General features: G+C 39.4%; 1 protein-coding gene across 4 annotated transcripts; it reads right to left on the bottom strand.

Moving 5' to 3' along the window:
• Positions 1–9716: 9716 nt before the first annotated feature.
• On the bottom strand, positions 9717–47820 carry CCDC198 (coiled-coil domain containing 198). 4 transcript variants are annotated; one of them, XM_006144848.3, is made up of 7 exons: positions 47423–47820; positions 44638–44720; positions 33900–33986; positions 32333–32434; positions 30869–31028; positions 18674–18852; positions 15217–15562 (listed from the first exon to the last, which is right to left on the bottom strand). In XM_006144848.3, the coding sequence occupies exons 1-7, from the start codon at positions 47643–47645 to the stop codon at positions 15338–15340; spliced, it is 1059 nt and encodes a 352-aa protein (XP_006144910.1). In that variant the 5' UTR covers positions 47646–47820; the 3' UTR covers positions 15217–15337. The 4 variants fall into 4 exon arrangements, with proteins under 4 accessions (XP_027626232.1, XP_006144910.1, XP_006144913.1 ...); XM_006144851.2 differs by having other exon boundaries at positions 47443–47512; XM_027770431.1 differs by lacking the exons at positions 15217–15562; positions 18674–18852 and adding an exon at positions 9717–9807.
• Between the last annotated feature and the right edge of the window lie 16968 nt (positions 47821–64788).

Below are 64788 nucleotides of genomic sequence, written 5' to 3'. Positions count from 1 at the left end.
CCCTACTCTGCATACTCCCCTAACTATCCTGCTTGGACTTTTTTTGCCCATTCCCAAACTCCACCCTCCCCCTTCTCTTCTCTCTGCACATTTACTATCTGTTAAAGGAAACTTAGTAGGTCATTGTGTGGGTCTTTCCCTCCCGTGGGAAGGAGGGAGCCATAATTTGGTTAAAGAAATCACAATAAGGGCCCTCTTCTGAAACAGAGTTATTTCATAGAAATTCTTTTTGCTACATTCATACAATAAAAGGACCATTTGGATAAGAAAAGAACAGCCTGTTTTCAAAGGATTACTACAGGGCCCATCACTTTGCTACTTTAATAGATGTCTCTGAACCTCCCTTCTAGATTTCAGCCTGGGTACCCTATTACAGAAGGTAAAGGCCTCTTGGTCCATGGACCTCAATGGCAACACTTGAGTTATGACTCAGAAACTTGAACTGATTAATATCTCTAAACTTACAAGAGCCAGAACTAGAAAGTGAACCAGATCTGATTTCAGGAGCTTCGTCTTTCCTCAGAGCCTGGACAGTGGATGCAAATGTTATGTGGATTGTACTGATAGAGATGGTGAGAACAATTCCAGTTTTTTCTAATAGTCTTCCCAGGCTCAATCTAAAATACTTAGTTTTGCCCTTCTTTGGGACCAGTTCCTGGTCACTTTTCCTGGCACCCATCAATCCAGTTGATCCAGTCATATATTGGCACAGCAACCCCTGACACTCAATGCTTCAGGTAGGTAGTGCAGAAATAGTGCTAAAAGGATGAAAAGAAATCTACCCACTCATCATCATATCTAATCCATTACCAAATCTGGTCATCTTTACTCCATAAATATCTTTTCGATGTCCTATATCTCTTCACTTTTACCACCACTATTCTAGCATAAGCCACCATCATCCTTACTGAGGCAAGAGACTCCTCGATAGTACCCCTCTTCTGTGTATGGAATACCTTCAATACGTTCTCTTCTCCTGAGATCAAGACCTTCTGCCTTGACTGTACTAAAAGAGTTCTCTCAGGCCTGTTTCCTTAGTTAACACCCACTTAAAATTTAGATCTGAGCACCAGCATGGTTATTTCCTTAGGAATATTGTCTTTTCTTCCTAGAGTTGTGTTATTTCCTCTCATAGAAATCTCTTTTGCTTTATAGCATTTATCTCAGTTGACAACTGAGATACTTATCTGTGTAACTATTAGATTAATTAATATCTCAGCCACTAGACTATAAAATACAATGGAGGAGATGTCTGGTTTTGCTCATTGTTCTCTGCACTTTGCACAGTGCCTGATACAAAAGAATTTGTTGAAAGAATATGTAACAATAAGGGGTATTTAAAAGGAGACAAGTTTAGAAAATGTGACCAAATTTTGACCCAAATAGATAGGGTGAGACCTTGTAGAAAAAAAAATGTCCAAGACAAAGGCACTCTAGTTTTTGGGTGACCAGCCTGCCTGCCTGCCTGCCTGCCTGCCTCCCTTCCTTCCTTCCTTCCTTCCTTCTTTCCTTCCTTCCTTCCTTCCTTCCTTCCTTCCTTCCTTCCTTCCTTCCTTCTTTGTAATAGCAAGAGTCAGCATCTCTGTCTCTACCTCTGCCTTCCCAATTTCTCTCTACTTTCCTACCTCTCCTGCCTCACTTTTTCCCATAGAAACTATCATTTCAATAAGCAAAGATTATCAAACAAAATGGAAGTTGTTATCTTTCAAAGGGCAGGCTTCAGAAGATCTGAGTTGCTGTACTGAAGTCTGAATGAAAGCAATTCTATCAGGCTTCCTCAAATTCTATTTATACTTAATTTCTCTCACTTTTGTTTCTTTCTTTTTATTTTTTTAATCTTCCACAATTGAATTTATATGTTAAACTTTTTAATGAAAAATTGCAAAATTATATAAAAAAAATAGCATTATGGGGACCAGCAGGTGGAGTAATGGTTATGTCACTGGATTCCAACATGGTCAACCATGGTTTGAGTCCTGGAGCTGGTGGTTTGAAGCTCATGCTGGGCGCATGTGTGCATGTTTGCTCAAAGTCCTGAGAGGAAAATGAAAAGGAAGGGATTATGGCATGGCTATCCCCCCGGGGGGTGATTTCTCTCTTTCTTTCTTTCTGTCTCTGTCTCTCTGATGAGTGCATGTGCTCTATAGCAAAAATCTCTCTCTAAAAGAAAACAGTGTTATGAACTTTGATGTACTCATCATCTAGATTTAATAACATTTTGCCACATGGTTTCATCTTTCTCCTTTCACTTTTGTTTTTCTTGACAATATAAAATAATTTAAAGCAAATGCTGACATCATTATCATTTTACCCATAAGTAGTTCAGTAACTAACAGACAAGAATTTAAATAAAATGACCTCAATCCCATTATCATTCCTAAAGATAATAATAGTTCCTTTACATATTTTTAATATCACCAAATTTTTCCTGCCAATGTTCAAATTGTACTCATTTCTTAAAATTGTCCTAAAATTCATTTCTTTAGGTTATAATCAAAGACTGTTAATTGCATTGTTTCCCATTGCTTTCCTTCTTCTAATCATAACTGTTACTTTTTCTTCTACCATTTTTCTTTCTTAAAAATTTGCTGTAGGGTGTGTATGCTTGCCAAAAATGAGGAAGAGGAGAGAAAGTACCCCCAGGGGGACAGCTATGCCACAGTCCCTTCTCCACCAGTCTCCTGTTGGGATTTTGGGAATACATACATTCATGCTGAGGGTCTTTTTCAAGCCACTGGATCTGAGGCTCAACCTGCACAGTCAGCCATGTGGGGTCCAGCTACCATAACCACTATGCCTTGACTGGCTCCTCTTCTCCCATCTTTTAAAATTACATTTATTTGCTGGAGAAACTGCATCATTTATCCCATACAATATTACATCTTCTAGATTTGGCTGATTGCCTCTTTATTCAACTTGTTCCTTATCCCTGGCATTTCCTGCAAACTGCGAGCTATATCTCTAGATTTCATTATGTTCAGATTCACCCTCTTTATCAAGAATATCTCCTTTGTGGTTCAGTGGACTTCTTATTCATCAGATCAGGAGACAGGTCATGTCTGGTCGACTTTATTTGGTGATTTTAAGATTGGCCAGCTGATTAGATTGTTGGGAGACAATTCTCCATGGCAATCTTGTGTTTCTCTCTATCTTGCAAGAAAAGGCTCTAATGGCCCTTTGTCTTCATTATCTTTTCAAGGACTTTTATAGTGAATAGTTTTGGAAGAAAGAGATAGTGTCTCCCTCTAGAGTAAAGGACAGGGATGTTTACATATAGTGTAAGATAGTCAGGGTTTCTTTCCTCAAATGCAGTTTACTGTGTATTCAAGGTCATCTTTGTATTGTTTTATCAGAAGTGAGGCTGATAGAACCAGTGGGGAAAAATGACAATATTCTGGCTACTGCTATTGCTGTGAGGGATAAACTGTCCCTGTTCTCTACATTAGTCTGTGTTCTCCAGGGAAACAGAAGATGAGTGCATGTGCTCCACTCACACACACACATACACACACACACATACATACACACATACACACACACACACACACACACACACACGAAGGGTTCTTTAAAAAGTTTATGGAGAAATAGAATTGGTGCAATTTTTAAAAATCCATGCAGATTTGTTTTATAATACTCATTTCCATGATTTTTTGAAGACCCCCCCCACCTATATATCTACCATGTATGAGTCTATATCTATGCATCTATCTATGCAGAGTTAAATGCTATTTAAGAGTTACTTAAGTGATTATTCCCTGTGGTTATGCCATCAGTTTGATAGTTAGATCACTTTGTAAAATTTAACTGTTTATTTATTTATTATTTATTTTTAAATAGTTTTTCTTTTTTGCCATAGGGCATGTGTGCTCACTGGAGAGACAGAGAGACAGAAAGTGAGAAATCACCCCCAGGGGAGGGAAGAGATGGCCAAACCGCAATCCCTTCTCCTACATTCTCTTTTTGGGATTTTGGGCACATGCACACACATATGCCCAGTGTGAGTTTTAAGCTGCTGGGTCCAGGACTTGAACTGTGGTCAACTATGTGGGAGTCCAGTGATGTAACCGTTATGTCATCTGTTGGCTCCTAGCAATTTATTTTTAAAAAATTAATAAATTGTATTTTTTAGAGCAAGTTTTGGTTCTTAGCAAAACTGAGCAGAAAATATAGAAAATTTTCATATATGCCACACCCAGAGCCCTAGTTTACGTTAGGGCTCATTTTTGGTATAAATTCTATGAGTTTGACAAATGTATAATAATATGTATCCACCATTGTAGTATCATACAGAATAGTTTTACTGTCCTAAACATTCTTCTTACCCTTTCCTCTCTCTAATCCATGATAATCACTTATCTTTTCTTTTTGGTGTTCATGATTTTGCCTTTATGGAAATGTTATACAGTTGGAATTATACAGCATGTAGCCTTTTTAGATTGATTTTTTTCCCTAATATTTTTTCAGAGCTTAATAGCTCATTTCTTTTTAGTGTGTAACAATTTCCTATTGTCTGGATGAAACTCTGTTTACTTATTCATTCACCTATTGACTGATATCTTCGTTGCTTCCAAGTTTTGGTAATTATACATAAAGCTGCTATGAACATCCATGTAAAGGGCATAAGTCATCAATTAATGTGGGTAAATATTAATTCAAAGGAGTGTGAATCCTGGATCACAAGATAGGAGTAAATTTGGTTTTTGAGAAACTGCCAACTTGTCTTCCAAAGTGGTTATAATGATTTTTCTTTTAAAAATAATTTTCTGGAGGGCACGTGCACTTTTGAGAATGAGAGAAAGGGAAAATGAGAAGCACTCCTCATGAGGAATGGTCATACTGCAACTCTTTCTCCTTCATTCCCCCCCACTTTTCTTTTTTTTTTTTTAAAGATTTTGAGCATGCATGCATATTGCACCTGGCATGTTTTTCAAGCCTCTGGGGCCAGAACTTGAACCATGCAGTTTGCCACATGGGATCCAGCTGCCTTAACAATCAGGCCATGGGCTAGCCTAGTTGTACTGGTTTGTATTCTAAACAGCAACGAATGAGAGTACCTGTTGCTCCACATCCTCATCATTGTGAGGTGTTGTTGATGATTTGGATTTTGGTCATTGTAATAAGTGTAGTGTTGTATCTGATTACTCTTAATTTGCAGTTGCCTAATGACATATGATGTTGAGCATCTTTTCATATGCTTATTTGCCATCTGTATGTCTAGTTTGTCTATTAAGTGTTTGCCATGCCCATTTTAAAATCAGGTTGTTCAATTGCTTATTTATTTATTTATTTATTTATTTATCTTTTAGGAGAGGGTTTTGCACTTGCCAGAAAGACAGAGAGAGACAGAGAGACAGAAAGTGAGAAATCACACTCTGGAGGCATGGCCATGCAGCAATGCCTTCTCCATTCTCCTCTTGGGATCTTGGGCATGCACGCACATGCACCTGGTGTGAGTTTAAGCCTCTGGGTCCAGGACTCAAACCACGGCAGACTACATGGGAGTTCAGTGATGTAGCCATTACGCCGTCTGCAGCTCCCATCAATTGCTTATTTTTGGCTTTTAAGAGTTCTTTGTATATTTGGAATACAGTCCTTTATCAGATGTGTCGTTTACAAATATTTTCACCAGTCTGTGACTTGTCTTCCCATTCTCTGACAGTGTCTTTCACAAAGCAGAAATCTTATTTTAATCAAGTATAGCTTTTTGATTATTTTTTTCCATGGATTATGCCTCAGGGGTTAGATCTAAAAAGTTATTGCCATATCAAGGTTGCCTAGGTTTTCTCTTATGTTATCTATAAAGAGTTTTATAGTTTTGCTTTTTACTTTTAAGTGTATGATTCATTTTGAGTTAATTTTTTGGAAAGGTATAAGATCTGTGTCTAGATTCTTTTTGTTGCAAGTGGATGTCCAGTTGTTCAAGTGCCATTTGTTGATAGGATGATCTTCGCTTCATTGTATTGTCTTTGCTCCTGTGTCAAAGATCAGTTGACTCTACATATGTAGGTCATACAAAGATCAGTTGACTCTACGTATGTAGGTCATATTTCATACAACTTTTATTTTTGCCAATTTGCAAGATTCTCTCGTAAGCCTTCTTTCATGTATTCTTTCATGTCTATTCTATCCTTCAGGAACTTTTATGAGTCAGAAGCTAAAACTGTTCAGGAAAAAGAAAACTACATCTACATAATTTTTCTAATTTCTCTACCATTACATTATACTAGTCAAGTTGCTTAATATCGCTGAGGCTGAGTTTTTTCACATATGAAAAATAGGAGGAAATTTCAGAAACAGAAAAAATAATTGCCACTTCATGGAATTTTGAGATGAAATTACATTTGTATGTGTGTGTGTGTGTGTGTGTGTGTGTGTATAAAATCTGATATATATGAAAAATGTATATTAACCTTAAATCTCTGACGAAAACAGTAGGTTTCTGCCCAGGGTTTTATGTTGCCACATCTCACTAAAGAGTTCTATTTCCTTACAAAGAAACTGTAGAAAAGACAGTCATCTATAATTCAAAGTTTTCTGGTTTTGGCAATTTTTTTTTGTCTCTATCTGCTATAACCTATTTCTGGTCTTTAAATATATATATTATTTTACTAAAGACTGATTTTATTATCATAATCATACCCCTCCACGTGTGATGGTTTCCATAGGTCAATCTTTATTAACTAGATTTCATTTATCAAAAGAAATAGATAATTTATTTCTGTGCTAATACTTTAAATCAGTCTTGCAGGGAATTGATTTATCACCATGCAATCAGAGGATCACAAGGGATTTCAGGAGTTCACTTGTGTAGCCCCTCTCGGCCCTCTTCCCAGCCCAGTTCTCCTACTACACTATCCTCTACATTTGCATAGATATTTTATTTTCCAGTATTGACAGGGACAATTCTAGTTCAAATGGTAAAGTTAAAGAAATGCAGAGTAACCCAACAGATCGTACAGAGAAAATAGGGATGGTGAAAAGATTAAAAATGGGAGTGGGAAGGGAGAAGAAATTATGCAGACAGATTCTGGGAATTTGATGGGCAATGCATCTTGTCCTGACAGAGTCACAGTCTAGGCTATAGGGAATCACCATGTATTAGTGGGCCATGGCTTAGTGTCTGCCTCTCGTTACTCTCTTAGTATTAGATACTAAAGACTTGACTGGCATTTTATAGCTTTTATTGCCTCTAAAACATCAGGTCAGGAAAGCAGTCATAAGCTAGATAGCAGAAACTTTTTGAAGAATAATGGGGAAAAAATGAAGCTAGCCCAGAACTAGACAGGTCAGGACCAAGTCTACCAACCTGCTTTCCAAGAAAGGGTAATGAGGAATGCCTGGCAGCTAACTCCAGTCCCAGGGAAAAGAAGCAGACATAGAAAGAAATGCTGGAGTGGGGTGAGAGGACTGGAGAAATGTTAGGACAAAAAAAAAAAAAAATCCTCCATTGTTTCTAACCTTCTTTTTCTTACAATCTCCTCCTTCCATCTCCCCTCCTTCCCTTCCCTCTCTCCTTCGTTTCTTTCTTTTTCTGTTTCTTTCTTTTTTCTTTTCTTTCAATTAAAACTAAGGAATACATTTAACGAGAGTGTCCAGCAGAGGGCCTTCAAATGAACGAGAATGCTGTTTAATACTCATGTGGGATCTGTGAGGTTTTGATTCTCTTTCCTATAAAAAAATTTAAATAGTAAAAGCTCATTACATCTTATTGGGAAACAGTTGCAAAAAAACTACATATAGACTTCAATGTCTCTGGAATTAATTGAACTATAATTGTTAGCAATAGTTCATGGAGAACAAGATATTTCAGCAAAAGGTCAGTAGGTGGCAAACTTCTACAACCCTTAGGTTGAATAAAGCCTATAATGGTTGGTTCCCATTCTAGACAAATATCGGGGTTATCTCCTTTTTCTTTTTCTTTTTGGTCTGGGGGGATGAGTTGGTTTGTATGTCTGTGTGTGTGTTTGGGGGGGCATGGTGTAAAATACACTGAATGAAAAGAAGTTTCTTTTCTAATTATTATGAAGACATTCATTAATTATGAATATGTATCATAAGCCATTGCCCAATCATTATCTCTTGAAGGTCACACATAAGTGCTATGGTTATCTCAGCTCTTATGAAAGAGGGGATAGAATAGAGGTCTCTAAATTTCCCTTCAGTTCTAGTTATATATGATTTCAGAGATTCCATCTTGATTCTAGGTCTTACCTTCTCTCGATAAACCTCCAATGTGCTATGAACAAGAAGTAGATGTTGAAAATTCTAATTTAACATGGTGGGATAAGGCTCGAATTACATTTTTGGAGAAAATATTTTGGGGAAAATGTTGAAAGATAACGCAAACATTTGAGTAACTCTGTGTGGCACAAATAATTTAATATTGTAAAATCACCTGTGCCTCTACTGAAAACCTGGATTTGATGTCAACATATTTTTCTTCATTCTTGGAACCCCTAAATGTGCAGTTATGCAGATAAATTCTGAGGTGAAATTATTTCTTCATCTGTTCTTTTGCATAGTCAAATAAATTGTTTCCTGTAAAAAAAAATAGCTTTAAATGATTCATTTTCAAGGGTACCTTAACAAAAGTAGATTAACCAGATTGTAGCTGTGACAACCCCAGAAAGTACACATTTCCGAAAAATTCCTGAACAAACATAATCCAAAAAGAAGTTGCCTTGAGAAATGACTTCTCAAGATGGTGGCTGGTCTCCAGCCCTCTGCTCCTTTTTACTTCCTGGTTCTTCTTCCTCCTCAGGACATTTGGTGGAGCTTTTTCCAGGGCTAGTTCTGAGCCTGTACCTAATTAGGGAAGAATAAAACTTAGGTGACGTCTGGGAAGATCATATACCCCATAGTATTCAGCCAATGAAGAACTGGGAGAGGGACTGAAGTACTAGGGAATAAATTGCTTGTTGTAACTTGGGCATGCCGGCCCATCAGACACCTGATCTTGCAAGACTGCCATTAAAGTCTTGCTCCCCTGTATCTCATGTCTCTACGTCCATTCTTTGACATTGGATGGATGAGCGCATTTCTCACATTTCCAGAATCAAGCATTTGAAACCTTCTCCTTCTAATCTCCTCCATCACTGTCATTGTTTTTTGATGGCATTATCCTGAGCTATGCTTTACGCATGCATGGTGTGTTAGAGAGGATGTCCCTTGACATCCATTTGTTATGGACATCTGCTGCTGCTTTTATTTATTATCCTTGAATCCTTATCCTTGAATCCTCCAACTCTGCGTGCCAGGAAGACTCTCAGTCATGAGGTCCGGCCTTCCCCAAAGAGTGGCAATGTGACTCATCATAGTCATCAGATTCCTCTTGGAGGAATGATTGATTTTCATACTGGGGAATGGGGCACAAAATAAGACTTTTTATTTTTGTCTTGCTAAATTGAAAGGATATATATCTTTGGCTGCTGTGGTGATCATGGTTGTTACATCCTCTAAAGTCTACTTTGTCTAGTACTAAAGGGGCCACTCCAGCTTTCTGTTTTTTTTTTTTTTAGCTTGTCATAGGGCACGTGTACTTGCTGGAAAGAGGTAGAGAGAGAGAAATCATCCTGCAGAGGTGATGGCCACACCACAGTTTCTTCTCCTTCATTCTCCTCTTGGAATTTTGGGCACGCCCATACATGTCCCTTGTGTGTTTTTCAAGCCACTGGGTCCAGGACTTGAACTGCACAGTCAGCCATGTGGGATCCAGTCATCTTAACCATCATGCCTTCTGGCCCTCCAGCTTTCTTTTGATCAGTGTTGACATGGTGTATCTCATTCCATTCTTTTTCTTTGAACCTATTTGGGTATTTATATTAAAAATGTGAGGTCAACCCCTAATTGCAACAGTTAAGCACTGTGTATCAGGAGCTAGAGCCCATATTGCCAGCAGTGGTTTGAATCCTGGCCCCAGGAGCTTGGAAAACATGCCAGGCATGTGTGCATATGTGCCCAGAATCCTCATGGGATGGAGAAATGGAGGAGAGGGATTGTGGTATAACCAGGCCCTGCTAGGGGATGCTTTCTTCCCCACTCCCATCCCACGTGTGTTCACTGGCAATTAAAAAAAAGAGTAAAATGTTCCTTGTAGAAGCACAGAGGTACTCATTGCTCTTTTATCCCAATCTATCTTTTCATTTAAATTATGTCGTAGACCATTACATTTAATATGATTATTGTGTATTTGGGCTTAAATCTGCCACTTTACTATTTGGATTCAATTTCTGCATCTTTTTCCACTTTTTTCCTTTTTAAGATTGAATATTTTTGTAATTTTATTTTATTTCCCCCAATTAAATTACTAATTATAAGCTCTGCATCTCTTAAAAAAAGTGGTTGCTATCAGTTTTATAGTATACTTTTTTAATGTATCATAGTCCACCTTCAAGTAATATTTGAAGAGACAACCTAGATAATAGAAGAAAATATTTAAACACCTTACATTTAATAAAGGGTTAATATCCAAAGTATATAAGAAACTCAAACAACTTAACAGCAAGAAAACAAATAATTTTGTTCTACAAATAGGCAATACCTGCCCATTGTTTAAAACTCAAAAGACAGAGAAGGATTTAGTGTGAAAACTTAGTCTCCCTCTAACTTCTATCTCCTGACTTCTAGTTCCCCTCCTTGGAGCCAGCCACTGTTAACATTTTCTTCCTTCCTTCTTTCCTTCCTACCTTCCTTCCTTCCTTCCTTCCTTCCTTCCTTCCTTCCTTCCTTCCTTCCTCTCTCTCTTTCTTTCCATATTTCCTCAGAGAAATTCGATGTGTATATAAGCATATGTATCATATTTTGTATATCATAAATATTGTTTTTCTTTTCCCCTCTCTCTTTTATATTCTATATATGCTTTTTATATGCTGCTGTTTTATTTTAAAAAAATCTTTGTTATTCTTCTGCATTATTTCATTTTTCACAGCTATATGCTATTTCATTGTATAGCTGCTTATTTAACTAGTCTCCTAGTGACAGACATTACAGTTATTGCCAAAGAGGTAGTAACAGGATGACTCAGGAAAAGACTTGCTGCCACAAAGAGAAGAAATAAAATTTCCCCTTGCGTCAGAAGAAACCAAGAGCAGAAAACATGAGAGCTTAGAAAATAGTGTGGGGCCTCCCTCCTGGACTCTTCTTTGTTGTCAAAGTTTGATAGGAGGAACAGATTCTTATTCAGTAATTCTGGTTGACAGGACTATGCTGGAGCCAGTTTAATCATTATGGCCTGTGCTATGAGTCCAGTTAAGTATTTTGACTATCACTTTTGCCTTCGGGAAGGTTTGTTGGCCTAAAAGCAGGAAAGTTTGTGTCTCTATGAGAAAGATGAGCAGAAATGTATATCTTTTATTGTCCTCTTCAGAACTTTATAAATATAGGGCTGACAGTTGGCATGGTGGTTAAGGGTGCTGGACTCTCACATGACCGATCACGGTTCAAGTCCCGGGCCTGGTGGCCTGCTATCTCACTTTTCCTCTCTCTCTCTCTCTCTGTCCCTCTCTGGTCAAATTAAAATAAATAATAAGTAAATAAAGATAAATAAAATAATTTTAAAAAGAACTTTATCAAAAAGAACCTTATCATAAATATTATGTATGAAAGCAAATATTTATTATGAGTAAATAAATTTTTAAAAAATTATGAATTTTTCAGGCTGGCCACTGACACAATAGTTAAGGGAACCAGGTCACACATTGTCAACCAGACCTGAAAGCTTGAAAAACAGGCTGGGTGCATGTGTGCAAGTCCTGGTAGGATGGAGAATCAGAGGAGAAGGGATCGTGGCATGACCGAGACTTTGGGGGCAGTGCTTTTTCCCATTCCTTTTCTCTGTCTCTCTGTTTCTTTGTAGTGAGCATTTGTACCCTCTTGTAAAAAAAAACAAAACAAAATTTAAAAGTTGGCAAATATAAATATCATAGAAACCAGAAAGCAATTTATTGTTTATATTAACTACTTGACATCCTAGACTGACTAGTTTTTGGTGCTGTATATTTAAAACTTCATTTCTCCTGTACTCACCACATATTTCCAGTGCTGGGTGCAGGAGGATATGTTTATATTGCAATTCGAGTTCCAGCCTGGAAACTTTGTGTCAGATCTCTGGGTGAGTCAGTGGGCGTTTGGAGTATTCCTGAAGTCGTTCCTTCATCAGAAGGGCTAGCAATAATTGAACTATGCACAGGAGTATAAATCATAGAAATATATCTCACTGAACCTCAGCTGACGTTTTTCCTGATTCTCAAAATGGGTAGTTTTTTTTTTTTCCAATTGTACTTGCTGTGATTTGAATGTGTCTCCCAAAATTCATATATTAAAATTTGACGAGCAGGACCAGCAGGTGGCATGGTGGTTGAGATGCTGGACACTCCCGCGTGGCTAACCACGGTTCGAGTCCCGGACCTGGTGGCTTCCTTTCTCACTTTCCCTCTCTCTCTTTCCTTCTCTATGTCTCTCTCTGGTCAAATTAAAATAAATGAGTGAATAAATAAAATTAAATAAATAATTTTAAAAAATTCGATGAGCAATTGTAACAGGATTGAGAGGGAAGAAACTTGGTCTAGTTATGGTATTGAGAGGCTGGGTCTTTGAGAGGTGGCTAGGAATAGGTAAGGTCATCAAGATGGGGCCTCCATGATTGTAGTTCCGTCAGAAGGGCACAGAGACACACGCCCTCTGTTCTTGCTCTTTCTTGCCACATGATGCCCTGTGCTGCCTCAGGGCTCTGCAGAAAATCCTTACCAATAAAAAGACCTTCACTAGATGCAGCCCCAAACTGTGAGCTAAATAAACCTTTCTTCTTTATAAATTACCCAGACTCAGATATTTCTGTTATTAGCAACCCACAACAAACTAAAATACTACCTGATGAAGAGGGAAGTGTAACAGGAGAGAAGTTAGAGGGGAACTATGGCAGCCTTTATTAACTAAAAAAATTGGGTTCTTTGTTAGACTTTTTTTTTTCTTTGTTAGACTTTTTTAGAGCAGTTTTAGTTTCATAACACCCTTGAGTAAAAAGTGTAGAGATCCCCATCTACTCCCCGTCCCCACACATGCATAGCTTCTCCCATTATCAACCTCCCTCACCAGAATGGCATATTGGTTATAGATGATGAACTCACGTTGACATGTCATTATTACCCAAAGTCCATAGTTTGCATTAGGGTTCATCCTTGGTTTTGTACATTCTATGGGTTTAGACACATTTTTACTGACATGCGTACACCATGATAGTATTGTATAGAGTAGTTTCACTGTCTTAAAGATCACCTGTGCTTCATCTATTTATCCCTCTTTCCCATCGCAGCAACCACTAATTTTATTTACTGTTTCCATAGTTTTCCCTTGAAGTTACTTTTGTACATTTTACAAAAACATATAACCAAGTGATAGGTTAGTAGGCGATAGGTGTCCCATCCCTATCCCCCCAACACACACACACTCCCAGATCTTAATTTGGCCTGACTTTTGCCAACCTCTCAATCTCTGAGCCTGAGAACTTTCCTCACAGATAGATCTGAGGATATATGACATTTGTGAAGTGCCAGAGAATTAATTCACCTTCTTTGTTATGAGTTGGATAATTATCTGCCCTTCAAAGGTTCATATTTAGGAATTTGGTCTTAGTGGCTGGTGATTAGATTTCCCCCAGAAATTCATGTGTTGGGTTGTATTGTAAAGGCATTAAGTGAAAACTTAATTCCTTCATGGTGTCCCAGGGTGGGTGTGATAAAGTCATTAATGTGGGGTTCCCATGATTGAGTTCTGGTGTGTAAATAAGAAGAAATGAGGCAGGCAGAACATGGATGTACACCCTGACCTGCTCAAGATCCTGTCCTCTGCTATGTTGTATACTCTTCAGAAACTAGACCCTTGACCTTAGATCTTCAAGCTATGAGCTGAAGAAACCTCTATTTCTTTACAAATCACCTAGTCTCAGGTAGTACTATTAGCAATGCAGTAATGGACTAAGACATTTCAATAAGTTCCAGAAGTTATCAGCCAATCATTGACTAGAGGTGGGATAAAATATCCCAACACTTTTTCTCCCTTGGTCGAGATAATGATGAGGCACAGGATTCCCTAACAGGACTAAGCTTCTGTTATCCAGAACAGAGAATTTCTTTGGGTGTGTGCATACATGCCCCAAATCCCAGGAGAATGGAGGAGAAGGGATTGTGGCATGGCCATCCTACCCAGGTGTGTGTAATGGGTGATTTCTCACTTTCTCTTTTTCTGTTTCTTTTTCTCTCTGGCCGGTGTATATGCCCTATGGCAAAAACCTAAAAAACGTAAATAAAAAAAAGACATAACATTGTGTCATAAGCTTGACTGTCTGCTTATGGGCTTCCTACTGGAATGTAATTGTTGGGTGCAGGGACTTTGTCTTGTTTATGGCTGCATTCTCAGCATTTGGAGAAGTATTTGCTTGACATGTAGCAGACACACAAAACACATTAAAATATTTTTATTCATTTATCGCTTTGAAGTGAGAGAGACACCTCCAACAGGGTCTTCACATCACATTCTACTCTCAGTCTTAACCAGCTTGGATCAGGGCATACTGAAGTGCCCAGCATGCCCAGGGAGATCTTGCAATGTGACCCCATAACGACCTTTTCCACATGGGTCCAATTGTGTTACTGTTCCAGCACCACCTGGCTCTAAAATCCAGCATAATTAAATTGTTGAATGAATTGCAGACTTTTTAAAATGAAGTTTACATATAAAAATGAACTTCAGGGGCCAGCTGGTGGTGTGGTGCTGTGGCTAGATTTCACATGGAGGACTGCACTATTCAAGTTCCTGACTTGGTGACTTGGAAAACATGCTGGGTGTGTGCACCCCAAATCCCAAAATTAGAAATGGAAGACAAGGAATTGGAGCATGGCCAACCCTCCCACAGGAGGTTCTCTTTCCTTCTCTCTCCCCACTTGGCGAGTGCATGTGCCCTCTGGCAAATTAAAAATTAATAAATAAATAAATAAACCTTAACTGTCAACTTAGTTTTAAATTGTGTTTCTGTTTATTTTATTATTTTTTAATAAATACTATTTTATTATTATTATTTATTTTAATTTGACCAGAGAGGGACAGAGCGAGAGAGAGCAAGAGAGAAAAAAACCAAACCACTAGATCTGGGACTTGAACCATGGTTAGCCATGTGGGAGTCCAGTGCTCTGAACCACCATGCCACCTGCCAACTCCTGTTTATTTTATTCTTAAATAAAATAGTATTTTTAAAAAGATGAGGCATATTTATATTTTTAACAGTCTGTCCTTAGCATACCAACTCCCTAGCATACTTTTATCTAAGCACTCATACGGTATTTTAAATTAGTGAGGTTTTGAAGTGATATTGCAAACAGGCTTTGGTTGTATATTCAGGGCAGGAACTTGTTGATGTTAATATGATTTGACGACCAATGTGTGTCCATGGTAAGACAGGAAGTGGCATAAGGATCTGTGTTCTGTTTTCTGTTTCAAAAGGCTTTACGTGAGCAGTACATGTCATCCATTCATCCATTTGTTTACGAGGCCATTTCATAGGTGACTCCTGCAAAAATCACCTTAAGTTAAACCCTAGTGCAAGAACTCAGAATTATCATCAAAATAAATAGATGAGCAAAAACAGTCCTCCCCTTGAAAGAAATCAAGAAAATCATTTCCAAAAGTACACAAGAAAAAGAAGACATTTGCCTTTCTCATGTAAAATTCAGAGCAAAGAAGGAAAATACCGTTTTCATAAGAGAAAGTGTACATTTGGTCGTAGACAAGACTTTTTTCTTTCCAAAGCTGGAGATATTTTCTGTTGGAACAAATGGACAACTTTGCCTCCGGGCTGAATTTTATAGCTTATGATGGCTGTATGTTGCACCGAACAAACTCGAGATTAACTATAGGGTTGGTGTTCTCAGACAACTACTGTACATTGACCATTTCTCTTACTGTTTTGTGGAGCTCCAGGCCCCATGTCATTAACTTCGGAAAAAAATCACCCCAGAATTTGTTGCTTTTAAAGATAGAAGTTGTTATAATTTGGTAAAAGAGAATGTTCCTACTGCTAGAGCTATGATTTTCAACCTTAGCTGTACATCAGATTCACCTGGAAGTTTAAAAACAAAACACTGTCAACCCATGGCACACAATACGCTGTCCATATTATTGGCAGTTACTGCTTTCGTCGTTAGCCCTTTCAAATTTTTGAATTTATATTCGGCGAGAAAGAGTTCCACATGGAGCAGGCAAATAAACTCAAACAAAGAAGGCATTTTGATTGATGTTCTTTTGCAGCTAATGCACTCTGATAGAGTTTTGAAAAAATGTTTTGAGCTTTGGCATACATGTCTAGCTCGTGTATCCCAAGGCAATGTGTTAATTTAAGTTATCCATTTAGAGGTACAGATTCTAAGAACTTTTGTAAAAAGTTCCTTGCTTTACTGTATAATCAAGCTTGTATACCTAAGACTTGGGAAATGATGGAAATGAGAGTGAGCAACTGCGTAGCTGGAGAGAAAAAAGTGTCTGTCTAATTGACTAGCTAGCTCTACATATTAACTAGTTAATTCAGCAAATATTTAATGATGAACTCTATGGTGCTAGGAGGCAGGAATACCATAGGGAAAAGATGTGGTCTTTGCTCTTAAGTAGCTTACAGTCCGGCGAGCTTAAAGAAGGTGGTATCATCCAATTTCGAGTCACAGAGCAGAGGGATGAAGATGTGATTTGGCCCCACTATCTTCAGTGTTGGGAATTGCCCATCCTACTGTGTATTCAGTCTTCCAGAGGACACTATGACTTTGCTGGGTTGGTCAGATTTGTTTCTCTCAAGGAACTTACTGTTTTGAGAAGGCCAGCTGGTCAATTTATGCATTTGTTTGCTGGAAACATGCCTCTTACCTCACACAGAAAAAGTCAGAAGAGAATTCACAAAGAACTGGTAGTAGATAGGCCCAAGGGTTGGGATTTCCTGCTGTCCTTGGGAGAAACCTGAGTGTGTATCCCCTGACATTTTAAGCTTTCTGTCTTCTTAGTGAGTAATCTGAATGCACTGAATGTCAAATTCAGGTGATATATTCATCTATTTTTTTTTTTTCTTTTTGGAAGTTTCCCAGAGAAGGCTTAAAATGGTGTTTTTATTTCCCTTTGTTTTAAAGTCTCACTAAATTCTTAGTAGCTTCTGGATTGCTTTTAAGTATTTTTAGGTTATGTTAGAAGTGGTGCCAAATTTTACACAAAAGAGGTTCTTTAAAATGCCTAAACATCTAATTTTTATAAATGGAATAATTTTCAGACTGAAAATTTGTAAGATTCCTTTTAGTATTAAAGATATCTAAAAATCTACACCCTAATCTAAGAAGTCTTAATTTTAAGCTTTAATTTACAATGACCTTCCACATTTGAGGCTACCTCTTTCCTGTAGCCTCTCTATTTTGGCTAACTCACAAGAAAGTGACCTTCATGAGCTTCATATCTGATATAGCATTACTGTGACCTTTTAAAAATATTTTTAAAAGTCCTCCCTTTTATTTCCATCAAATATACCCACTCATTTTTATAAGAGAGTTTTACAAGGCTTATGGAAAATGGAATTAAAGTATATTTTGGTGCAAAAATTAAAATCCATGCATAGTTTTTTCATAAAGCACATCTTCATGAACTTTTTGAAGACCCCTCCCCATGTTTGTTTTATAAGATCTAATTTGCTTTCTAAAAACATGGAGTGGGGTGGGCCCAGCTGGTGGTATAATGGCTACATTCCTGGACTCCCACATAGTCAACCATGATTCAAGTCCCGAACCTGGTGGCTTAAAATTCATGCCGGGCATGTATGCGTGTATGCCCAAGATCCTGAGAGGAGAATGGAAGAGAGGGGATTGTGGCATGGCCATCTGCCCAGGGATGATTTCTTGCTTTCTCTCTCTGTCTCTCTGGCGAATGCATGCATCCTATAGAAAAATCTCTTAAAAAACAAACAAACAAACAAACAAACAAAAAAACATGGAGTGGGCAAATCTAAAAGACAGACCCCCAACAGATCACATGCTGGCACCTCACCCCCTGTGTAGTTACTCTTTACTTTGACTGCAATCTGGCTACCCAGTTCCATGTGGAGACTTTAAGAGACCTGGCAGGTTCTGTTTTGTTTTCTCTTGAGACATTTGCTTTTGCCATCCCTGGGCCAAAATGAAAGAAAATTTACTATTGTGCTGCAGAGACCATGTGAAGAGACACTGAGACCTTATGGAGAGGGGACAAGCTCCAGCTTTTTCAATGTCCTGGTCGAGTTTCCAGATGACTCTAGTCCTAGCTGCTATCTGATTTCAACTACATGGAAGATTTCAAAAGACTCCAGCAAAAAAACCACCTAGCTGAGCCCTGCAATCTATAGAAAAGTAGGGCAAAATGGCTGTTATTTAAGCCTCTAAATTTTGAGACAGTTACTTAAGTAGCAATAGTTAAAAACATACATGACAAACTTGTAAGACTCCAGATGATGCTTTTTCCTTTTTACCAAAATGAATTGCCTTCCTCAAAAATGTTAACATGAAAAATTTTCACAGAGAAGAAAGCCTTCATTGCACTCAGAACCCAGGTTGGCAAATAGTTCTTATTCTCGATCAAAAAACTCATCAAAAAGTAGAATTTTCTCTGTCCTGGTCCTCACCAGTGTGTGTGGTTTCTTCTCATCTTTCCCCAACTCCTCTGAGTCAGAGCTCGAACTGTCCCAGAGAAGTTGTCCTTGGTCCTCTTGTACAGGGAACCAGGTATCCATCTTGCCAATTTTCTGAGGACATAAGACATTCCTTGCTCGATGGTCCAAAAATTTTGCATTCTGTGAATTTTCTACAGAAAAAAAAAATCATTTAATTTTTCCCCCTAATTATATTTTTTTTCATTGAGTGCCAAGCTTTTTGTAAACACAGAACGACGTTCTTCATATTTCTTTGAAAACAAAATACATTTCAACTGGTATCTCTGTACATTAAGCATTTTTTAGTTATTTAAATTTTTAAAAGTTTTTCTGAAAATCACAAAAATAGAATACACACTTACATACCCAACACATCATTTTACAGCAGTATTGTTTTTGTCAAATATATGTTTTCCAGCTGAATCATTTGAGAATTAGTTGCAAAGTCATCTTCTTCCTAAATAAGTCACCACAGGTTTCTTTTCCTTTCTTTCTTTTTTCTATTGGGTGTATATGCTCACGGAAGACAAACAGAGATGGAGAGAGAGAAACAGAGCAATCATCCCTCAGGGGAATGGCCATGCCGCAATCCCTTCTTACCCATTTTCCTCTCGGACTTTTGGGCATGCATGCATACGCATCAGGTGTGAGTTTCAAGCTGCCAGGTCTAGGAATCGAACAGGGATTGACCACATGGGAGTCTAGTACCTTAACCACTACTCTATCTGCTGGCCTCATTATTATCAAGTTAGTTTCCTTTCTTAGTGGGGAGCTAACCTGTCTTCCCCTAGATTACTGTTACAGTAATTGTCTGTAGCACTGACAAATAACTGTAGTGAGTTTGTCTGCAACCTTGATCTCTCTCCTGAGCTACAATAGACTTCCTGTAAAACTGGACTCCTCCATTTTGACATCTACCTGGCACTATGTCAGCTTCACCTTTTCTTTTTCCTCAGACTTGCTTCTGCTCCCCACTACCCTAATCCAGCAGCCAGTGCTGGCCTTTCCCCATTAGTCTATCTAGTTCTTGAAGAGACCCAAGAATCCACCTGTCTCTATGCTCTCTCCATTCACTCACATCTAATCCATTACCAAGTTCTGCTGATTTTGTTTCCCAGATATCTTGTATCTGACTCCTTCTCTCCCTCCTTATCATCATCCTACTCTCTTGGCCCACACTCAATCTCACTCACACTATTGCCATGTTCTTATAACTGATCTCCCCATACTCTTTTCAGTACCCCTCCCAATCATTCTTCATAGACAAGTATTTAAAAAAATTTTATTGAAGAGGTTTTTGCTGTAGGGCACATGCTCTCGCCAGAGAGAGACACACACACAGAGACAATGAGAAGGAAAGTGAGAAATCACCCCCCAGGGTAGATGGCCATATTGCCATCCCTTATCTTCCATTCTCTTGCTGGGATCTTGGGCACACATGCACATTCACCTGACATGAGTTTCAGAACTTGGTCCATGTGGGACCAGGTCCAGAACTTGAGCCATGTGGGAATCCAGCAACGTAACTGCTATGCCATCTGTTGGTTCCCATAGAGTGGTATTTTAAAATATAAGCCGATGGTGCTACTACCCTGCCATATCAATGGCTTCCCATTGGTCTTAAGATAGAGTTCCAAGTCCTTATTGGACATGACTTACAAGACCCTGTGTGATCTGGCCCAGACTATGTCTCCAGAAACATCTCTAGTCACTCTCTGAATCTCTCTTCTCCACCCAGTGCCTACAATCCACTGCTCTTGTTCCCACTACAGGGCTTTTGTACAATATTAATTATAGTTTGGAATGTTCCAGCACTCTGTACTCCTGCTACTTCTTGTCTCAACTTACGTGTCATTTTGTAGGTTATTAGATCTGGTAGTTATATTATTGAACATCTCCTTGCCCATTGTCCGTTCTGCTATGTAAGTACTCCTCAAGTAAGAAACCACATCAAGCCACCTCATTATCACATGGAGAATCTACCACACAATGCCTGACACCTGGTCAATGCTCAGTAAGTATCTGCACGGTGAGGAAATGAATAAATGAGTGAACAAATGAACAATGGGAGAATTTTGGGAGGTGGGACATATTGATTATTAGAACCCAGGAAAGATTTCATTCATTGGGCTTCAGGGCGTCAGTCAGTTTCACTCTGCCGATGAGCCAGAAACTATCACTTATACTGAAAACAAAAATTTTCTGTAACATCCAATTAGAGTCAGGAGCTTTGAAACAGGAAGAGAATGTTTGTTAGGGGTGGGATCTAATGCAATATTAACAATAGCTTAGATCCCACAATACTCTTGGCATTATGATAATTCAGGTCTAAAGTTAGTGTGTGAGGCATATTCATGTTTAGTTTTATCCTTGGAAATCAATTCCTAAAGTATTCTTTAGGGCTACAGATTTAGATCTCCATGTCACTCATAAAGATGTCTGCCATTTCCTTCGTCTAATCTGCTGGGTCCAGGACTCAAACTGTGCCGTCTACCATGTAGGATACAGTTACCTTAACTTCCATGCCACCTACTGGTCCATTAACAAAGTACTATATACATAACTTTATATAGACAGCTTAAAGTCTGAGAAATCTGAGCTAGAGGTCTTATTACTTGTTAATTTTTTTTTCCTGCTTTTCAGCTTATTTTATATAAGAAACAAGTTTTGGGTAAAGTACACTAGAGAGTGCTGTAAATTTCTTTACATCCTAAAGGGGCAAACTGCTAGGAATAATAGATTTTTACCTTTTGTTTTTTAACCATCTTTCCCATTATTATTTTTAAATTAAATTAAATTAAATTTTAATTTCTATTATACATTCAGTCATGTATGTCACTTAGCTTGTAAAGTGAATGTTTCAACATGAATACATTTCTCGCCAGTCCAGCTGGGGAGACTATACATGTTATCATCAACAAATAATAACCCATTTCTTTGTCCCATGAATGTCTTGCCTCTCTGTTTTACTCCTTAATATCTTTCCTCAGACTCTCTTCCTTCTACCCCCTTCCCATACTGTGTCTGGTATCTATAACCATTTTCTATGTTTCTAAATCCTCTAGTCATTCAGTTTTAGCCATACAGTGCGGACAGTCAGTTTATATTAAGTGGAGACATACAATGTCTCTCCTTCATAGCCTGACTGGCTTCACTCAGCAGTAAATCTTCTGTATTCATCCGCTTTCTATCAAAAGCCAGGGTATTATTTATTTATTGTTTTTTTTGGGGTGGCTGAGTAGTATTTAATAGAGTATATGTGCCGTACTTCTTCAATCCATTCCTTTGTTCATGGACATTTGGGCTGTTTCTATGCCTTAGCAATGGTGAATAATACTGCAATAAACATAGATGTGCAAACACTTTTTCGACTAAGCATTCTCCTGTCCTTTGGGTAGATATCAAGGACTGGGATTGCTGGATTGTATGGTTGTTCTATTTGTAGATCTTTGAGGAACCTCCGTATTGTTCTTCACAGGTGACTGGACCAATTTACATTCCCACCATCAATGTAGGAGAATTCCCCTTTCGCCACATCCTGCTAGCACTTATCTTTTTATTTATTTATTTTTAAGTATTAGTCATTCTGACTGGGCTTAGGTGGTATCTCATTGTGGTTTTGATCTGCGTCTCCCTGATGATGAGAGATGTTGAGCACTTTTTCATATATCTTTTGGCTGTTTGTATGTCTTCCTTAGAGAGTTGTTTTTTCAGCTCATTCTCCCATCTTTTTTTTTTTTTTAAAGACGTTTTTGCTATAGGGCACGAGTGCTTGACAGAAAGATAGAGACAGAGAGACAGTAGGCGAAAAACCATCCACCCCCCAGGGGGCATGGCCACGCCACAATCCCTTCTCTTCCATTCTCCTCTCAGGATCTTGGGCACGCATGCACACACACCTGGCATGAGTTTAAGCCACTGGGTCTGGGACTCAAACTGTGGTTGGCTACATGGGAGTCCAGCGATGCAGCCATTATGCCATCTGCTGATTCCATCTCCCATCTTTTAAATGGGGTAATCATCTTTTTTTGGGTAAATCACTTGAATTCCCTGTGTATTCTGGTTATCAGTCCTTTATCTGAAGGATAGTTTACAAAAATATTCTCCCACTCTTTTTTTTTTTTTGGAGAGGTTTTCGCTATAGGGTGTGTGCGCTCGCCAGACAGACAGAGAGAAACATAGAGACAGAAAGCGAGAAATCACCCCCCAGGGGGGATGGTCACGCCGCAATCCCTTCTCCTCCACTCTCCTCTCGGGATCTTGGGCACGCACGCACACGCGCCCGGCGTGAGTTTTAAGCCACTGGGTCCGGAACGCAAACTGCGATCGACTACGTGGGAGTCCAGTGACATAGCCATTACGCTAACTGCTGGTTCCCAAAAATATTCTCCCATTCTGAGGGCTGTTGATTCACAATAATTACTGTCTTTTCCCATGCAGAAACTTCTTAATCTGATGTAATCCCACTTGTCTATTTGTGAGATTATTGACTGTGCTTTGGGGGTCTTATTTAAGAAGAATATGTGTACTCCAGTCTTTGCCTACTGTCTCCCAGAGTTTCCCCAGTGTTTTCCACCAGTAGTTTTATATATTGAGGACTGAAGTTTAGATCTTTGATCCACTTTGAGTTGATTTTTGTCAATGATGAGAGGTAGGGGTTTAGATTCACCTTTCCACAGGTGGATATCCAATTTTTCTAGCACCATTTGCTAAAGAGACTTTCCTTTTCTCACTGGGTTGACTGGTACTATTTGTCAAAAATCAGTTGACTATATGTTTGGGTTTATTTCTGGGGTCTCTATTCTGTTCCATTGATACACATATCTGTTTTTGTGCCAACACCATGCAGTTTTGATTATCATGGCTTTATACTATATTTTCAGGTCAAGGAGTGAGATGCTGTCCACGTTATTCTTCTTGTGCAATCTTGATTTGGCAATACAAAGTCTTTTATGATTCCAGACAAATTCTATCATTGTTTTTTCTAGATCTGTGAAGAATGTCTCTGGTACTTTGATTAGGATTGTGTTAAATATGTAGATTGATTTGGGTAGAATTGCCATTTTGATTATATGAATTTTTCCAATCCAGAAACATGGGATGTCCTTCCACTTTTTTGTGTCATTTTCAATTTATTTTTTAGACTCTCATAGTTTTCCTTGTGGAAGTCTTTAAATTCTTTGGTTAGATTTATTCCTAGGTATCTTATACTTTTTGTGGCTATGGTAAATGGAATTACTTCCTTCACTTCTATATAATTCTGCCTGCTATTTGTATATAGAATGCTTTAGATTTCTGTGGGATATTTTATATCCTGCAACTTTACTGTATTATTACATTAGGAATTTTTTTGTGAATACCATTGGGTCTTCTATGTATACAATCACATCATCTATAAATAGAGATTATTTCACCTCTTCTTTTCCTATCTGAATGCCTTTTATTTTATTCTCTTTTCTGATTGCATTGATGAGGACTTCCAGTACTATATTGAAAAGGAGTGGAGAAAGTGGGCATCCTTGTCTTGTACCAGTTTTTAGTGGAAAAGCTTTCAGTTTTTCCTCATTCAGGATGATATTAGCTATAGTTTTTTTTTATAGATAGCTTTTATTGTGTTGAGGAACTACCCTTCTATGCTGATTTTGTTGATAGTCTTGATTAAGAAGGGATGTTGTATTTTATCAAGTGATTTTTCTGTATCAATTGATATGATCATATGTTTTTTTATCTTTTCTTCTGTTAGTATGGTGTATTACATTTATAGTTTTGTGTTTGTCGAATCACCCTTGCATCTCTGGAATAAAGCCTACCTGGTTGTGATGTATAATCTTTTTATATATTGTTGCATACAATTTGCTAGTATCTTGTTGAGAATTTTTGCATCTATATTCATCAGAGATATTGATCTATAGTTTTCCTTCCTTGCCATGTCCTTGTCTGTTTTAAGAATAAGGGTGATGGAGGCTTCATAGAATGGATTTGGGAAAGTTCCATCATTTTGGATCTTTAGAGATAACTTGAGTAGAATGGAGGCTAACTCTTCTTTAAAAGTTTTGTAGAATTCAGAGAAATTTTTATAAATACCTGTTTAATTATCCATGGTTTACAGACTTAAAAAAAAAATAAAACACAACCTTTAAAATCTAAGGGATTTTGAGTGAGCAGAGTAGAGGAAAGCATATCCTACTTCAAAATTTGGAGAGAGAGGAAAGCAACAGATGCCAGGTGGGAAAAATAAAGGATGATTTAAGTAATACAAGAATCATAGAAAGCATGAAAATAGTTTAGTGGTTGTATTTTATAATCTGTGTTTTAGAAAATATATCACTACTATATCAACCCCATAATTTGAGAGACAATATTGTATTTTAAAAACAAAAGAAAATATTAATAAAATTTTTAACTAAAAAATAGTACAGGTGGCCAGAAAGACCAGAAGTATAAAAGCAACACTCAAATGATATATTTAGAGTGACAGTTCTCTGAAGCTTATGGTTGTTTTTATTAGGTCATTGGGAAAGTCATGGCATATTTTTCTAAGCAAAATTGCATTGTGACTTTCCCAATGACTTCAGTATCGTAAGACATCAGTTCAGTCTTTCTTCAGTATTGTCCATATGCCCATAAATTTTTGTACTAAACATTTTATATGTTTTTATACAGATTAGATTAATTTTTATATACATGGTAGACCATATTTTATTCTCATTTTAAAGATGTGAAAACTGAAGTTCACAGAAGTTAAAAAACTGGAATTTAGCTATATTCTCTGTATCTATGGAATAAAGTTATATAGAAAGATATGCCGCTAATGTTTATTGAGAGGCTATTATATGCCAGGACCTATTCTAGAAACAAAAATGGTCCCTGCTTTTATTTATTTTAAAAGCTTACGTTTATTTTGAAAGCACACTATCAGGACTCAATGGAGGACTTTGATTCCAATTCTCATGCTCATTTATTTGAATCATAGCTTCTGGAAATGGCTGGAGACACATCAGCACGTTAAAATTCAGAATTATACATCCAAAAAAGTGATGCTCATTTTGTATGTATTATAAAATAACATATAATATAAAACATGTTATATAAAATATAATTTAATATAATAAAATACATATTTTATATATAATGTATAATTATATATGTACTTTATTATATAAATGCATGCAAAATATATGTAAAGTATAGATGACTTTGCTTTTAAAGAGGTACAGAGAATTGACTTTTTTTTTTAGATTTTTGCCCTAGGGTATGTGCTCTCATCAGAGACACACACACACAGGGAGAGGGAGAGAGAGGGAATAAGAAATCACTCCCCAGAAGGAATGGCTACACCACAATCCCTTCTCTTCCATTCTCTTGGGATTTGGGGCAGGCATGAACATGTGCCAGGCATATTTTTCAAGATGCCAGGTCTAGGACTCAAGTCACTGAGTCAGCCGTGGGGGTCCACATCACCAACTGGCCCCAGAAGATTAACTTTTATCTCATAAGAGAGCTAAAGCTGTCATCTCACCTTCCAAAGGGGAATAAGAATAGATGCCTATACCAATAAATCCAACGAGACTGGTAGAGGGACTCTTCATTATTGGAACCTGTCTAGCAGATGCTTATATAGGGATATGGTCTTGGCTACACTTCACATTTAGGAGAAAGCAAAGTGAACTACTTTTAGAAGACAGAGAAAGAAATCAAAGAGTTGATGTGTATACATGTTATCTCATGAGATTCTAATTAATTGTGAGTTCATTTATTCTGATTTCATTATAATGAGAAGAATTAGGATTTCTTCTATCTCATGTTAGTAAAATTAATATTGCCTAGGCTCATTTTGTCATGTATGTTTACACACACACACACACACACCTGCACAAACACACACACAGTGGTGACAAAGAAAAACTCAGAAGCTCCACATGTTGAAAGAACTTTCAAGTATCATCTAGTTCATCTGCAAAATCACCTGGGAAACATTAAGAAAGTAGAATGCTTTCAGCCCTCACCTAGAAATTCTGATTCAGTAGGATGTGACCCATGGTTTGTGAAAAGCTCTTCTGGGGTTTGCTCATGAGCTGGCTGAGCAGCCCCAAGTAGACACTCTTCCCTGTGTAGCCTGGATTCAACTCCAGCCTGAGTCATTCCTAGCCTCTCTTCTCCCCACCCCTTATTTTGGTGATGCTCAGTAACAATTTAATTAAAAATAAAAATACCATAGATAGGAAAAAAGAGTGGTCTACCCTACCTCAGGGGAGTCAAGGGACAGGAGGGTATGGAGTCAATGTCCCTTAACTGCCCTAACTTCCTTCCAGAAGCCTCAGAGTGCAGCCTCCTATTGAAAAATAAGGTTGAGGAGTCATAACCTCTATATTCGCAGACTTTCCCAAGATTGTCCAGGACAGAACTCCGAGTCCTTGGCACCCTGATGAGGTTCTATGAGAGAGTGAATCAGAAAGACCTGTTCTTGAATCCTGGCTCTGTCACATGGGGTTAATAGTTACTTGTGCCTTCTAAGTTGTGGGAGAATTAAATTAGATAACACATCTTGAGGCTAGATCACAGTACATGCTTTCTAGTAAGGACCTGACAAAGCTGAGCTGGAACAAAATGAAGCACCTTTAAAAAGGTGGTGTGGTGGTTAAGGTTCTGGACTCTCAAATGGCCAATCACAGTTTGAATCTCAGGCCTGATGGTTTGTTTTCTCACTTGCCCTCTCTCTGTCTCTCTCTGGTCAAATTAAAGCAAATAAATGAATAAATAAGATTTTTTAAATAATTCTTTGAAAAAAATAAAAGCATCAGGAGAGCAGAGGAAACCTCCTTCTCCATGTGCAACAGTTTTTCCTAGGCTCTCTTCCAAAGACTTCATCAGTGCTGATTTTTCTTGACCTGCTCTCATGTAATGAGTCCAAGCATTTAAGCTGAAGCCTTGTTCTTGGTTGTTTTGTCAATATTTTTTAAAGTATTTTGAAGTGGTAAAAGTTGTTCATTTGTGTGACTACAAAGCATATTTCATTCTGAGACTTGGGAGTATAGGTTAAATAGATGCCCCAAGTAGATTTTCAATTATCCAGCCCTTTCTTATTTAATTAACTTATTGATTAAGCATCTTGTTCCTCTGAGCAGGGACAGTGTCTCTTTCAGCAGGTGATTTTACATCTTAGAAATGACCTCCAGAGATACAGCCAGCATTTCTGCAGCTCTTAGTGGTCAGTCCTGCTGGTGCAGAGGTTTGGGCCACAGAGCAGCAATCAGTGTGTGTGAACAATATCGAACATTTGCAACTGTGGGTTTGCCCTGAGGGAATATGGACCCAGAAATCTGAATGAGACTCTAGTTGGAGGGGCAGCATAGCATAGCACATAAATGCAACTCTTCATTGGAAGGCACAGAATAGACTGAGGCTGCGGAGCAAGTTGGCCTGGCTGGAGTGTGGTGCAACAGTGGCAGGAGATGAAACCGGGAAGGTAGGCAGTGGCCATCTCCTGGAAGGCTTAGAATTCTATGTTAAGGAGTTCAGACTTAATCTTTGGCTAATGGTGACTCAATGGTTTTCTTTTTTCTTTTTTTAAACTGGCAAATTAGATGGTAAGCTTTGCATTTTGCAAGATTATTAGCGCAGTGCTCCTAGAACTTCAGTGTGAACAAGAATCTCATAGTCTTGATAAATGCAGATCCTGATTCAGTAGATCTGAGGTTGGGACTTAACATTTTGCATTTTTTTCTTTTTCTTTCAAAAAAATGTTTAATTATTTATTATTCTTACTTTTTATACATTCAATCACTATACATTGTTTATATTGTAAAGAGACTTTACACAGCATGATATACACCTCAGTCCAGCCCACTTGAAAATACTATACAGGTACTCATCAACAGATAATAAACCATATGTGTGTTCCACAAATGTCTTACCTCTCTATTTTCCCCCCACATTTCCTTTTCTATGCTCTTCCCCACCCACACTCTCCTTCCACTTTGTCTCTAGTGTCCATAACAATTTTCAATGCTTTTATGTCTTCCAGTCTTGCAATCTCTACTGTCAAGTGCAGACAGTTGGTATATGTTAAGTGGAGACATACAATGTCTCTCTTTCATAGCCTGACTTGCTTCACTCAGCAGCAAATCTTCCATATTTGTCCACTTTCTATCAAATTCTAGGGCTTTGTTTTTTTATGGCTGAGTAGTATTCCATAGCGTATATGTACCACACTTTTTGAATCTATTCATCTGTTTGTGGACATTTGGATTGGTTCCATGTCTTAGCAATCATGAATAATGCTGCAATAAATATAGTTCTGCAAGTGCTTTTCCGACTGAGTGTTCTCCTGTCCTTTGGGTAGATACCCAGGAGTGGAATTGTTGGATCATATGGTAGTTCAAATATGAAGGTTTTTGAGGAACCTCCATATTGTTCTCCACAGTGGCCGGACCAATTTACATTCCCACCAACAATTTAGGAGCGTTCTCCTTTCACCACAGCACTTATTTATTTATTTTAATCCTTGCCATTCTGACTGGGGTTAGGTGGTATCTCATTGTGGTTTTAATCTGCATCTCCCTTATGATGAGGGATGTTGAAGATTTTTTTCATATGCTTTTTGTCTGTTCATATGTCATCCTTAGAGAGTTTATTCAGCTCATTTTGCATTTTTTTTTGAGAATTTTTTTTGCTACAGAGCATGTACACTCAGCAGAAAGACAGAGAGAGACAGAGAGACAGAAAGCGAGAAATCACCCCTCTGGGGGATGGCCACGCTGCAATCCCTTCTCCCCCATTCTCCTCTCGGAATCTTGGGCATGCACACACACGCTCCTGGCATGTGTTTAAGCCACCAGGTCTGGGACTTGAACTGCAGTTGACTACGTGGGAGTTCAGTGACATAGCCATTATACCAACTGCTGGTCCCTCATTTTACATTTCTAATAAACTCCCAGGTCATTGCCAATGTAACTGGCCTGTAATTAGTACTTTGATTACCAAATAAATGTAAGAAACAGTTAAAATTATTAAGTGTTTCTTAAACATCAGTGGCATCAAAATCACCTGGGGGCTAGCTAAACTCAGATTGATGGGCCTTATCCCTACAGTTTCTGATTCTGTCACTCTGGTGGGGCCCTAACAAGTTCCCAGGTGATGCTGGTGCTGGTGGTCTGGTGGCCACATTATAAACCCCTGAAGTGGAGGGTTGTAGTGGAGGAGAGTAATACCTATGGGGTGGGTGGGGATCCTGGTCAGGTTACACAGTAACCTTGGTGTGAGAGATTGGGGGCCTTGCCCAAAGTGATACCATTGTGAATAGAAGAGAGAGGGCAGATCAATGCTCAGTGTTGTCAGCAAGGGTTTGTGACTGACCAGCTCTGAGGAAGGGAGAAGAGGGGTGAGGAGGGCCCTCAGTCTCTGGCCTGAGTGGTCTGAGACATGGAGGCCTCCTTCCAAGAAAGGGAGATGCAGCAGGAGGAGCAGGTTAGGGGTGGGCAGTGATGCTGGATTTTAGATGTTTTGAGTGTGCTGGAGAGGCTGACCTGCAGGACTGAGGCTGCTGCTGCGAGAGGAGGAGGGTCTACAGATGGTACCAAAAGGGCTGATAAAAAGGCAACTTAATGTAACTCCATGTGCTTCATTTCCTCTAATCACAAGATGAGGTTATTTTGCCTTTTCTCTTAGGGATGGGGCAAGTGTTGCAATAGTGCACATAAAGCATATTAAACCCATAAAAAGAAAGAGATGTCTTGTTAAAGAGCTTATGCTCCTGTCCTTTCCTCCCAGTCATCCAGAAGTATATGGCAACATGTACTTGTATAACCTGAAGTGAAATATCTGCAGGAACTCGAGGCTGTTTGTTGTACTCTCAATCTTTTATCTCACTTCCGTTCTGGGAGTTTATTTAACAAAGTTCTTTTGTATGTTCTATTTATTTATTTCCTGTGAGAGAGAGAGAACTCAAAAAAGATCTCTCTTGATAGGATCTCACTCTACAATTCTCTCCCCAGCCCTGCAGGTGCCTCTAGTAAGTTGAGGTAAATCTAGAACTTGAACCTGAATCCTTCCCAAATAGTTTCTAGGATCACACAGCAGTTCCCTACTGTCTGCACCACCATGGGTGGGCCTATTTGATGAGGTTTTAAAAACACCTGAAATATTTTACTAAAAAAATTTATGACTCACCTAGATCTCTGTTTAAGGTTTCATCAGGCAACACAGTTAGAAGGTCATGGTCGTCATTGCTTGTGATGCCTTGAAACGTTTTCTCGGTTTTGTGGCATCTTGGGTTTTGATTATTAATCCTTGCCTCCCAGTGAAGATTCTTCTTCAGTTCCATTTGGGCCTGAAAATGATCAGTGATAAATGGTTAATGTTCTCTCCAAGCCATCTTCACCAGAATAGATCAATAGATAAACATTTGATAAGCCATGTGTCTGTCTGCAAATGTCTGTCGCCTCCTGCTAGCAGTTATGGAAACTTTTGTTATTCACAAACTTGTTTAGAGCAAAGTGAGTGTGCCCAGAGTCTCAAAAGGAATGGCTCAATTAAAATGATGATGCCATAGAAACATCTTTGTAGGCTAGCCAATATGTCTGGAATTATACAGGACAGTAACTACAGGCTTATTCCTTATAAGGTAGAATATGGAACATAGCAGTTAAAGGACTTAGTGGTAAAGGAGTTGGTATAAGAGGCCTTTCCTCTTAGATAATTTTGTGGCACAAATTACACAGCAAGGCCTAGGTATTAGAATAACGATGAATTCACTCCCCGAAACCCTTATCTAGCTTAAGTTCCCCACTGGAGTCAGAATGTCATAGAAGTTGTGGCTGGGCTCATGGCCTAGTGGTTAAGGAAGCTGGATCTCACATGAGTGACCATGTGGTTTGAATCCTACCTCTGGTGGCTTGAAAAACATGCTGGGTACATGTGCCTGCATGCCCCAAATCCCAACAAGATAAAGCAATGGAGAAGAGATTGTGGCATGACTACACCCCACTGGGGGTGTATTCCCTGGCCCCTCATTTCTCTGTCTGGTGAGTACTCACATCCTCTGGCTTATACACAAATAAGCAAAAAAAAAAAAAAAAAAAAAATAGAACCAACCTGTTTTTTAAAAAAAGGAGAGTCAAGACATAGATATATCTTTTTTTTTTTTTTTAAGAGGTTTTTGCTATAGGGCATGTGTGCTCACCAGAAAGAGAGAGAGAGACAGAGAGACTGAAAGCAAGAAATCACCCCCCAGGGGGAATGGCCATGCTGCAATACCTTCTCCTCATTCTCCTCTCGGGATCTTGGGCATGGACGCACATGCGTCTGGTGGTGTGAGTTTAAGCCACTGGGTCCAGGACACAAACCACGGTCAACTACATGGGAGTCCAGCAACATAGCCATTATACTAACTGCTGGTCCCAACACAGATATATCTTTGAGGGGACTGCAAATGGAGAAAAAATTCAACAGGGTTGTTAGGAGAAGGGATCTTCTTGATTCTTGACAACCCTGGTGGTTCAAACTTCAGTTCCAATGACTGTATTTAAAATGCTGAGGAGGACTGGATAAGTATGCCTGACTTTTTTCATATGCCAAGACAGTGGTTATGTGGTAAAAATGTAAACATGACCTCTTCTCTCTTCTCATATTTACCTCTTTCCTTTTACGGTTCATTTCCAGCATTTGCATCTTGTGCAAATATTGTCTTTTCCCAGAAGTATACATTGGAGTTTGCATATTCTTTTCCAGTTCTTGCTATGAAAGATAATATGCTCGTTAGTATGGGTTAATTGTCACTGACTGTAATCCACAACCTTAAATCCTTTTTGGAACAGAGTGAGAGCTTAGTCAATGTGTCATAATCCCTAGAGCTCTCTTGTGATGTCCAAGGTGAACTATTGTTTGTCTCTGATAACTCCTTTGTGTCACAATCAATGAATGAAGTGGCACTTTGCCGTGTATAGAATGTAGTTTTTAAGGTTCCTGTGGAGTTTTGCAAGCCTTGGATGGAAATAACTTTTCACATTTCATTTTGACAAGATATCATGTCCCTTGTCAACAGATGCTTAATGCTATCTACCTAGAAATGCATTCTGATTTGATGAAGTCTTCCTTTCTCTACCACTGACCGATCGACTGGCTATGAAATGAGGGGAGAGCCATTGAACGCTTAAATGGAACCCATGTCTATGTGTGTACTTCCATCTGCCAGTATAAGCCCTGGAGAATATTGTAGTTTAGAAAGGACTGGAAGTTGATTATTTGACTCAGATGGTCATCCTCTGTTGCATCATGAACTCCATTGAGACAGTGCAGACAGGTATTGAGAGCAACCAGAGGTGAATGGACCTTCATGTGTAACTTGTCATTGTCAGGAAAGCGAAGAGAGATATGCAGTGATAGCTTTCATGTTGCCTTGTGGACAGTAACTGTTTTAGCTGATGTGAGCCTTGAGGAGGGTCCTGTGTCTGAAGGTGCTGCCAGCACCACAAACATGGCCCTGAGGATGTGACAGTACTGGGACATCTTTAACCAAGTCAGCTGATCATGTGGCAGCATCCCACTGGCTCCAAAATGAATTAGGAATACAAAGTATTGAAACTCTACATTTCCCTGTGAGGGATGCTGTACTCCACAGAGCATTACAAGGGTCTGGCAGAAACAAGATCTATAGAAGAGCTTTCCCGGGATTACGTTTGGGTGAAGTTGTGGCAGATAAATCAGGATCACATTGTACTGGGTGGTCAGGAAAGTCATGACACGTTTTTACATAGAAAAACAGAAAAATACATCACGACTTTCCTGATGACCTAACAGATAAGATTTTTCCTGCAAACTGAGACTGCCGAGAGAGTTTTAAACTGAAAGGAAGAATGAAAATGAGGAGTCATGGAGACTTTTTCACAGATTTGAAAACTAGAGTAACATTTTCCAAGTAAAGTTTCTCTCTTTCATGACATTACTCTGTTTTTACCATAAAGAAAAAAAGAGCCTTGAGCTTACCTAAAAGGTAAGGGCATTGCCAGTTGCAGGCAGGCAAAGGAGAGAATGACAGCTTTGTAAAGGTCTATCTCTGAATGACTTAGCAGTTTGATTTGTCTTCAAACTCTTCCATGTAAGGAGTACATGAAAAGGACAGCTTGCCCTAACGCATGCAGCCCTCTCCTAGTTAACCACCCTCTCTGGTTACTGCTGCAGCTCACCTTTGCTTGCAGCTCACCTTTGCTTTGTGCATCGTCCTGGCTTCTCGCTGGCTCAGGAGCCTTTCAGAGGTAATTGCTTGTGGCAGGTCAATGGGTTCAAGCTTCTAGAAGTCCAACATTTAGAGTATTCAGCATTCCTCATGCCATGAGATGATGAAACACAAAAGCCAGACATTAAACTATCTTAACACTTTGCAAAAGCAGCACTTATTCTTGAGCGTGTACAGGAAGGTGATTACAACAGCATGACAGTTGTATCTGTGCAAAAGGCCTTTCAACCTCTCTGGGTTCTTTATTATTTCATTGCAAGGTTGCTAGTGACTTACGAGTCTAGATGTTGGTCAGGTAGTTAGGAGACTGAGAATACGTTTCTGTCTGCACCTTGGGGCCACATACAAAGTTATTAAACAACCAGGATTTTAGAATATTGGGGTTGAAAAAGGCATAAAGAAGTTGCTTTATTTCATTCATTCCTTAGCCACCCAGCAGATAGATTCTAGTCCTATAGGAATTGACCTGTTTTTAAGAGCTCCAGAGAAGCTCCCTCAGTCTCCTTAGTAATAATCACTGGTGATTATGAGACAAATTTAAAATGGAAATGCAATGTGCTAGCAAATTGTAGAGACCTCTTTCTCTAGTTGAGACTTGGCTTTACAGGGAAGATCATGATGGTATTTCAAGCAGTCACTAAGACTGGGCAGCAATTCATGTCAATGAGTCTGCCTTTAGCTCTTCTTCCCTGAGATGACTTAAAGTTCCACAGGCCCTGAGAACCAACTGAGCAGGGTTGGGAGACACAGATTGGTCTCTTCATATCAAAGGTTGCCAGTAAATCACCCAAAGCTAGGGAGGAGACATGGGACAGATTCTTTCTCATAACCCTCAGAAAAAAATAGCCCTGAAGGCGCCTTGATCTCAGGTGTATTAACACTCCCTCCTCCACCCCAAACAGGGAGACAATAACATTCTGTTGTTTAAAATCATTCAGTCTGTGGTCCTTTGTTATAGCAGCTTTAGAAAACTAGTGCAGAAAGGAAAGGAGGCAGTCCAAGACATTTTTTTAGGAAGGAACTTTTTGCAGAAATTAGAAGATTGGTTGCTTTTAGGGAACTAAAATGTGCTTCATCCTTGAGGCGGGGAGACAGCATGATCCATTAAAGGAGCTGGAGGAAGTCAGTTGGTTGCAGTGTAAAGAGAGAAAAAAAGTGGCTCAAAATGAGGCTGGAGAGCTTAGACAGGACCCAGGTTATTCAGGGCCTGGAAGCCATTCTAAAGATGTTGGTCATCAGAAGAGAAATGGGAAGCCCTTGACATGTGTGAAACAAAGTAGTGGCATGATTAAATTTGCTTTTAAAAATTTATTTTATTTTACTTTATTTTTTTAGAGATTTTTTGCTATAGGGTGTGTATGCTCACCAGAGAGACAGAGAGACAGGGACAGAGATACAGGAAGCAAGAAATGACCCCCCAGGGAGAATGACCACACTGCAATAATTTCTCTTCCATTCTCTTCTTGGGGTTTTGGGCACACACGCACATGCATCTAGCAGGAGTTTTAAGCTGCTGGGTCTGGGACTTAAACCATGGGCGACTATGTGAGCATCTAGCAATATAACTATTATACCATCTGTTGGTCCCTATATTTGCTTTAAGAAAAAAAAATATGATCACTGTAGCTGCACTATGAAAGCTAGATTAGAGAAAAGCAATCTTGGGGGCCTGATAGTGACCGAGTAGTAAAATGCAATGTTCTGTAAGCCAGTCCCACATGAGGAAATTCATGGTTCAAGTCTGGAGGCCTCCCAGAGTATGCTGGGCATACCCTTGCCCATGATCTGGGACTGGTTAAAGGTTTGGAGTGTATTGTAGAATCAATATCCTTGGGGTTACTATCTCTCTTTCTTGTTTGCTTTCTCTCTGATGAAATAAACTTTTTTTAAAAAAGAGCAATTATGGATGTGGGGAAAGAAATGAGGAGGACAAAGATGATGGACTAGGATGGATGGAGGTAAACTGACAGGCTCTGCAAATATTTAAACTTGACTTGGTTGGTGAGGTAGAGTGAAGTTTCCAAACGACAGTCAATAGAAGGGATAGATGGCGTTATCACTTATTAAGATGGGAATTCCTGGTTTAGATGGGACATACAGGGAAGATACAAAATTGGTTTAGAGCAGGTTGAGTTTAACACAATCTTGAGAAATACCAGTGTAAATATTGAGTAGATAATTAGTTACACAGGCATGAAGCTCAGAGAAGAGGTCTGTGTTGGAGATGTGTTTTGGAGAATATTCCCAAGACAGAACATGATTGAAAACATACCATGGGTGGACCAGCCAGCAGCCTGGTTGTTAAGGTAGCTGGATCCCACATAGTGAATGCATGGTCAAGTCCAAGACCCAGCAGCCTGAGAAGCATGTTTGTTCATGCATGCCCAAATCCCAAAAGAAGAGAGCATGGAAGAGAAGGGCTTGTGGCATGACCACGCCCCATGGGAGGTGCTTTCTCACTTTTTCTCTCCCTTTGGTGGGCACATTCACCCTCTGGCAAAAAAATGAATAAATAAATAAAATAAAAAAGAAAGGATGCCATGGGCAATGGCAAGAGTGAGAAGGATGACGTTAACAGCTACAGACCTGAGGGGCTCCAACAGTGAGAGGCTGGCGGGCAGGATTAGCTGGCCAAGGAGATGGAGAAGTGTTGGCTCAAGAAGTAGAGGGAAAACCAGGAGGATGTCAAGCTGCAGCAAACTATGTGAATACTACTCCTACCTTAGTTTAAAACTAAATGCAAATGCTATTTAATTAAAAATTGGTATGATTTGTTGCATTATCAAGGAATAGACCTGGAAACTAGCTTGGCTTTCAAGGTGAGCAGGGTGAAAATAGACAGCAGGACCACAGAAAATACAGGTTGAGCATCCAGCACTTGTAATGGGGAGAAAGCATGACCTGGGCTCCCACTGCTTCCTTGTATAACTGTTTTCTCCAGGACTGAACCTCACTTGTTCTGGGGGAAGCGGCCGGCAGTCTCTTCTGCCAGAGCAGCCCAAATTTAACCTGGCAAGGAGGAAAAAAAGGGCAAAGCATATAGGGGCAGGGAAGAGATGCCAAGGAGAAAGAACCCATCCTTTTTGTTTTGTCTTTTTTTTTTTAAGTTTATTTATTTTTAAATTGATCTTGTGTGTAGCATAATGTTTTGAAGTATCTATGGATTGTGGAATGGTTAAATTTAGGTAATTAATGAATGTATTATCTCATAGCTATCATTTTTTATGGTAAGAACACTTAATATTCACTTTCGTAGCATTTTTCCAAGACAATATTGACATTAGCTGTAATCACCAGGCTGTACAATAGATCTCTTGAACTTATACTAACTAACTATAATTATGTATCCTTTGATCAACATATTCCCAACCTTCTCTCCTCCTCACTACCCCAGCCACTGGTAATAACTATCTACTCTCTACTTTTATGAAATCAATGTTTTTAGGTTCCACATCTGAGTGAAAATATGTAGTATTAGACTTTCCATGTCTTTCCTTTTTCTTTTTTCTTTATGAGAAAGGGAGAAAGAAAGGGAAAAGGAGAGATACAGTGAGAGGTATCCTTGACAAGGTCTGACTGTATTATGGTCCTCCTGCTTCAGCCTCCCAATTAACCAGGATTACAGACACATACAACCAACCCAGCACATTCAGGTTGGCCTGGGAACCAAACCCCATGCAGCTTCTAGCCTCTCAAGTGGTAGTGTTTCCTGTGCACTGCCGCTGTGGCTTGGTCATGCACTTGATCATTTAATGGTAGAAGATCTCATCTTTTTTTTTTTTTTTTTTTTGAGAGGTTTTTGCGATAGGGCACATGCGCTCGCCAGAAAGACAGAGAGAGACAGAGAGACAGAAAGTGAGAAATCAACCCCAAGGTGGACGGCCACGCCACAATCCCTTCTCCTCCATTCTCCTCTCAGGATCTTGGGTATGCATACACACGCACCCGGCGTGAGTTTTAAGCCACCGGTCCAGGACTCGAACTGCAGTCGACTACATGGGAGTCCAGCGACATAGCCATTACGCTAACTGCTAATCCCAGAAGAACTCATCTTTATGTTAGATATGTATCAGGTAATTTACATTTGTGGTAGGAAGTATTTCTCTGTGCCATTCTCATCTCAGATGAGGAAGTGGGTCTTTTTTTTTTTGGAGAGGTTTTCGCTATAGGGCACGTGTGCTCGCCAGACAGACAGAAAGAGAAATAAAGACAGAAAGTGAGAAATCACTCCCCAGGAGGTTGGTCACTCTGCAATCCCTTCTTCTCCATTCTCCTCTCGTGATCTTGGGCATGCACGCACATACGCCCGACGTGAGTTTTAAGCCACCAGGTCCGGGATGGGAACCGCGGTCAAGTACGTGGGAGTCCAGTGACATAGCCATTACGCTAACTGCTGGTTCCCAGGAAGTGGGTCTTTTAACATAATTTCACAAAGATGTAACGGGAGGTGATTGATACCAGATACCGTTGTAGTAAGAGAAGCTTGTTCCCATGGCTGTCAACACTGCAAGTTGAGAAGATGTAACGCAAATGGGATCAGCTGCAAGAAGTAGCAGCTGATTAAGCCAAAACACAGAGAGATGAGAAGGAAGGGAAAGGGAGACCAAAGAAGCGTCCTGCCAGGTACCTATGGGAGGAAGAATCAGCTATGGCTAAAGGAGGATTTCTGGAAGTGTTTGTACCATCCTCTGGACTAGGAGAGTGTGCAGGATTCAGCCCTTTCTGATAAAGCCTGTGGGACTTGGCAGCCATTGCTCACATCACACCCAAGTTATAAATATGTCACCTCACTCAATCCTCATGTGAACTTTTGCATAGTTAAGATGATTGCCTATGCCAGAGAGGTTAATGATCTAAGTGTGCATGGCTAGTAAGTGGCATCTCCATGACTCAATTCACATCTACCCAGTTCTAAATCTCATGCTTTATTCTCCACTATTTGTTCACCAAAATTTTATCCTCAGATTCTCTTGGAATTAAGAAAAAAAATTTCCGGGTCATTCACTGGAGTTTGAGACTCAACAGTTCTGAGATATGTCCTGAGAATACAAATACATTTCAAAACTCTTCAAAGATTTAGATGATTTCTTTCTATGTGGAGTCCAGTGGCCTCCACATTGCCTCAATTAAATGAAGTAGCTACATCAAAATAGACTGTGGAGATTTGGTTTGTGGAGTGAGTCTGAATAAGACAAGATTTTAAAGATATTTAATATAGTCTATCCATAAATAATATCAAAATGTTTGCCTTGATAGTATGAATAGATAATCATAGACACCTTTTTATTTTTTGTCTATGACTTTCTATTTAAATTAAGCAGGATTTTTTTTTTCACTGATTTGTCAGAAGACACATTTGCTTGTCAGAGAGAGACAGAAAGACACAGGAGAAAGCACCCCTAAATAGGGCATGATCAGGCCACAATCCCTTCTCCATTTCTCCATATTGGTCAGGATTTGGGGCATGTAAGCACATGCACCTGATATATTTTTCAAGCCACCATGTTTTTCAAGCCACTGGGTCTGGGATTAGAACTGCAGGGTCAGCCATATGGGATCTGGTTCCTTTAACCACGAGGCCACAGTTTTGGTAAAGATGAAGTGGTAGGTAACTTCCAGAACTCTTTCCAGGCAATTACTTTATTCCTGGCCTTTGAAAGGAACCTAAGAGATCACACTTATTCCTCCACAAAAGCCACTAGATGGCAGCAACTAACATTACAAGTGGGATCCCTCCCTTAAATCATTTGACTTGGCCTGAGACACACTGCAGAAAGATTGGTGGGAAAACTGGCTTCATCTGAATAAATCAGTCAAATGAAATTGCCTCAGAATTCGGGGTTCATATTCATGTTCCTTTTTCAGTTTCACCATCTCCGGAGAACACAATGTAAGGAATCACTGGAGAGTTGGTGAATTGGTAGAATGACACCTTTTGTTCATTTTTTAATAATAAACAGAAAGAATTATTTGTCTAAAGATTTCAGGATTATTTGGATTTTAAACAAAACAAATAGTCAGCACAATAAATTAAAATGTCTGCTTAGAGTTTCAGGAATTGAGATGAAATCAACCATAGATCACAAGTCATTGAACTTGGTAAGAAACACCAACCTAACCTAAGATGGTGGCTTCTGTTTACTAGTACAAAGAGATGATGGGATAGAAAAATTCAAAGAAAATATAAAATATTTTTAGGACTGTGACTTAATGTGTATTCCCCTCTACACATAGGGTGCATGCACTCACTGGAGAGAGACAGAGAGAGACAGAGAGAGGGAAGGTGAGAAATCTTCCTGCCCCAGAGGATGGCCACACCACAGTGTCTTCTCCTCTTGTCTCTCCTTGGAGTTTGGGCATGCATGCACACATGCTTGGTGTGATTTTCAAGCCAATGGGTCCAAGATTTGAACTGTGGTCAACCCTGTGGGAGTCCAGTGCCTTAGTTGGCACACCACCTACTGCCCCCAAGAATGCATATTTGAAGATCCTTGGAAGCAGGGAAATGTATCCAGGACAGCCTTGGAGTGAGAAATTATAAAGCCGAGGAGGAATTTCTGATCAAGGCATCCATCACAATGAATTCACATTTCAATAACAATCTTTGCTCCAAACATAGCAATGAAAAAGCATAAAACCAGAGTGTGATCAGGATTTAAGACAAGATAAGCAACTTCACAGAGCAGAAACCAGAACATAAATGCAAATATTTGGGAGAAGTTGATCCATAAGGCATTTAAGGCTCCTGAGAACTGAGAGTTATTTCTTTTGGTGAAAAGGGACCTTAAAGTGTTTATATAAAATGGGAGACTAGAGCCAAGCTCACAGCTTGAAATCAGAAGCTGAGTTGTTCTCCACTGCTCTACCTAGAATAAAAAAGCTGCATCAAAATGAAAGCTGCAGGTTTGTTTTATAAACATTATCAAAAAGTTGAATATAGGGTTGACCCTGTAGCACAGTGGTTAAGGGAGCTGGATCCCACATGGCCAGCTGCAGTTTGAATTTTGGCCCTGGTGGCTTGAAACACATGCCAGGTATGAATGTGTGTGTGCCCCAAGTCCTGAAGGGATGGAGAAATGGAGGAAAGGGAATTGTGGTAATGCCACACTCCATTGGGGGTGTTTTTCTTTCTCTTTCTGTCTCTGGTGAACTGGACAGCACATGTGGCCTCTGGAAGTCATAAAACGTTAACTATGAAGACAGTCTTTACAACAGTAAATTTGAAAATTTACATAAATAGAAAATTTCCTAGAAAAATATAAATTAATGCAAAGAAGTAAGATAGCCAAATCAACTAAAAATCATGAAATAAATGGTCAAGAAAATCTGTTCTTCTTCTTAAAAGCCCAGATGGCCAAAAATGGCTAGAAAGATTTGTTTTACCAACTTTTTGAGTAAGAAACAGCAATTACGTTATATAAAATGTTTCAGAAACTGGAAAAGAAGGAACGATAGTCAACTTATTTTACAAGACTAATACAATGCTGATGGCAAAGTTGGAAAAAAGTTTTAAGAAAATCATAGATCAATTTTGTGTACTACAAAAAATCATAGTAAATTAAAATCAGCAATGTATTTATGTAAGTATCTCATGACCAAGTAAGATTTATGCCAGGAATACAAGCATTGCTCATCATAAACTCTATTAGTAAAATAATATATCTTATCAACTGATTAAAAAGAAAATCTATACAATTTTCTTTTCTTTTTTTTTTGGGGGGGGGGAGAGGTTTTCGCTATAGGGCATGTGTGCTCACCAGACATAGAGAGACAGAGAGACAGAAAGCGAGAAACCACCCGCCAGAGGGGATGGCCACACCGCAATCCCTTCTCCTCCATTCTCCTGTTGGGATCTTGTGCACGCATCCACACGTGCCTGGCATGACTTTTAAGCCACGGGGTCCGGGACGTGAACCGTGGTCGACTACGTGGTAGTCCAGCGACATAGCCATTATGCTAACTGCTGGTCCCTATACAATTTTCTTAATAAATAGAGAAAAATTAATACATTTAATACTCAGTCCTGAGAAAAACTCTTAGCACCCAAGGAATAAAAGGGATGTCCATCATTTAAATAAACAGCATTATACTAGATATCCTTCATTTATATCTCCAGATACACCTGCCATGTTTTTCTACCCTGTTCTTTCCCTTAAGGACTAAGCACTTTCTCTTGCCTCTGGCTTCCCAGTAGTTCAGCCACTGAGAAGCCCTAACAGGAAATCTGAGGGAAGAAGGGCAATGAAGTTAAGATTATTTATCCCTCTGGCTCCATCTCTGAAAGGTCTTATTGGAGTAGCTGTGTCCCTCAATGGGAGGTCACTTCTCTTTCCAAAGCAGCTTCCTCTACCTCATGTTCTCCTTCTAGGTTCCAGAAATCTCTCCTTTTCCTACTCCTTTGACTGCGAGTTACCTGTTCCTCAGGTGCCACTAGTAGATCTTACAATGTCTTTTGCAATTCTACCTTTGTATGCAAAACAAAATACCCCCTTGAATGATTGTAATTTGAGTGTGCTATGTATTTCCTTTTGGGACTTTGACACTAGCAGCATCTACCAAAATCCTATTGTATACATTGTACTTAATTTTGGAACTATTCCACTAATGTCACAGATAAGACAAGGCAGATTTATACTCATCTTTTTCTTTTCTCCAACTCATTTATCTATTCAACATTTAACATATACTAATTGATCACCTATGATCTTCCAGGCACTGTTTTACTCAGATATGTTATTGAAGACAAAAAAAAAATAAAACAAACAAACAAAAACCCAAAAACCAAAATCAAACAAACAAAAAACTCTGCTTCTGTAAATATTATATTCTGGTAACAGAGGGAGGGGTGGTGAAGAATACATAAGGAACATAATAAATGAATCTAATGTCTGGTATATTAGATGGAAATCAGTGTTCTGGAGAAAAGAAGAGGTTTTGAAGAGCCAGAGGAGCCAAGAGTTCTGAGACAAAAGTTGCCATTGTTAGTAGGTTGGTCTGGGTTGGTCTTAAAGATATGGTGGGATTTTAATATGTCTTTGGAGATGAGGACGTTATCAGCAGAGATCACCTAAGGACACATTATGTGTGTGGGGGAATATCTTCAACTTAAGCTGGACCTGAGATGGTTGGATGAGAAGGTGGTCAGGCCAGAGGGGACAGTGCTGACCAACTCTTGACTATGAGAGAAGGCACATTTGATTCAGAGGTCCCTGGTAGACAATCTCAGATCATAGCAGCTCCAAGTTGGAGAACCTTAGTTCCTGACCTACTCTTCACTTGAGGAGTAGATGTTCAGGAAGTGGAGAGTGCCAAATGCACAACTCGAATTATTTAGATGCAATTAGATTTGGTTTAATAATTAAAAATACTTTAAGAATTTTTCTTTGGCAAAGCTTAGGCTATTAATTAGCATGTCATGGGAACCCAGCATTTATTATTCTCTCAAAAACCCATTTGTGGTGGAAAATGTGCTGAGCCTCATTTGTGACAATAATTATAGTTGATATCTTTGAGAGTGTCTGCCAAGTTCCCAGTGATTTCCCTCTTTTCTGGGAGCTGATTCCAGGATCCACAGGGGTGACCTTCTCCACATTTCCACTGCATGAACATATCCCATAGTCATAGCTCATTGGATCAGAGCTGGAATCATGAGCAATGATGAGCCAATAAAATATTTTTTCCCCAGGAACTTGGAATTGAAGCCAAGAAGATAAGGTAAATCTGTCCATTTGACTGAAATTATAAGATGCAAACTCAGGGTGGTCGTATTATGTCAAGTGGTCCTGAGAAACAGAGAAAGGCAATCTGGAGAGAGAGAGAGAGAGGGAGAGAGAGAAAGAGGTGTGGGGGAAAGAGAGAGAGAGAGAAACTTTTGGAGAAGATAGACCAATAAAAACTAACCGAAACAGAAATAATCTCCAACAAGCCTGCCCCAGTACCCGCGGGAATTGGTTGGGCATCTGAGTGCAATGTGTAGCAGGTGGGATTTGGCTCCAGTTCCTCCTTTCAAATGTCAGTGATAGACCCTGCTCACAAGAGGGCCCAAACTGTTCTTTTATCTGTTATTCATTCTTAAGGACTTGCTCCAATCTCTTTCTCTTTCTGGAGAAAGAGTTCTTAGACTTTATAGCTCCCTAGAGGGGATCCATTAAATATTTGTTAAGGTGACTACATTTAGAGTTCTTGTTTTGCTGCCTGGGAACCCAATGTCCCCCATTTCGAAAGCTAGTTAACATCTCGAGTGATAAAAGATTAGGAATGGAAAGGTTATAGAGATCATTGATGCTGATGATTGAGTATAAACTTTGCAGCTCTGGTTAATGTCTAATCTCTGCATGTCTTTGGCTTTGTCTTTGGCTGTGTCTTTAACTCTCCAAACCACATGTATAAAATAAATACTTCCTTTTACATAGGTGGCTAAGAGATTACAGAAATGATAGAGATCAAGTTGCCCAGGATACTATTTGACTTGTAATTGTAGCAGTTGTTATTGTTATTATTTATTATGGTTGTGGTTCCTAAAAGTGAAATCCACACTAAAAGAAATCTTAAAGTAGTATGGGCTTTGCAATTGACAACATTCTAACAACATTCTCATTAACAGCTTGGTCATTATCAATATCCCTCTTTTATGATTATAGTTAAAAAGGGATGTTACCATTAAATCCAAGACATTCCTTTATGAAGTCTTTTAAATTCATCTTACTTGAAGTCTTCGGGGTGGATGCCTTTTAATAATACTTGTTTCTCTTGGTTCCAGTGGGATGTCAAAATACATGGCCCCAGATGCTTAAAGGATTGGGGAAGAAACAAGAATAAATCATTAAAAACAATTTACTACTAAATTAGGCAATGAGGCTGGTCATTAGATTTTAGACTTTGTTAACACAATTTTGTACCTTTTCGACTATATATGTCTAGCCTATAGGCTAAGTGTGAAGATGAAACATAAAGCCCTACATAAATGCAAATGATAACCTTTTAGCCTAGATCCAGGATTTAATCTCTGTTTCCCTCATTTGCTCCCCACATTGATATTTAGAGGAAGATTTGCAAAACTAACAATGTATTGACCATAAATGTTTTTCAAATATAGAATTAGGTCTAGAAAAAGAAACTTATTAATTTGTCTTACTTCCATGAAATCTCCAAAAATATAGGCAATCTGAAAACAATGTAGCTGTAAGAAATGAAAACAAAGGATCTTTTCTGATGAAATAGATGATATATAAATGGATTGGTGATTAGTTAGAGAAATGGAGCATGAGTATATGCTGGGAGTATGCAATGCTTAGTATTATGTGATGACAAATAGTCACCCCAACTAGGGAAAAAAATTCCCACAAGTTACCACTATAAAACAGCATATTAATATTTTTCTCTGATGAAACCAGCCAGGGTTACAGAATTAGCTTTTGTTAGGAAGCAGAGAGACTCAACCCATCTACCATGGATTTTGTCTTGGTGATCCTGGGCTCTTGGGGCTACTCTCATAACCAATGCTGCACAAATGCAATTCTTGTCCTTCCCTAACAATCTGTATGCATTCTGATTTCTAGATTGTTGTATAGATAAAAATCCATGTTGTTACAGTCCTACTTTGCATTTTAAATGAAAAATACCAGGTAATTATGTGTCTCTATTCTTAAGGTATTTGATTTATTTTATTTGAAAGACTTCTCTCTAACTGTTAGTGGAATGGAAACTGTGTTCTTTTTTTCCTTTTCTTAAAAAATGCCAGCACATTTAGCAGGACAGAAACAACAACAATAAAGTATATTTGGTGGAACTGGGGTTAGAATATGGGACCATGAAAAATTGTGATCAGAATGCTCACCATCTTTTTGTCATCTATTTTTCATGTGATTTTGCCATTTCATTTTTTATTTGAGACTTGAAAGCACTAGAATCAGTTTTCACCATTTAGTTTCCAAAATTTTAAAACTCTGAATAGAGGTTTTTGGATTTTTAAAAAAGGAAATTTTCATTGACATTAAGGAGAAAATTCCCACTCATGTGCTTATGAAGTTGTAGAACATGAAGAGTATAAAAATAGGCCATATAGAACCAGTCAAAGGTTGGCAATTCTACAGAAAATAGCCATGTGAAAGTCACTGTAAGCAAGATCTACTAAATAACAAAAGGATTATAAGGCTTTCCGACCAAGTTGTCAAATAAGAGGAGTTTATTTCTGTTAACTGATTCAGAATGTAAAGAAAAGGGAAACACACACACACACACACACACACACACACATTATAAGCATATATTTTTATTCATAACTAGAATGTCTGTTTAATTATCATTGTGGTGGGACCAGCAGTTAGCATAATGGCTATGTTGCTGGACTCCCATGTAGTCGACTGCAGTTCGAATCCCCAACCTGGTGGCTTAAACTCATTCCAGGCATGTGTGTGTACGTGCCCAAGATCCCGAGACAAGAATGGAGGAGAAGGGACTGCGGCATGGCCATCCTCCCTGGGGAGTTATTTCTCACTTTCTGTCTCTCTGTCTCTCTCTGACTTTCTGGCGAGTGCACGCACCCTATAGCAAAAACCTCTCCAAAAATAGAAAAAAAAATATCATGGTCATCATAGCACTTTGTATATGTGTTGTAAAATATCCCAGGGTAATTTGTAGCTACTTCAGGCTCAGAGCTTCTAATTATTACGCCAAAAAACATTCTCTTATTTCTGCAGCTGACCATGAAGAGGATGGGGCTGGGGAAAAGGGTGACCCATCCATTCATCTATACTGCAGTAAATAAATTAGGTTTGGGGTTGTTTCAAAATTCATGTTACAGTGGAATTACTCCAAAGTGCTGCTTTCAAAACCACAAAGCCTGATACATTAAACTGTACTGGAGAAAATGATTCAAATTTAGAATCTGACTGAAATATACAATTGCTATGGTTTATCACATCAGTATCTATATAATTGTAATGATCTGGCAAAGCTAGGTATAAACATTGAAGGCACTACAAACAAAGCAGAAACAAAGTAAATTTTCCTTCCCTGGAATGGTGAAGTCTGCTATACATAGTTTATGTACTCTTTCTAACGTGCCCAGAATACTTTCAATTGACAAACATTCAATCCCCAGGGACCAGTGGTGGCATAGTGCTTAAGGATGGCTGGATCCCACATAACTAGCTGCTTCGTTCAAGTGTGGGACCCAGTGACCTGAAAGACATGTTGGGCGTTTGTGCATATGCGCCCTAAATCCCGAAATGAGAATGGAGAAGGGATTATGGCCTGGCCCTCGCCCTGAGACTCACTTTCTCTCTCTCTATGTCTCTGTCTCTCTGGAGAGTACATGTACCCTTTAGCAAATTAAAAAGAAAAAGAAAAACATTCAACCCGGTTGAAAGCTATTCTCCTATATTTCAGTAATTTAGAAACTTTCTGAGATAATGGAGACGGTCAGGAAGTTATACACTAGGTCTCCTTGGTTCAGATACACAAACCCTCATGCTGTGTTTTACGTTTACCTGCAGAGTATCTTCCATACCAGGTTTCTCTTAGAGGTGGCAGCTGGCCTTCCAAAGTTTTATTCCGGTCTTGTAGTCTTCCAAACGAATATGAATTCTTTTCTTCCAGATTCTGATTGAACACAAAGTCCACAGGACCAGCTGAGGGAGTCCCTTCCTCTTTGTTTTGCAAAGGTGCTACTTTGGTGACCCTAGGGTGAGCCTTAGAGTGGCTCAGGCCCATTTCATATGGAAGACAGTCAAAGGAAAACCATGAGGGAAGTGGCTTGGAGTCCTTAATGCAGCTTCTTTTAATCAGGATATTTCAAAAGTTTATCCCAGCTTAACAAAGCAGTAATTTTCTTCATGATATCTTTATACCTCTGTTTCACCACACAGCAACAACTCGGGCAACTTCCTGGGAGGCTAGTTTCTATGGAAACTTCCCTTCAACCCCTACTTTGCCATTTCAGACCCAAAGAATCCAGTTAAACATTGACTTAGTTATGCTACTTTTTGAAAAACTCAGTGGTAGGAATAGGAACGCCATTGATCATTAACAAATAGCTAACACCAAGAATGATATTAACAGAGATGGAAAGCAGAGGTTTAGAGAAGTCTTAAACTTGATTGACCCTTTCATTGCAGGTACTTTTTGTACCTTACCTGACAGTATCTAAGTCACCTGGAAATAAGGAGATGCATGCTAACCACCAAAGGCTTTGTTCATCTTTTACTTTAATCAAAGACTTATCTTTCAATTAAGAAAGGAAACAACAGAGTGACTAAAATTTCCTTTGGTTTTTCTGTCAAGGACTTGAGCTGCCTTTGAATACATTGCAGGAGGGTAGGAAAACAATGGGGATTTTCCTCTGGAGACAAGGGAACAAACTTGTTGAATGAATGTTCCAAATAAAATCACATTTTAAAAGATAGATAGTTTATTGTATTTTTAAAAAGTAGAAAAAAGACTGGAAGGAAATAATGTTGAAATGTTGAACAGTCACATTTTAATAATGTAATTATGAATGATTTTTATTTTGTTCCTTATAGTTAGAAGGAAGATTAATTTAATTTAATTAATTTTTTTTACACTTTATTGATTCACAAAAGATCTTGATTAATCTAAATACTTTCAATAACAAGTGCAGCTGATATACAAATCTGTGAACACATGACTGACTTTAGGCATAAAGTAGAATGAACATAATATGAAGTAGCACCTAGCTGTGGCTATATAGCTTACTGCAGTCATGTAATAGATATTTTGTTATTTTTAAATGTATTTTTAATTTCAAGAAAAGCAGTTTTAGCTTTAATAAATCAAAATAAAAAATGTTAGAAAAAACTTGCTTAAGACTTAAAGCCAGGGAAAAGGTTAGGATTCTGTTCAAACAGTAGGTAGATACTAAAAACTCAATAAACAGATATGGACAAAACTAAAATCTAGTAATAAATGCACTGTAATTTTCTTCTAAAGCATTTTTTTCTCTCTCCATTCCCATTTTTACCAAAGGGAGGCATAACTAACCTATTTGCAAAAATAAATAAGTATAGTCTCAATTTGTTCTGTTATCTATACAAACTCCCATAAGAATACTAACTTATTTAACCAGTATATCCCATTTCTGAGGCAAGGCAATAGATATTATTGAAATTTGCAAATAACCATTCTGTCACAAAATAAGAATACTCCCAAATATTTTCCAATTCTAGAGGAGTCCGGAAGGGAGAAAAGTTTATGTTTTAATGTCCAAAAAAAAAAAAAAAAAGAATAAACTGCTGAATCTGTCAATAGCTCAAAAGAAGAAAAATACCCTTAAATTTGGAAAACAAAGCATAGAAGAAAACCAGTAATGACTTAGTCAAAAGACATAAAATTCTGTTTCACTAGTTTAGTCTCATGTAATTAATCTCTCTTCTGTTGAATTTGCAGTATTACTCTGGTCCGATCTTTCTGTTTAAATTCTAGAGGTTAACATTCAATGTTATTATTTTTCATTCTGTCTGGACTTGTTCCTATCATTAAGTTGGCCGTTTTTTTGGTTGTTTTTTTGTACTCTTATTTCTGTGAGTCTGTCTTTAGTTTACCTAATATAGGACTCCTTTCAGAACTTCTTGGAGAGCTGGTCTGGTGTTGGTAAATTCTTTCAGGTTTTGTTTATCTGAGAAGGTTTTTGTCTTTTCTTCCCAAATGAAGGGAAGAATCTTGCTGGGTATAGTATTCTTGGTTGAAATTGTTTTTCACTGAATATATTTTCCCATTCTTTCCTGGCTTACATAGTTTCCGATGAGAAGTCTGATGTTAACCTGATGGCATTTAATGGTGTCTAGTATTTCTCATATATTATTCTCATTTTTTAAATTATTTTCTTAATCATTTTGGTGAATTTTTCTGGGTCAAAGATTTTGTCTTCTACATCTGAGATTTGATCTTCTGTATGATCTAATCTGCTTCTAATACTTTCAAGGGAGGTTTTGATTTTCTGTTTTACAGCCTTCATCTCTAACAGTTCTGTTTGATTCTTTTTTATGGTATGTATCTCCTCTTTCAAATAGTGGAAGAACTTCCTCACCTCCTGAAATTCGTTGTCTTTTCTTGCATCTTCTGGAGTTCATTTTCTCTCTTCTCTTACATCTCTGTTAGTTTTTGTCACTGTGACTATTCTGAATTCATTATCCGAAATTTTCATGAGTTCCATTGTACCACCTGTGGATGATGAGGAGTTATTATTTTCCCTTGGGAGAAAGAGCTTTTCTTGGTTTCTCATATTTCTTGTGCCTCTGTGGTGACTTCTGGTCATCTCGTGGATTATTTGTTTCTTCCTGATTTCTTGGAGTTAAATCTGAGCACTGAGAGGCATGCAGGAGGAGATAATCTGCAATCCCTCTGCAGTTCCATACCCCTGATGCTCACCAAGCAGCCTGCACTTCTGACTTTGGAACTAGATATTCCAAAGGCCTGGTTTCTAGAAAGCAGGTGCACCTGGGCTGAGGTGCAGGGTTTCAATTGAGAGTTCAGAGGCATACAGGAAGAGTTGAGCCCCTCTCTCTCTGCAGCTCTGTACTTCTCCCTGCTGTTCGCTCTGTAGTTTCTCTTCTCTGAATTTTAGTCATTTGGTGATGCATTCACTTTTGGCTAATTCGTTGGAGAAGGTTTCTGCAATTTTTAAAAACTTTATTTATTTATTTATTTACTTTAATTTGATCAGAGAGGGACACAGTGAGAGAGAGAGAGGGAAGGTGAGAAAGCAAGCCTCCAGATCTGGGACTCAAACACAGTCAGCCATGTGGGAGTCTAGTGCACTTAACCACCACACCACCTGCCAGCCTCGGTTTCTGCAATTGTGAGCTTGTGTGCTTCCATTTACTGTGAGGTAATTTTGTGCCAATTTCTCTCCTTTACTGGGTTTTGCAACATGGTATCCACAGAAAAAGGTTTGAGTTCAGATTTATGAAGAGGAATTTCTCCCTTTGTGCAGCAGTTTCAGTGGGAATTGAGGATTTTTCTGATGCTAAAAGTATTCAGATGTTTAACTACCGAACACCTAGATCTGTCTAGATATTGGTGTCTGGGGAGTGAAGTTGAAGCAGAAAATATTCAGTTTCCCTAGTCCCTAAAAGGGCAGCTCACAGCTCAGATATAGGTGACTTCTGAGATGGCCTGAAATTCAGGAAGACTCATTTTAAAGTTCTAGTTGTTTATGATTACAGTTTACTTTCGATCCAATAAGTTCAAAGAAATTTATTTCTCATTTTTGCAAAATCCACTTACTTAGGGGCTTACCTGGTGTTTGAAAAGTCTTGATAGCTGATAGAATTAATGTAAAAAGATATCTAAGTTTAGTTTTTTTCCTATTATTCCTTTTGCATTTTACATACAATTTTCTCTCAGCAGAGGGACTTATAAGAAAAATTATCTATTAACCGTGCCTTGAAAACAATATTACCTCAGGTAACTGCAGATTAGTTTAATTATAAAGATAAAAATACTTGTGTGATATCTAGTCATATTTATTTTGAATATAATCAGTTAAAATATTTCTAAGGGCAAGAGAATATATTCCACATAAATAAGTAGAAATTATAACTAAAAACTGTAGACTTCATGGATCTGGATCAGTAAGAAGTGTTTAGTATTTATTTATTTATTTATTTTTGCTTTATTATTATTTAATTTTGAGAAACCGTATTTGAAAAATATGACCCTTTGTTGAGGAAATTGGTTAGTTACTGAGGAAATGATTAAGGAAGTAAAAATGAATTAGTTTGTTTCGTTTTAAAATTACTAGCTACTATCAAGTTTTGTACCTTGTGAAGACTACTCAATTTCCTGATTTGAAAAGTGGGGTTAATCATAATACTTTATAAGGAGTGAATTGATTGATTTCATTTATGGCTTTTAGAATAATAACTGGCATGTGGTAAGCTCACAGTAAACATTATCCAGAATTCCTCACCTCTTAAGGAAGTCTTGCTACGTGTCTACATGTACATAGGCTAGCCCTTAGTGCCCATGGTTATGATCCATTAAAACAGACGTATTCCTATCTAGAGGAGTTTATAATTGAGTCTATTTATCTGAGAAAACAATAGTGCTTAAGTATTATCATTTTAAAATCTTTACATATCCAAAGATTTTTATTAAAACAAGGTCAAAACATTTCTATTTGATTGAAAGAGAAAAAAGAATTAATTTCACCCGTAGGGTTAGATGTAGATACCACAAGAGTTAGAAAGCACTATGTTTTTTTTTTTTTTTTTTTTTGAGAGGTTTTCGCTATAGGGCGCGTGCGCTCGCCAGACAGACAGAGAGAGACATAGAGACAGAAAGCGAGAAATCACCCCCCAGGGGGGATGGTCACGCCGCAATCCCTTCTCCTCCATTCTCCTCTCGGGATCTTGGGCACGCACGCACACGCGCCTGGCGTGAGATTTAAGCCACCGGGTCTGAGACGCGAACCGCGGTCGGCTACGTGGGAGTCCAGCGACATAGCCATTACACTAACTGCTGGTTCCCGAAAGCACTATGTTTTTATCCACCCAAAACTTGACCATTCCAGTAATTATTCATGTTGCTTTATAAAGATTACTCCCCAGTTCAAGAACGAGTATGAGGTGCAGGTGTAGCAATGTGGGAGACACGTGGTAGGGCACTGCTGTGTCATACTGCGGCCACGTAGGAAGGTCCAGATTTAGACCCTGAGTCAGCCTGAATACGCCCAGTGCTTCCATAATCCTGGCTAGCTGGAAGGCCGAGGGGAGGACTGTGGCATAAGACACTATGAGGTATCTCTTTCTCTGACTCTTTCAAATAAACTTAAGGGGAAAAACAAATGACTATAACATAGTGTGTAAAGATGATAAAATGTGATGCCACTGGTAATAGTCAGAATTTGTGAATATGAAATGAGAATATAAATTTGTAAGTGTCTTAAAATGAAACCCAGAAGAGATAAACTAAATTTCCTTAAAACCGAAGATAATGTTCAGAGAAAAATTTAAGACAAAGCACACAGAGAGAAGAGAAGGTGGTAAGGCCCTGGAGGAGACAGAGAAGAGCAGGAGCTAATGGTCAAGTGTGCCACTTCTGCATGCCAGGAATCAAGGTCCCCAACCTGGAACGGGTTTGTAGTCACTATGACCTTGGGATGTATTCCAAGGAATACCCTCAAACTCAGAGTGCTTGGACTTCTCATTAGAGAACACCTACCTTCAAGACACTAAGTAAGTCAAGCCTAAAAAGGTGGAGGTAGGGGACCAGCAGCTAGCGTAATGGCTATGTCTCTGGACTCCCACTTAGTTGACCGTGGTTCGTGTCCCAGACCCAGTGGCTTAAACTCACACCGGGCACGTGTGCGTGCGTGCGTGCCCAAGATCCTGAGAGGAGAACGGAGGAGAAGGGACTGTGGCGTGGCCATCCCCCCTGAGGGATGATTTCTCGCTTTCTGTCTCTCTGTCTCTGTCTGGCGAGCGCACGCGCCTATAGCAAAAATCTCTCCAAAAAAAAAAAAAAAAGGTGTATGTAGGAGCTACAAAACTGCCTTCCACAGTCAGAAAGCTCAGCTTTTGTTCTTGGTTCACTCCTAACTAGTCTTGGGGCAAAACTGTTCAGCAATCTTCTTCAGTGCATTTAAATTCTAGAGAAACTCAATACATATCCATAGTAAGATATGTAGATTTTCCTGCTTTCCAAAGAGAGGAAATTTTACATTTGAATGGTGAGAGGCAATATTCAGGGCTTGAAGTGTGCTAGCAGAGAGTGAGGTGCCCTGTAAGTTTCCTGTCCAGCCCAATTTACACCATAATTTAATCAGAGCCAGCAAGGCAAGAGGAGATTTTTGTGTGTGAAAACATTGACCCCCTTTGACCATAGGACTGTAATTTGATAGACTTCGTCTTGATAGACTGCCCAGAGTCAACCACACTTTTCTGGCCCCACAGCCTGGTGATAAGGTTGTCTGGAGATAAGGAATGTGCCTACGAAAGGCAGATCTATTTTCTGCAGGTATTTCACCAGCTACTGGATGAATCGAATAGGAAATCATGACTGCAATACTACTCTGTGCTAAACAGCTATACTAGAAAGTCATACATGCAGGGATCAGCAGTTAGCTTAATGGCTATGTCGCTGGACTCCCATGTATTTGACTGCGGTTTGAGTCCTGAACCCTGCGGCTTAAACTCACTCTGGGTGCATGTCTGTGCAGGCCCAAGATCTCATGGGGAGAATGGAGGAGAAGGGATTGTGACATGGCCACCCACCTGGGGGGGATTTCTCCCTTTCTATCTTTCTCTCTCTCTCTCTGTCTTTCTGGTGAGCACACATGCCCTATAGCAAAAAACCTCTCAAAAAAAAAAAAGTAAAATAAAATAAAAGGCATACATGCAAATAGGAAATCCTATAAGCTCCATACAGAAAATAATACAAATGCTTAATAACTGTATATTAATCAGTAGAAACTTTTAAAATTTAAACAACCAAATATTGGACAAGGAAATTTATTTTTAAATGAGCTGTGAATAATCACATTGCATTAAGTAAGTGATGAAAGCTAAGATGATATTCCTTAGAATAGGATGGTAGTGATTTGGAGCCAGGCTGGTTAAATCACCTTTTCCTTATTTGGCATGTAATTTTCTTGGAAAGGCCTCAAGCAAAATTTAAAACAACATGTATATAAATATTCCTAAGAGTTTAATTTAATTTTACACATGGGTTGATTACAATACATTTAGTCAATGAGGTTTAAATCCTAAATGTTTATAGGATTCCTAAATTATGTTTCTAATGCAGTTACACCTTTTTTTGCAATTGATCTGTAAGGGATAAGCAATCATTAGAGACGTTTCAGCAATGTGAATTATGTGCTTAGGTGCCAACTAAGCAGAGTTGATGTATGTCCCGAACCTTAATTTTCTTTCCAGTGACTATTTCCCTATTTATCTATATATTGGGTTTGAGGATGACATTGTAACCAGACCTATTTGGTTTGGAAGTGCTCAATCAAAACAAATTTAAAAAAAGTGAATTGAGCTTTGTGAACAAACTGTTTAATGGTATCAGTTGAACCAAATTTGTGTCTTTACTCTTTAAACATTCTGCAAGTGCATCACTGAACTAGAGGCTAAAAAAAAATATGACATACCTACACCTGCTACTGTGCCTCCCTGCACTGTACCCACTGCTCAGAACGCAGCCAGTGGATGGGGATCTCAAAATGCATTCCTAATGGATTGAACTTAGAAGAATCTTATGTGTTTTATCACTTATTAGGAACATAAACTTTGGCTATAATAATCTCTTAAAAGCTATGTTTGTTGTGCTCCTTTCGCTTTCCCTTCCTCCCTGCCTTCCTTCCATTTTTTTTCTCTCTTAAAACAAGATCGCATTTAAACTGTTAGCCCACGAATGTTTGCGTCAAGAATTTACACTGAAACTGAACCTTTAGTACATAGTTTCTGGTCCAAATGGTCACTCAGAATATAGACCTAAAACAAATATTATGCATCGTTCTCTTAAAGCAAAAAGACTATTCTTACTGATGCTTACCAAAAAAAAAAAAAAAAATCTATCTTAGGGTCTGTTTGTCTGTTTCTCTTTTTAAAAAATTTAAATTGTGAGCCCAGAAGTGAAGAAGTGAATTTCTAGCTACTGATGCAGCATAAGATCAGGGAAAAGAAGGGTATGATGAATCAGATGTCCCAAAGTTTGGGACCAAAGTGGCCTATGGGAAGCCTCAGCTAGTTTCCTTGAAGTAAATGAAGCCAGTGCTAGTTACCTGAACACCAGAAAGCACAACTGTCAACCACGTGTTTAAAAACATCAGCTCTGGGGCCAGCCCAAATTAGGATGTCTTCCTACTCTGGAAGAGTCTTTAGTTTGATTTTTTTTTTTTTAACCACGTTGAGATAAAATGTAGAGGACACTAAATAAAAGAACCAATCTCCCCAATTTTACCTTTCTTTTCATTTGCTCTTTATTTGTCTTATTTCCTTACAAATGTGATGTCAACCAATACCAAAATACCATTCTTACTGCTCCGACCCTCTGCCTGGCAGTGGGATTCTTAATTGGTCCTGGTGTTCCAGGGCCCTGGACCTGCTCAGATCACTTGGCCGTGCAGTGAGGAGAGAGGGCTTTCTGCTGCTTGAAGATGAACTTCTGTAGGTGCAGCCAGGTGGCCACTCTGTCCCCATTTATTACTTTCCTTGGAGCAGAAATTAAGTGTCCACAATGACCTTCAACCCTGACTCTATGTCTCTTTGGGGCTCTGGAGGGCAAGTGTCTTCTGGTTGCTGGGTTTTTTTTTTTTTTTTTTTTTTAGTTTTATCTTATTTATAATTGACACATGGAAATTGTACATATTTATGGGGTATAGTGTAATATGTATCACTTGTATTAGAATAAAATCAGGGCAATTAGCATATCTGCTTACTTTTATTTTTTAATGTTTAAAGTTTATTTGTTTATTCAGTTTTTTCTTTTTTTAGAATTAACATACAAATTTATTTTTGTATTAAAACCTTTTTAAATACCTGTATAATTTTCATAAAATTCTTTTTATGTGAACTTTTGAAGACCCCTATTAGTTGCATTAAATGTAATTTTTTTTGTTTGTTTCAAATCTATTTATTTTTAATTAATTAATTAATTTCATTTTCTTTTATACATTCGATCACATTATTATTTGGCTTACAAAATGGATATTTCAACAGGTGAACATTTCTCCCTAGTACAGTTGATAAAACTACAAAATATCTCCAACAGATAATACCACATTTCTTTGTGCCATTAATGCTTTGCCTCCCTATTTTTCTTCTAAATGTCCTTCCTCAAACCCTCCTCTTTCACACAAACTATATCTGGTATTTACTTCTATATACTATGTTTCTATATCCTTTAGTCAATTAGTTTCAGTCATAGAGTGTGGACCCTTGGTATGTGTTAAGTGAGGACATACAATGCCTCTCCTTCATAGCCTGGCTTCACTCAGCAGTAAATCTTCCATATTCATCCACTTCCTGTCAAAATCCAGGGTTTTCTTTTTTTATGGCTGAATAGTATTCCATTGAGTACTTATTCAGTTTTTTCATGAGAGAGAGAGAGAAGCATCCTCAACAGGGTCTCACACTGCAATTCTCCCTTCAGCCTTCCCAGCCAGCCAGGATCATGGAATGGATGCCTGGTGTTCACAATCAACCTAAAAACCAAACCATTATCTTCCATTTGGCTTCTAGCATTGTAGGGAGTTGTGCCATTGCTCCACTACCATGGCTGGGCATGCTTTTTAAAAAATAATTGAATAGAAACATAAACTGACATGATTGCTAAACAGAGATTTGCTGATCTTAAGCTTACTTCCTTGCTACCAAATTTGCAGCCTAGTAAAGGAATGAATCTTGGAGTATCTAGCTTTAGAACAAGAGAATGAGAGAATAACGGGCAGATTTTGTTTATTCCATCTGCTCCTCATTAGAAGGGAATAACGTTATTCATGGATTTTGTTATCAGTAGGTCTCAAGTTCTAACAGACAGCTTTTTCTCTAGAACCTTCTGTCACAATACCGACTTGGACCCCTCTCCTTTCTGAAGTAGCCCCAAGTGCAACACACAAAGCTTTGACCATGGTTTGGCCATCTGCCTGAGCTTGTTGCTTACTGGCTCGTCCTGGGTTTCCTCAGCATGCGCCTGCTGAAGGAAGACCGAGGGCTTAGCATTTTCCTTCTTAGAAAAGTGTAGCCTTCCATGAGTCTTTTCCAGGGCTTTCTCAGTTATTCTGTGGAAGGCTGGTTCCTTGGCACTGGACTCATAAGCAGCCAGATGCTCTCTCAAACCACCTTCCCTTCTAGATGTTTTCTGAGGTTACCGGCATACTGCCCTCTGCAGGATTTTACACTTACACTTCAGACATCTCTAAGTGGAAAACCACAGTTAATTGCTATTTAATTGCTTGCAGTCAGGGTGGCCACAATGAGGAGGCCCTGTGTAACCAAGACCTCGGAGGGTACGTCCATCTTTCTTGTCTGTCACCCCCAGTGGGAAGCAAGGTGAGGAGGCTGATGTCAAGGAGAGGGTGGAGGCACCCACTGTGTCTGACATGACATGGGGGAGTATCTGATGTGAGTAAGACTCAACATTTACTGCTCTTATTAGATTCAAAATCTAGTACCGACTGTGGAAAGGCAATGTGTGGGATAGCTTAGATCTCTAGAACTCACTGTGAGCTACCATTTAGTTTAGCTACTGCAACAGCTTCCTACTGCCCTTAAGGTAAAATCCAAACTCATTTATGTGGTGCCTTAGTTTGGGTCCTCCCCCTCAGGCAAAGTGTCCATGGACACTTGGGAGGTCACCTTAGGAAACAGAGGCAGCAGGTGGGGAAGTGATTCAGAGAAGAGGAAAAAGCTAATGAAAGGGGGTGTTATTAGCTTCTTCCACTGCTAGTAGAACTTAACAGTGCTGCAGAATTCTGGGAAACAGTGTCAAATACCTCAGAGATATTCCACCAGAGGGATGCAGGAGCTGGGATACGTATACCCCAACTTCTGTGTCACAGTTGATGATTGTTGAGGGGAGAAAGGAGGAGAGGGGCTTCATTCCCTGGCACTTCTGACTGGCCACATGAATGAGGTCACAGAAGGCTCTAACAGTTGGAGAATTCTCTGAGTTGGAAAGAGGTGAATGCTGGCAGCATGCCCTCATAAGGGAAATGCCCAGGAGACTAGGCACCCAGGCAGGGCCCCAACAGCATCTGCTAAACATGCTCTTGCATATTCCTGCAGAAGATCTCTGCTGCTTCTCCAGCCTTAACTACTGGGAGGGGGATTTGTGTTTGGGGAGATGATATTTCTCACAGGATGGATTAGGCACCGCTACGTGGAGAGGCTAATAAGTTCTAAGCAGTAAAGTCATGATAGCGCCAGACCAAGTGTGTTCCATAGGTACAGTGCGGTTAATCAGTGAGTCTCTAGCATGGTATCGGAGCCGCTTCTTAGCACTTAGCATGCACCACACACTGTGCTAAAGGCTTTCGTGCATTTTCTCAGTTAGTCTTCACAATAGCCCTGTGAAATAGGATGCATTATTTCCTTTTTGCAGGCAAAGAAATAAGGCTCAGAGAAGTTAAGTAATTTAAGACTACATGCCTGTAAGTGGTAGAGACAAGGTATAAATCCTGTTTGCCTGATTCCACGGCCTGCTTTGGTTTTTGCTTGCTATTTCTTTAAAATGGCAAATCTTTTCATTTCAAGCAATCCTCCCACCTTTTCCATGTCAATAACTTGTTGAAGACACTGTGGAATCAGTTGACCTGTGGAATGTCCCCTATTTTGGATCTGTTTTTTTGGTCACTCCTGGTGTCAATTATCTTGTTTCTCCAGTCTCTGGGTATTTTTTGTGACCTGAGAGTGAGACCTGAAGTCTTCTTAGGAGCTGGTTTAATCATCTGGTAGCACCAGTGCTAGCTGATGCTGTATGCATCATGCCGGGTCACCTGGAAAGCCAGCCGCCAAGCTTGGTCGGTGGGTTCAGGAGGAGCTGATGTCTCTTTCATAAGGCCGCATCTTTCCCTTTACAACCAGCAACTAATTCATGGGGTGGTTCTTTCAAAGCCTGTGTGACAGAATAATGTGACAGAACTATCATGACACCAGTATTTCAGGTTAGATGCAGGCCATACTGAATCTGACTCCTACTGGGATGCTAAGCCTGACCTGACAGGAGTTTCAGACTGCAGACAGCTTTGCCTTCTTTTACAAAGAAATGAAAAGATATGTCTCCCTTGCATTTCCCTCTACACAGCCAAGGTAGAGGCTTTATGACCATCTTTTCAGATCCCAGGGAGAGAGAACAGCTTTGCAGGCTGCAGAGGCTGAGCAATGAGGAAGTCAAGGTAGGAAATGTTGGCACGGAGCTCTTTACCAAGGACGAGGACCAACGTTCCAGCCTTCCTCCAGGGCCTGCCAAATGGTAGAGGCATCCCCTCCTTTCCTGCACTATCTAGATTCAGTCCAGATGATGCTGGGCCCCTCTTTGTGTTCCATGCCAGCTTCCTCAGGTCTAGAACAAGCAAGAGACTGTCAGCTTCCACTTCCAATTATGCCTCCAGATCTGCTTGAGCCCTCAAATAGACTCCAAAGTACCATGATATTCCCACATGCTATGTTCTCATTAACCATCTGCTTGGCTGTGAGCTGCTCTTCAACAGCCAAGTGTATCTGGGGGTCCAGAACATGACAGGGACAGCCCAGGGCTAAATTCTTGCCCTGGTTCCCCTGAGCGCTCTGAGGCAGGCTCCTTTGGCAGTGTCTGTTATTTTCCCTGCACCTTTACTACATTTCCTTATTATCAGGGAAACAGTTCATGGGCCTTTCCTTCCCCAATGAAAGATGCAACCAATAACAATAGTTGTGGCTTGCCCTGAAGGGCAAGCACAGGAGTCTGGATAATATGAATGCTGGACCAACCTATCTAGAAGGGATTCTTAATATCCCCCTTCTCCCACTCTCCATCTTGCTGGGTCAGCAAAGAGCACATGAAAATATCCGTGAAAGATGAAATTAGTTTCTCAACCTTTGGGTTAGATTTCTTTCCTTCTTTTTAAGAGATTTTTTGCTATAGGGCATGTGTGCTCGCTGGAGAGAGAGAGAGAGAAAACAAGAAATCACCCCCCACCCCCCAGCCAAAATCCCTTCTCCTCTCAGGATTTTGGGCACACACACAAACATGCGTACAGCATGAGTTTTAAGCCACCAGGTCTAGAACTCAAACCACAGTAGACTACATGAGAGTCCAGTATTCTTCTTACAATGTTTTTTTTCTCTCTCCCTCTTTTTTTTTTTTTTTTTTTGGCGTTTTGGCGTTTTGGCCTTAGGGCACGTGAGCTCACTGGAGAGAGAGAGACAGAGACAGTGAAAGGGAAAGTGAGAAATAACCACTTCCAGGGGGTAGGGTGTGATGGCCACACTGCAATCCCTTCTTCTTTATTCTCCTCCCAGGATCTTGGGAACACATGGACATTTACCTGGTGTGAGTTTCAAGTCATTGAGTCTTTAAGCCTCTGGATCTAGAACTTGAACCACAGTCAGCCATGTGGGAGTCCAGTGATTTAACCGCTATGCCATCTGCTGGCCCCAAGAGGTGAAGTTTTAAAGGGAGATTTTAAGGCTAAATGAGGGTGTACCGTGAGTAGGGAAATAGCATAGGCTGCCCTGTGGTCAGAGTATTTATGTGGTGCCTTAGTTTGGGTCCTCCCCCTCAGGCAAAGTGTCCATGGACACTTGGGAGGTCACCTTAGGAAACAGAGGCAGCAGGTGGGGAAGTGATTCAGAGAAGAGGAAAAAGCTAATGAAAGGGGGTGTTATTAGCTTCTTCCACTGCTAGTAGAACTTAACAGTGCTGCAGAATTCTGGGAAACAGTGTCAAATACCTCAGAGATATTCCACCAGAGGGATGCAGGAGCTGGGATACGTATACCCCAACTTCTGTGTCACAGTTGATGATTGTTGAGGGGAGAAAGGAGGAGAGGGGCTTCATTCCCTGGCACTTCTGACTGGCCACATGAATGAGGTCACAGAAGGCTCTAACAGTTGGAGAATTCTCTGAGTTGGAAAGAGGTGAATGCTGGCAGCATGCCCTCATAAGGGAAATGCCCAGGAGACTAGGCACCCAGGCAGGGCCCCAACAGCATCTGCTAAACATGCTCTTGCATATTCCTGCAGAAGATCTCTGCTGCTTCTCCAGCCTTAACTACTGGGAGGGGGATTTGTGTTTGGGGAGATGATATTTCTCACAGGATGGATTAGGCACCGCTACGTGGAGAGGCTAATAAGTTCTAAGCAGTAAAGTCATGATAGCGCCAGACCAAGTGTGTTCCATAGGTACAGTGCGGTTAATCAGTGAGTCTCTAGCATGGTATCGGAGCCGCTTCTTAGCACTTAGCATGCACCACACACTGTGCTAAAGGCTTTCGTGCATTTTCTCAGTTAGTCTTCACAATAGCCCTGTGAAATAGGATGCATTATTTCCTTTTTGCAGGCAAAGAAATAAGGCTCAGAGAAGTTAAGTAATTTAAGACTACATGCCTGTAAGTGGTAGAGACAAGGTATAAATCCTGTTTGCCTGATTCCACGGCCTGCTTTGGTTTTTGCTTGCTATTTCTTTAAAATGGCAAATCTTTTCATTTCAAGCAATCCTCCCACCTTTTCCATGTCAATAACTTGTTGAAGACACTGTGGAATCAGTTGACCTGTGGAATGTCCCCTATTTTGGATCTGTTTTTTTGGTCACTCCTGGTGTCAATTATCTTGTTTCTCCAGTCTCTGGGTATTTTTTGTGACCTGAGAGTGAGACCTGAAGTCTTCTTAGGAGCTGGTTTAATCATCTGGTAGCACCAGTGCTAGCTGATGCTGTATGCATCATGCCGGGTCACCTGGAAAGCCAGCCGCCAAGCTTGGTCGGTGGGTTCAGGAGGGGCTGATGTCTCTTTCATAAGGCCGCATCTTTCCCTTTACAACCAGCAACTAATTCATGGGGTGGTTCTTTCAAAGCCTGTGTGACAGAATAATGTGACAGAACTATCATGACACCAGTATTTCAGGTTAGATGCAGGCCATACTGAATCTGACTCCTACTGGGATGCTAAGCCTGACCTGACAGGAGTTTCAGACTGCAGACAGCTTTGCCTTCTTTTACAAAGAAATGAAAAGATATGTCTCCCTTGCATTTCCCTCTACACAGCCAAGGTAGAGGCTTTATGACCATCTTTTCAGATCCCAGGGAGAGAGAACAGCTTTGCAGGCTGCAGAGGCTGAGCAATGAGGAAGTCAAGGTAGGAAATGTTGGCACGGAGCTCTTTACCAAGGACGAGGACCAACGTTCCAGCCTTCCTCCAGGGCCTGCCAAATGGTAGAGGCATCCCCTCCTTTCCTGCACTATCTAGATTCAGTCCAGATGATGCTGGGCCCCTCTTTGTGTTCCATGCCAGCTTCCTCAGGTCTAGAACAAGCAAGAGACTGTCAGCTTCCACTTCCAATTATGCCTCCAGATCTGCTTGAGCCCTCAAATAGACTCCAAAGTACCATGATATTCCCACATGCTATGTTCTCATTAACCATCTGCTTGGCTGTGAGCTGCTCTTCAACAGCCAAGTGTATCTGGGGGTCCAGAACATGACAGGGACAGCCCAGGGCTAAATTCTTGCCCTGGTTCCCCTGAGCGCTCTGAGGCAGGCTCCTTTGGCAGTGTCTGTTATTTTCCCTGCACCTTTACTACATTTCCTTATTATCAGGGAAACAGTTCATGGGCCTTTCCTTCCCCAATGAAAGATGCAACCAATAACAATAGTTGTGGCTTGCCCTGAAGGGCAAGCACAGGAGTCTGGATAATATGAATGCTGGACCAACCTATCTAGAAGGGATTCTTAATATCCCCCTTCTCCCACTCTCCATCTTGCTGGGTCAGCAAAGAGCACATGAAAATATCCGTGAAAGATGAAATTAGTTTCTCAACCTTTGGGTTAGATTTCTTTCCTTCTTTTTAAGAGATTTTTTGCTATAGGGCATGTGTGCTCGCTGGAGAGAGAGAGAGAGAAAACAAGAAATCACCCCCCACCCCCCAGCCAAAATCCCTTCTCCTCTCAGGATTTTGGGCACACACACAAACATGCGTACAGCATGAGTTTTAAGCCACCAGGTCTAGAACTCAAACCACAGTAGACTACATGAGAGTCCAGTGACATAACCACTATGCCATCTGCTAGTCCTTTGGGTCAGATTTTTAATCAGATTTTGTTCCTAGAGATCAGGCTAAGTTTAGCATAAAAGAGGCTAAGTTTTTAGAGGTTTTTGCTTTAGAGCACATGCACTCACCTGAGAGAGACAGAGATGGTGAGAGGGAAAGTAAGAGATCACTCCCTGGAGGGATGGCCATGCCGCAACCCCCTCTCCTCCCTTTTCCTTCTGGGATCTTGGGCACGTATGCATGCACACCTGCATGATTTTCAAGCCACTTGGTCTGGGACTCAAGCCATCGTCAGCCATGTGGGAGTCCAGTGATGTAACCGCTATGCCATCTGCTGGCCCCAAGAGGTGAAGTTTTAAAGGGAGATTTTAAGGCTAAATGAGGGTGTACCGTGAGTAGGGAAATAGCATAGGCTGCCCTGTGGTCAGAGTAGGATGATTCAGGAAGACTGCCTTTGGGTTTGGAGGGACACAGCCCTAAGAAGCAAGGCCAGGCAGTCAGATCCAGAGCGATGAAGTAGCCAGCACAAACGGTGGGGTGAGGCTGTGCAGTAGTCTAGAGACAGGGTTGGACTTCAGAGAGCATGGTAGAGTTTTTTTTTAGTTTGGAGAACTTACAGTATCATTTTTTTTTTTCAAATATTTTACAAAACTTCCGATCTTACAGGTTGCTAAACTAAATGTGTATCCCTGTTAAAAAACGTAAATTTATCTTCATGATTATCCATGATTAGTGTGATCTTCATCTGCTTTTGGTTATTTGCAATAATATTAACAACAAATAACATACAATGAGCTCCAACTATGCACTAGACACTCTACAGAACTTTTTAACTCCGTGATTTTGTTTAATTCCTACACCCCAAGATGGTAACCCTACCATTATCCCCATTTTACCAATGAAGAAATGGAAGCTTAGAGAGATACGTCACTTGCTCAGAGTCACAATGGCATGCATTCATTAGGACATGAATTCAGGTTTCCTGACCAGTCTAGAAGGCTTTAGCTGTGCCTTTTGCGAAGTCATACATTCTTTATTTAAATTATTTATTTTTTTATTATCATCATAATCTTGTTTATATTACATTGAATTTCATATAAGTTTACAGTGTATTACATTGCTTTTTTTTTTTTTTTTTTTGGAG

The sequence above is a fragment of the Tupaia chinensis genome, unplaced genomic scaffold (assembly GCF_000334495.1).
Source record: "Tupaia chinensis unplaced genomic scaffold, TupChi_1.0 Scaffold000133_1, whole genome shotgun sequence".
NCBI classification, from domain to species: Eukaryota; Metazoa; Chordata; class Mammalia; order Scandentia; family Tupaiidae; genus Tupaia; species Tupaia belangeri.
This window is presented reverse-complemented; position numbering and strand designations above follow the sequence as displayed.

Coding starts and splice junctions, on each gene's coding strand:
- CCDC198 (XM_006144848.3), bottom strand. CDS start 47,645: ATGGGCCTGAGCCACTCTAAGGCTCACCCTAGGGTCACCAAAGTAGCA. Junction 18,853..30,868: donor AACCTTAAACAGAGATCTAG/GTGAGTCATAAA, acceptor TTTTTTCTGTAG/AAAATTCACAGAATGCAAAA. Junction 15,563..18,673: donor AGAAGAAACCACACACACTG/GTGAGGACCAGG, acceptor TGATTTTTGCAG/GAGTCACCTATGAAATGGCC.